General features: G+C 40.3%; 4 protein-coding genes across 7 annotated transcripts; 3 read left to right on the top strand and 1 right to left on the bottom strand.

Moving 5' to 3' along the window:
- The first annotated feature begins 7917 nt into the window (after positions 1-7917).
- Positions 7918-12287, top strand: LOC133635639 (IgGFc-binding protein). Of its 3 annotated transcripts, XM_062028869.1 has the most exons (6): positions 7918-7950; positions 8586-8663; positions 9701-9745; positions 10484-10536; positions 10625-11755; positions 11819-12287. In XM_062028869.1, the coding sequence occupies exons 4-6, from the start codon at positions 10485-10487 to the stop codon at positions 12232-12234; spliced, it is 1599 nt and encodes a 532-aa protein (XP_061884853.1). In that variant the 5' UTR covers positions 7918-7950; positions 8586-8663; positions 9701-9745; position 10484; the 3' UTR covers positions 12235-12287. The 3 variants fall into 3 exon arrangements, with proteins under 3 accessions (XP_061884853.1, XP_061884854.1, XP_061884852.1); XM_062028870.1 differs by lacking the exons at positions 7918-7950; positions 8586-8663 and adding an exon at positions 9279-9439 and having other exon boundaries at positions 11822-12287; XM_062028868.1 differs by lacking the exons at positions 7918-7950; positions 8586-8663 and adding an exon at positions 9279-9439.
- A 171-nt stretch (positions 12288-12458) lies between these two features.
- Positions 12459-13545, bottom strand: si:dkey-11p23.7 (V-set and Ig domain-containing protein). Its single transcript, XM_062028866.1, has 3 exons — positions 13467-13545; positions 12975-13349; positions 12459-12904 (listed from the first exon to the last, which is right to left on the bottom strand). Exons 1-3 carry the CDS (start codon positions 13510-13512, stop codon positions 12501-12503), a joined length of 825 nt encoding a protein of 274 aa, XP_061884850.1. The 5' UTR covers positions 13513-13545; the 3' UTR covers positions 12459-12500.
- Positions 13546-17024: 3479 nt separating this feature from the next.
- siglec15l (sialic acid binding Ig-like lectin 15, like) lies at positions 17025-26337 on the top strand. 2 transcript variants are annotated; one of them, XM_062028864.1, is made up of 8 exons: positions 17025-17083; positions 20132-20506; positions 20590-20931; positions 21481-21570; positions 22094-22183; positions 25989-26012; positions 26080-26113; positions 26216-26337. In XM_062028864.1, exons 1-7 carry the CDS (start codon positions 17041-17043, stop codon positions 26094-26096), a joined length of 981 nt encoding a protein of 326 aa, XP_061884848.1. In that variant the 5' UTR covers positions 17025-17040; the 3' UTR covers positions 26097-26113; positions 26216-26337. The 2 variants fall into 2 exon arrangements, with proteins under 2 accessions (XP_061884848.1, XP_061884849.1); XM_062028865.1 differs by lacking the exon at positions 25989-26012.
- Positions 26338-29365: 3028 nt separating this feature from the next.
- cmtm7 (CKLF-like MARVEL transmembrane domain containing 7) lies at positions 29366-38735 on the top strand. The gene is made up of 5 exons (XM_062029754.1): positions 29366-29618; positions 29846-30022; positions 30097-30195; positions 33895-33976; positions 38579-38735. Exons 1-5 carry the CDS (start codon positions 29520-29522, stop codon positions 38590-38592), a joined length of 471 nt encoding a protein of 156 aa, XP_061885738.1. The 5' UTR covers positions 29366-29519; the 3' UTR covers positions 38593-38735.
- The last annotated feature ends 25826 nt before the right edge of the window (positions 38736-64561 follow it).

Below are 64561 nucleotides of genomic sequence, written 5' to 3'. Positions count from 1 at the left end.
ACAGGTTATGTTTAAAAGCTCATACCAGCATTCTTCCCTGCTTGGCACTCAGCATCAAGGGTTGGAATTGGGAGTTAAATCACCAAAAAATATTCCCGGGCGCGGCGCCGCTGCTGCCCACTGCTCCCCACTGCTCCCCTCACCTCCCAGGGGGTGAACAAGGGGATGGGACAAATGCAGAGGACAAATTTCATTACACCTAGTGTGTGTGTGACAATCATTGGTACTTTAACTTAACTTTAACTTTACACATACAAACTGTAGCACACAAAAAAGCACATTTAATTAAAAAAAAACGTTATTATGGTCTTACCTTTACTTATAAATGAAGTCCATGCGCCGCTGTTGTGGAGGAGTTGTGAATGACTGAAATATGAAATCCGTGCTGCAGTCTGCAGGTGTACCTAATGTTGTGGCCCAGCTGTCATTCACAACTCCTCCAACAGGAACATTATTGTTTTTGCACTTTTTGGCTTCTTATTAAATAACTTTTTAAAATACATTCAATCTAGCATGTGGAAAGTTTAAGTGTGGGCTTTAGTTGATATAACACTCCCGTCAGGGGGTGCATTCTACGGCGGGGGTGCATTCTCTACCACCAGGAGGCGGGATTACTGCGAGCCTCAGCCAGTGCGTCTTTTGCAGCCGTTTTATGATTGCTCAGCACAAGAAATACTTACACACATACAGTTGTTGACAAAATACACAGTACATTATATACCTCATCTAACTAAACTATGGAAATGTATAATATAGTTCATATAGCAATACGGTCTCACTGCACAGCAGGCCAGCAGTTAGCCGAGTCCGCAATCCATGTTGAGGCACAACGCGGTGACGTACCTCAACTGGTTGCTGATCACCGCACCGTCTCTTCTCAGTATTTGAACGGCAAATGTGAAAATTCAGCAATTTTGAATAAAAATAATCTAAAACTGGTGAAGTTAAATGGAAAATAACTTTATAGTATAATCACTGGATACATATAACAATTTAATAATTTTTTTTTCTTTTTCCATTTTTTTTTTTCCATGATGGCACGTGAGGCCCCGCCTCACCTGCTTCCACTGACTGCACGTCACTGGGTTGTACTGTATACCGGTATTAGTATAATACCGCGATACTCAATCAATCAAAGTGTCATGATCCATTACCCGGATCATGGCATGATGCATGTTTTTGGTAATGTTTCTGTGTTAGTCTGTTTCCTGGGTGCACCCTCTTTCCCTGTTTACTGTTGGTTTACATGGGCACTGATTCTCCTCACCTGTCTTAGTTTAGCAATTAGTGTTCCCACCAGGTGTTTTGGTTAATCACTCCCCTTTATAGTGTGCGGTCACCAAGCAGTAGTTGCTGGGTCAATGTTTGCTGTAGGCAACATTTACGTCTTATGTTTTTCCTCCTCGCTGTAGCTAATTTTACACAGTCTAGCTTTTCTCGTTTTTTCACCTTTGGTGACATTTGGTTTTGTTCTGCTCCACGCTTGCTAGCGTCCTCAGTTTTGTATTTTTGTCTTGCCTTTAATTTATTAAAAATACTTTATTCTTACCTGCACACTCCGCCTGCTTGTCTTCTGCCTTGGAAGAAACACGTCAACTGCAACCATGCGTCGAAGACGTAACACAAAGTTTATTTATATAGCCCTAATTCACGAGTGTCTCAAAGGGCTGCACAAGCAAGGGGCAAGGAAAAACTCAACCCAATGGGCTACAATTGTCAAGACGACGTGGACTACGGGATGTTAGTTTTCCCGAGATGCAAGAATCATTGGAGTGGACCAGGCGTGAAGGTAAATACATAATTTATTTTTACACTAACAAAAGAAACAAAAGGCGCACAAAAGGCGGAAGTACAAAAACTTGGCTAAGAAAACAAATCTAGCACAAAGGCAGAAACTATGAACATGAAACTAAAGTCACTAACTGTGGCATTAATAACAAAAACTTACTTGGCAGAGCAGGAATCGATGGCATGGAACACATGATCAATGGAGTAACAGGGGTAGTAAGGATAATGTCGCCAGGTTGACTGCCTGGCAACTACAAGCTTAAATACTGGTGACATGATTAGTGAAAACAGGTGCGTGACTCAAAACGTGAAACAGGTGAAACTAATGGTTGCTATGGTGACAAAATAAGAGAGTGAAAAAGCAGGAACTAAGTGTCCAAAAACCAAACAGCACATAGCCAAACTAAACATGATCACCAAGACATGACAACAATGAGAAACCTTGGAGGGGACCGTAGATGTGGGACACCCCCCCCCCCCCACCCCCTGCAGAGAGGTCCCCAACTGATGCACAGATGAGTGGTCCACCCCAGGTCCCGACTTTGAACAGCTAGAACATCATCTGTGGTCACCTAATCTGTGCCACCCCTCTCCATGAAGGAGAGAGAGACGGCAGATCAGCTGGTCTAAAAAGGGGGTCCATTTAAAGGCTAGACTATACAAATGAGTTTTAAGATGGGACTTACATGCTTCTACTGAGGTAGCATCTCTAACTGAGTACTAGAGCCTGAATAAAAAACGCTCTACAGCCCGCAGATTTTTTGGGGGGCTCTGGGAATCACTAATAAGCCGGAGTTCTTTGAACGCAGATTTCTTGCCGGGACATATGGTACAATACAATCAGCAAGATAGGATGGAGCTAGACCATGTAGTATTTTATACGTAAGTAGTAAAACCTTAAAGTCGCATCTTACTAATGAATCATATTCGGGACTATACCGCCTCTGAAAAGTACCGGTCCAAACACCATTGGTGGATCCACACCTAACATCCACTGTAATGATACCAAGTACAGGAATGTATCTAGTCGATACTACTATGATTACGTCGATATGTTTTGGCATCACATCTTCTTTGGGTTTTTTTAAATTTAGATTATGTTTATAAACTCTTTTTTTTTATTTATTTTTTTTTTTTTTTATGTTTATAAACTCAGGAAATATGTCCCTGGACACATGAGGATCCTGTAACGACTTGGTATCGGATTGATACCCAAATTTGTGGTATCCAAACAACAGTCGAATAAGCGATTATTACACTTTACCAGAACTGTAGCTAGAACATGTTAAAAGAGAACATAAGCAGATATTAACAGTAAATGAACAAGTAGATTAATAATACATTTTCTACCACTTGTCCTTAATGATGCTGACAAAATAATAGAATAGAAAATGACACAATATGTTACTGCATATGTCAGCAGACTAAATTAGGAGCCTTTGTTTGCTTACTTACTAATGAAAGACAAGTTGTCTTGTATGTTCATTATTTTATTTAAGTACAAACTTGCAATAAGGAACGTATGTTTAATTTACCGTAAGATTTTTTGTTAAAATAAAGCCAATAATGCAATTTTTTGTGGTCCCCTTTATTTAGAAAAGTACTGAAAAGTATCAAAATAATTTTGGTACCAGTACCAAAATATTGGTATCGGTACCTAAATATTGGTATTGGGACAACACTAATTTCTATCATAATGTTTTTTTTAGAGAGATTATATTTGTTGTCTCAAGTAAAATATTTTAAATTAAATGTTATAGCAAGCAGGCATGGCCGAGAGATAAGTCAACCCATAGATGCTTTACTACAAGTGGAATAAAGCAGTGCAGGCCATGAATGCAGCCTAATAATAATAGTAATTGTTTCATATGGTAACTAATAATGTTTGGCTGTTGGAACAACTTATCTGTGATTAGCACCGTCATGTTTGTGTTTCCCTCCTGCTGACTGATTATTGCACCACAATGACCTCATTGTTGTGTGCACAAAGCTCGCATGATGTCACAGTTCATTAATTAGAGCTTAAATCTGAACCTTCAATCTAGCCCTCACCGGGGCACCATGTGACCTTTGACCTCTAGCGTGACCTGTGTGTGGACTACCAACTAGTGCATCGATGTATTCTATTTCTAAGCATGTGCACTGAAGATAGTACTGGTCAATGTATACAAGTACAATACAAGTGCTTATACATTTTTTTGTTAAAGGGGAACTGCCATTTTTTGGAAGTTTGCCTATCATTTACAACAGTGATCCCCAACCACCGGTCCGTGGCCCGGTACCGGTCCGTGGACCGATTGGTACCGGGCCCGGTACCGGTCCGTGGACCGATTGGTACCGGGCCGCGGCCGCACAAGAAGTTAAAAAAAAAATTTTTTTTTAAATATATTTTTTTTACTAGTTTTTTTTATTATTAATTCATTCATTTTTTGTCCTGTCCAGCTAGTCAGGCAAATCATATTGTTGATGTAGATGCCCATATTGGCTGTGCAGATTTACTTTACAAAAGAGAAGTGTGAGATACTTCTCTTGTTGCCTTATTCGTATTAGACTTTATTAAATGGATTTATATTAATATTTGGCGCAGCCGGACCGGAGAAGGAGGGGATAGAAGGGGAAAAAAAGGAAGACGAAGGGGGAAATTGTGGGGACATGACGGGGATAAGACAGAGAGACAACAACAACAAACACAACAATAGCAGTACCAACCACAACAACAACAACAAAACAGCATCAGCAAATATAATATGTACAAATATAATACGAAAAGTGATAGCAAAGAAGCAGTTAGTGAAGTAAATATTAATAACACAGAAATGACAAAGAACATTATTACACTACAAATGGAGCAATACAAATACCAATAGAAATAGCACCATTGATAATAAATAATAATAATTACTTCTATTATCAACAATAGAATTGTTTCCAATGTAACAATACACATATGTAATGATAACTTGAAATACAAAAGAAAGCAGATAAGGGGAGGGGAAGAAAGAAAAGTGAACTGTATTAACCTTTTAGATTCAATCAATCAATCAATCAATGTTTATTTATATAGCCCTAAATCACAAGTGTCTCAAAGGGCTGTACAAGCCACAACGACATCCTCGGTACAGAGCCCACATACGGGCAAGGAAAACTCACCCCAGTGGGACGTCAATGTGAATGACTATGAGAAACCTTGGAGAGGACCGCATATGTGGGTAACCCCCCCCCCCCCCCCCCCCCCTCTAGGGGAGACCGAAAGCAATGGATGTCGAGTGGGTCTGACATAATATTGTGAAAGTCCAACACATCAGCGAGAGTCCAGTCCATAGTGGGGCCAGCAGGAACCATCCCGAGTGGAGACGGGTCAGCAGCGATGAGATGTCCCCATCTGATGAACAGGCTAGCGGTCCACCCCGGGTTTGGAGCAGAGTAGAAAAGAAAAGAAAAGAAACGGCAGATCAACTGGTCTAAAAAGGGAGTCTATTTAAAGGCTAGAGTATACAAATGAGTTTTAAGATGAGACTTAAATGCTTCTACTGAGGTAGCATCTCTAACTTTTACCGGGAGGGCATTCCATAGTATTGGAGCCCGAATAGAAAACGCTCTATAGCCCGCAGACTTTTTTTGGGCTCTGGGAATCACTAATAAGCCGGAGTTCTTTGAACGCAGATTTCTTGCCGGGACAGGGTTAGACAGTAATCGAGACGAGATGTAACGAACGCATGGATAATGATCTCAGCATCGCTTGTGGACAAAATGGGACGAATTTTAGCGATATTACGGAGATGAAAGAAGGCCGTTTTAGTAACACTTTTAATGTGCGACTCAAACGAGAGAGTTGGGTCGAAGATAATACCCAGATTTTTTACAGAGTCACCTTGTTTAATTGTTTGGTTGTCAAATGTTAAGGTGGTATTTTTAAATAGATGTCGGTGTTGAGCAGGACCGATAATCAGCATTTCCGTTTTCTTAGCGTTGAGTTGCAAAAAGTTAGCGGACATCCATTGTTTAATTTCATTAAGACACGCCTCCAGCTGACTACAATCCGGCGTGTTGGTCAGCTTTAGGGGCATGTAGAGTTGGGTGTCATCAGCATAACAGTGAAAGCTAACACCGTATTTGCGTATGATGTCACCTAGCGGCAGCATGTAAATACTAAAGAGTGCAGGGCCAAGAACCGAACCCTGGGGAACTCCGCACGTTACCTTAACATAGTCCGAGGTCACATTGTTATGGGAGACACACTGCATCCTGTCAGTGAGATAAGAGTTAAACCAAGACAAGGCTAAGTCTGTCATCCCAATACGCGTTTTGATATCCTCTAATAAAATATTATGATCAACAGTATCGAAAGCGGCGCTAAGATCAAGAAGCAGCAACATAGATGAAGCATCAGAATCCATTGTTAGCAATAGATCATTAGTCATTTTTGCGAGGGCTGTCTCCGTAGAGTGATTTGCCCTGAAACCGGATTGAAAAGGTTCACAGAGATTGTTAGACGCTAAGTGTTCATTTAGCTGCTGTGCTACAATTTTTTCGAGGATTTTCGAGATAAACGGAAGGTGGGACACCGGCCGGTAGTTTATCAGGAGATCAGGATCGAGGTTAGGTCTTTTGAGTAGAGGATGAATAACCGCTTTTTTGAATGCTAGGGGAACAGTGCCAGAGGAAAGTGATAAGTTTATAATATTTAATACTGATGGACCTAATAATACAAAAAGCTCCTTGATAAGTTTCCCAGGAATTGGGTCAAGTAAACATGTTGTTTGTTTTGTCCCATTTACACATTTTGACAATTCCTCCAATGTTATTTCATCAAAGAGAGAGAAACTATTTTGGAGGGCAGTGTCCGTCGTATATACAGTCGTATTTGTGTTAATAGAACCCAGTTGTAGCTGAGATGCATTGTCTTTAATCTCTTTTCTAATGACTTCAATTTTTTTATTAAAGAAATTCATAAAGTCATCTGCTGAGTGGGTGGAGCTACTGGGAGAAGTCCCTTGTTGGGTTAGCGATGCTACTGTACTAAACAGAAATTTAGGATCATTTTTGTTGAGGTGGATGAGATTTGAGTAATATTTAGCTTTAGCTGAGGTAAGCATGCGTTTATAAGTTATTAAACTATCACACCATGCTTGATGGAAGACCTCAAGTTTAGTCGCACGCCATTTGCGTTCCAGCTTTCTACATGATAATTTCTGGGCTTTAGTTTCTTCTGTAAACCATGGGGTACGCCTTTTAGGGGCCCTTTTTAGCTTTAGCGGTGCTACAATATCAATGGTGTCGCGCAGGGTGTCATTAAAGTTGTTAGTGAGGTTATCAATAGAGCCCACATAATTTGGGAATGGTGCCATTACCGAAGGCAGTAGGTCAGTAAGAGTCGTCGTTGTGGCAGCATTAATGTTGCGGCTGCTATAGTAGTTATTATTATTATTATTAGTTTGTTGACAATGAGTCAGAACTTCGAATTTTATAAGGTAATGGTCGGACATTACTTTAGTGTACGGGAGTATCGTAACTTTAGAGGTGGTGACACCCCTGACAAGCACTAGATCTATCGTATTACCGTTGCGTAACAATAGGTTAAGCTTTGTCAGTGTGCTGTGTTATCCAGTTTCCCCTAGGGGAACAACGTTAATATATGTTTGATGAAACGTGATTATATGCATGACTGTAGGTATGTACTGTAATTGTGTATATATATGAGAGCATGGGTACCTATGTGTGCGCGCATGTGTGTATGTATATATGTATGAATAATTGTGTGTATGTGAGTATATACTGTAAGTGTATTTGTATGGACAATATATTTGCCTCCCAGTATGTGCAGGAGCCAAAGTACGGCCACGGCCACCCAGAGAGCCCAAGTCAAAACAGCAGGTGCGGCACCCAGGGAACAAGGAACCACCGGCCCCACGCAGCCAGGCCGGCAAGCGACAGAAACCCCAGCAGGGCCAGCAGCAGGCCATAGACAGCGCGCCCGGCAGAGGAAAAGGCATGGAAGAAGCAGGAGACAGCCAGCCCCCAAGCCAGCGAGAGACCACACCCCACAAGGGCAGAAAGGGGGGACGCCCCGCCCAAGGGGCCCAGAGACTCCCCGCAACCAGACGGGAAGACCGCCCCCGACACTCCAGACCGCAGTCCCGCAGTCCCGCAGTCCAATGAGAGGTGCGCCGTACCCCGAACCCCAACACACCCATGCATGTGAAAAAAAATATACGTTTCTGGATCATCATTTGTCCCTAAGTAGTCGTTGCTGTCTCTCATCAAGTCTGCCATGATTTCTAGAATTGTTGTTGTTGTTGGAAGAAAAAGTGAACGTCGTGATGCGTCTGTGAAATTAACACGCCGCCGTATGCTTAAAATGAGCATCATACGTAGATATTACATGTTATTATGAATGTTACTACATTACATATACGCTTACAGCGTGTATATAAAACCTTGATGGAGGTATTTGGATGTTTTATTACAGCACTTTATAGGCGGAATAGTGCGTCTCCCATTGGCTCCATTGTTTGCTGACTTTTGCTAGCCTTTATGTAGGATTTAGAATGCATCAAACAAAGGAAAACAAATGTGTTGTTGTCTTACAAAATGATTGTGATGATAGACAAAAAAAAAAAAAAAAGTGCAGTTCCCCTTTAACTACATACGTAATGCTTGATGCACTGAATTTTTGCGTCTTTTATGGCTCTTGGAAATGACAATGAATCACAGTAAATGTTTGAATGGTGTTGTTAGTTAAATTAACATCCATCCATCCATCCATTTTCTACCGCTTATTCCCTTCGGGGTAGCAGGGGGCACTGGAGCCTATCTCAGCTACAATCGGGCGGAAGGCGGGGTACACCCTGGACAAGTCGCCACCTCATCGCAGGGTAAATTAACATGTGTATGATAAAAAAAAAATTCAATGACTTGTGTGTTTTAAATTTTGCCAACATATATAGTATCATATGACATGGCAGATTGTATAAAGTTTTTATATCAACTTTGGAGAATGGCTTGTGGGCTTAAAGAGGAAGATGACTATTTATTGTAACAATAATTTGCAGACACAGGGGAGATTCCGCTCATTTTTATTAGATTTTTTTGACACAACCTCTCCATCAGCTATTGATTACAGCAGGTTTAAAATAAAAGAAATATGTGTTACTTTATTAAACTTAAAGTTTGCAGTATAAGCACATCGAGAATTGATCCCATGTCTGTGGCATAAAATAAATAGGTATACTGTCATGACCTGTGGCTCAAGGTCATATCTTTTTTTGGGGTGTATTTCCCGTGTTCTAGGTTTATTTCCTGTTTATTTTGGTTTCACTTCTTGTGTGTGTCTTCTTGCAGTGACTTCATCACTGCTCCTGAACGCTTTTACCCTCACCTGCCTCGGATTTGTGATCAGGAGACTCATCTGCTTCTGATCACCAATCAGAGTGTTGTCCAAGCCAGCCTAATATGGTTTTATGGGCAGTTTATGTGTTGTCGAATCTCCCGGCAAAACCTGAACAGTCACGTCAGTGGTCAGACGAGGCTTCATCATTTACGGCTCATCCCCTACATTAGGCAAATCTCCATAAGCCCGTCGCGGAAATGCCCCCTCTGTTACTTGACACTTGCCTTGGCGAATCTCGTCCCATCACTAGTCGACACGCAAGTAGGACGGATGATTCTCTCTCCACCGCCTGGCTGTGTAGATGTATAAAGTGTAAATGTATAAAGTGTAGTTGTATAAAGTGTAGATGTGTGAAGTGTAGATGTGTGAAGTGTAGATGTATAAAGTGTAGATGTATAAAGTGTAGATGTATAGTGTAGATGTGCATGTGGATAATTTGACAGTCAAAGTGTTTATCAGTGGGATAATGATGCGATGCAAACGTCGTGTTTGACTGACAAATGTTTGCCTCCATGTTCGTAGCATGAACAGTCAAGGACGCTGAAGGCGAAGACGACTGGTTAGAAGGTAAGACGCCGCTTTAAGTTGATAAAATTACTCTTTAGGCATAAACAAGAAGTTTGAAAGGAAACAAGATGGTTTCAAAGTGATGGCTGCTGGAGTCAGGCTAGAAGAAGTAGAGGGACAGTTTTATTCTCTTCTTGTAGATGTCACAATGTCTACGTGGGAATTGTTATACTTCTCGTTCTTCCACACCAAACTCCTCTAAGCAGGGCTTCATGGAGCTTGCTGGAACTGAAAAGTTGGCAGCATGCTATTGTTACAATTGTCTTTTTAATTAAGATACAAATGTAATATTGAGACACAACTAAGGACTCTAATTCCACCTCTCATTTAGTCTTCAACTCTGTATTTTTATATTACATTCCAGTGGTCCTCAAACTTTTTCCAACAAAGTACCACCTCTGAAAAAACTCCATGTACCACCACAATGACCAGCATTCAAAATACAGCAGCTTGATAGGCCTAAGTATTCATTAAAAACAAGGCAGAGATTTTTTTTAACAAGTATATTTAATATTTTTGGCCACTGTAACATTTCCCTCAGTTTGAACAGTAACACTGTGTTTGGATATTTAATTAACATTGATTAATTGTTGTCAAAAAGCATGTTTCAACGTTATGTTTGAGTTGCTCAACGTCAGGACCTAATTCAACAAGTTCTCAACATTGTTTTAATGTCTTGTGCATGCTGGGGTGCTGCTTTGACAATAAAGTTCCTTGAATCTTTGTTTCCTCCCATAGGATGTTGGAGCCTGCAGTACTGCTGCTTCTCCTGCTGGGGGCGATACAGCCACGTGAGTCTTGCTCCACGGTGCCAAAGTCAATCTTAAAGGATCACGTGTTCATACCCGCACAGTGACATGTTGAACTATTGCTTTGCAGAATCATCTGAGGCAGAAATCAGTAGGGGTTTGAATTTCCTGGTGGTTTTTCCAGAGAATGTGGCCTACTTTTACCCCGAAGGCCCTCAGAACCAGGTGCAGGTGACTGCTCTGTACCGCGACACCCACGTCACTGTTAACATATCCAGCCAAGTCCAGAGTCGGACTCTGAGCGCCGCTGAGACTCAGCGCTTCTTCTTCTACCGCCAAGACGAGCTGCGCCGGAAGCATGTGTCCAACAGGGTGGTCCAGGTGAGCAGCACCAAGGTCATCGTGGTCCAAGCCCTCAGCCTCAAGGCCGACAGCGTCCAGAGCGCTCTGGTTCTGCCCACAGAGAGACTAGGCACTGATTACCTCATCCCGCCGATACCCAGAATCCAAGGCACCACTGATCCGGCCGACGCAGTCAGCGTCAACGTGACGGAGCGAGGCCCCTTCAGGCTTGTCGTCGTCAACGCGGACAAACAAAACAAAGTCATGCTGGAAGGTGATGTCATCGCAGAGTCAGAGCTGGAGCCGTATCACGCCGCTCAGTTTTGGCTGACGGTCGACGACGCCTGGACGGTCCTGAGGGTCCAACATCCGGCGGCGGTGCTGTTCAGTCACACTTGTGCCATGATTCACAATTGTAGCTGCTCTTTGCTGTACGCCACGCTGCCGCCTGCCACACAGCAGAGGAAGACTTTCTTCATCCCCATGGCGCTCTCCCGGAACCAAACCTCTCTGTTTCTGTCCCAAGAAGAACTGTCCACAATAGAGGACTTAGACCCAGACACCCCTCTGGTGGAGATCACTGGAAACGCCCTCCTCCACCGGCCTGGCATGCTCCTCCCACTCATCCCGGAGGCTGACTTTGCTTCCTGTTACGTCGTCACCGCCATTCCAAGCATTCAGAACTCTGCAGTGATCGTGGTCCACAAGGACCTCACTGACGGAGTCCATGTTGGCAGAGATGCTGCAGAGAACGCCGCGTGGGAGCAGCTAAAGGGGACGGATCACGTCTCCACAGTTGTTGAGTTGACGTCGGATACCGCCATCTGGCACAGTTCCCATAAAATTGCCGTCTACTACATGGGAGAGAGGGGCGGTGCTCTGTTTGGAAATCCGGCGCCTGCCGTCAGTCAGACCTCAGGTGAGTCCAAAAGGTAAGACAGGAAGACCACTTGTGTCTTTATTTGGACATCTGTGTCCTCAGCAGATCCCAGAGGCTGCGTCCTGTCACCTGACATTCTAGAAGTCGGCCAAGAGGCGGTAAGCTGGCAGGAGTCCGTCAAGTACTGCCGAGGCAAAAACCTGCAGCTGGTCAGCTTGTCCACGCTACCGCTGCAGAACTACGTCCACGCTAAAGTCCAGCAGTTACAAGACGTTGACCTTAGGCGGGCGTGGATCGGCTTGCGTCGTAGCTGGCTGACTGGAGAGTGGTACTGGCTCAACATGGCGCCAGTCACCGTCACCAGCTGGAAGGGAGCGCAGCCCAGCGGCGCACAGGGCAGCCAGTGTGGGACCGTGAGTCTAGAACCGGGTCAGGACTTTAGCTGGAACGATGAAGACTGTTGCCAACCAGTCCGTCCCATTTGCTACCGTGGACCGGTTCTCTTCCCCGTGGAGTAGATCTCATGCTAGTGTGTATGTGTATGTGTATGCGTGTGTGTGTGTGTGATACCTGATACATTAAGACCTTGTCCTGGACATTTAGTTGACAGCTACTGTAGGGCTTTTAGCTCGATGCCTAGCACTCTCATTCTGAGGACCCATGCTTTGAGCCTTGGCAGGACCAGGCAGATTTTTACGTGTGCGTGTACAGAGAGAGATGAAATGAGGATTAAAAATCTTTATTGGACTTTGTCAAAATGTGTGGGTACCAAGTTCGGGGCGGGTCACTTGTACCACAGTGCTCTGGCCTGAATGAGCCACACCCCCAGCCCCACCAGCAGGATGGCCTTCGACCCTAGAGACAAGGACAGAAGCAGCAATAGAAGGGGTGGTACCCCGGTATCAGTTGGCAGGGTCCGTGGGGACAGCAGATACATCATGGCCTTGTCTTTGCCAAGCGGGTTGGAGGCGCTGCATGTGATCTGCTGTCCGAGTTTCACGCCTGGCAGTTGGCTGACGGTGAGGTAGCTGGTAGCGTCGCTCTGAGTTGTGGCTGTAGAACCTTCCAGAAGGCGGTCCGGCCCTAGCCACTGGATGTCGGGCAGCGGCGAGCCCTGGACCTGGCACAGAGCCGTGTAGCCAACGTGCTCCCCGCCCTCCACCCACAGAGACACGATGCTGGGAACAGCTGTAGCAAACATAGACAAAAGTGAAGGACGGTGCCGTCTTCAATGGGACCTCGGGTCTTCACCGCTCACCCTCCACTCTCAGAAGGGTCCCCATCTTGTCCTCAACGCTTATGTCCTCGTGACCCTCCACCTCTATGCCGCAGTAGTAGCGGCCGCTGTCCTGCAGGGCGGCGCCGTTGATGCGCAGCGACAGATCATGCTCGCGCGGGTCGCCCTCGAGTCGGTACCGCTGGTCCTGCTGCGGTCCGGGCTCGCAGGCGGGGGCTCCCGCCAGACTGGCACAGCGGTAGACGACTTCGCCGTGACCCTGCCGCCACAGCACCCGCACAGAGGAATGCTGGGAATGCGGCGGGTGGAGGAAGGTGCACGGCAGCACCGCAGGGTAACCCTCCATGGCCCGCACCTCCGCCTGCATGCGCACGGACCAGTCGCTACCCTTAGAGCCTGTGTACATCGACGCATTAATCTATCGGTCTATCATGAATAAATACACACACTTTAGAAACACACAATAACAAACACACCAGCACTGATACAGTGCAGGTGGGTAGTTCAACTCACCTTCACTAGCAGCAAACAACAACGCAACGCTCAAGACAACCTCCATGGCGGACCAGTGTGTGTGCGTGTGTGTGTGTGTCTTTCCATTGCGACTTTTGCGGAAGCTTTGTCTGCATGAAACATCGCCACAAGACACGTGAGTCAAAGGTCAAAGGAAGTGGTGTTGACGAACCAGGTTCTTGAGGTCCACTTTGAAACTACAACGGTCAGCACGGTGAATGACTATGCAGTACGGTAGTAGTTATATGTTGGGATTTTAATCCCCACCATATTTGTGTATGCTAACTGTCACACGGCACAGATAGGCAAAGGTGGCTACAGTAGTCAAAATTGTACTTAAGTAAAAGTACCGTCACTTTAGAACAGGAGTTCTTTACCTTTTTCCACTAATGGCCGCACACTGCAAAATGAAAGCATGCGAGGGCCAATTTTGATATATTTCATTTTAAAAACCAATATTTTTTTACATTTAGGGCTCCCCTCAAGTTAGGACACGGGGGCTGGGCAAGGTCTTGGTCATAATAATGTTAAAAATAAATGAAAATAAGTTTTAAAAAAATGTATTCACACTTAAATCTCGAGAGCAACTTCAGGTCTTATTTTTATTATTTTTTTATGTTTTATGCTCTTATTGTCAAAACACTGTTTTATATATGGCAAAAACACAACATATGCAATATTTTCCTCAAAAAAAAATTCTAAGTGGAATATTTAATTGCAGTCTTAAATAGGTCAATAATTCAGAACATTGATTTTAATTCATTAATATTTGTTGAGCAATGGGGATCCAAAAGGGCCCCAAATTTAAAGTGTCAAAAATGTGTTGTTTTTTTTAAAAACTTTTAACCCAACTTCATATCTACCCACCGATTGTAGGTTTTTATTTGTTCATGTTTTTTTGGTTTGTTTTATGTACCCCAAAAAATATTTCAAAGTGGAATATTTGATGTGAAGTAATTGGAGCCTTTAATAGGTCAATAATTCATAACAACATTGATTTTAATTGATTATTATTTTTTGAGCAATGACAGCTTTAAATTAAAAACAGCCTGCATGGCAGCTTTGTGTTATTAGAGTCAAAAATTGCAACTTTTTCTCCACTTGATAAGTAAATAAATATAAATAAATATATTTTTATGTTTAAATACTATTTTTAGCATGTGCCGCCCGCGGGCCGCAAATAGCCCCCGGGCCACACTTTGGACACCCCTGCTTTAGAGGAATATGACTCAAATAAAAAGTCAAAAGTTGTCATCCAAATATATATTTGTGTAAGAGTAAATAAGTATCCAGTGAAAAAAACTACTCGAGTACAGAGTAACTACAATTGTAAATAACTTTTGGTTTATTTAGTAGCTGGTACTTACAATACAACTGTAGTGTGTGTGTGTGTGTGTGTGTGTGTGTGTGTGTGTGTGTTTGTGCGCGCGCGTGTAAGAGAGAGATAGAGAGACACACTACTACAGTATGTACTACAAGAGATGCACATTTTACGGTCACTTATGACCAGGGACGTGCACATGATTATAGAGGGGCAGAGGCTCAAAGTCAGAAAAGGGCAGGACATTTTTTTTTGGTCCTTTACACAATATGGAAATTAATGTAAAATTTAATTTGCTAATAGGAAACTAACTACTTAGCTGTGTGTCCTTTGTAGGTAAAAGTGATTGCCATTTCTTTTGTGTCAACAAATTATTGTCATAGTGAGTTCATTCACATTATCATAGGCTTGGAAGACATGAAAAGCAACAAAACACTGGTTTATTATTAGGCTATTTATTGTTAAAGATAAGCACTTTAATATTGAACATTGCAACATGAACTTTGAAAAAAAATACAAAAATAAATACCCAAATGGAAAAAACTTCAATGTGAAAATCTGTCCTTCTTCCCTTAACTTGATGAAAACACCAGCAAGTTGTAACTTATGGTCTTTCTCACTTAATGCTCAGACTAAACAACTGAAACGCAATACAGGGCCAAAAATATGGACCAGGGGCCAGTAGAGGGCTGTAGGATGGAGGCCACCCATACCCAAATATGCTCCTCAATGTAAATTCAGGGCTTCCATGAAATGCTATGAAATCAGTGCACAATCAGTAGCCAAACCTTCTGGGGGCCTTAAAGCAGCAACCTTCTGGGGGCCATGTCCCTGTAGATGTTGATCACATCATTGTGATTTATGACCACGTCTTTTTCAATGGAGAGGAGAAGGAGATCAGACAGCCTCTCTTCTGTGCATAGGCCTCTGAGTGAGTTTTTGACCAGCTTCAGTTTAGAAAAAGACCTCTCTACTGTGGCAGAGAGAAATGTGAGAGAAATGTGATCCGCCGTAAACACAGTGCATTTTATTTTGAAAATTAACCCGGTGTTTTATTTTGTATTTTGTACACTACTTCCTGTCCCGCACGATCCGCTCTGCTCTGTGCGGAATTGATGTGCCGTGCTCAATCGATGCGCCGTGCTCCGACGTCAGGCAAAAACAGAAGCTGACACATTGAATAATAGAATAATACAGCGTTTTTCTGAAATATTACCCATATTAGATGCTGAATAAGTGGACGGCGACTAGACCATAACTCACAGGTTCAAGTTGCTCCACTGTCACGTCTCAGGGGCGCAGTTGCCTCTCTCTCCTCTCACTTACTCACTCACTCGCCCTCTCTCCATCTGTCTGGCGGAAGCGGCAGGCTCAAAAAACCCGGTATTACAAGAAAACGTGGAGTTTTTGTACCACAGTTTTTTTGTTTGTTTATTTTTTTACATCCCTGACAGGAATTTATTAATGTTGTTTAAAGAAAAAAAAAAAAAAACACACACACAGGCAGAGGGCATTTTTTAAGACGAGGCAAAAAAGGGCAGGGGCTCAAGCACCCATAAGGCCCTACGTGTGCACGTGCCAGCTTATGACATTATAACATGGCTATTGTTAGCATTAGCGCAGCTAAAACATAAAAAGAAAATCTAATTTAGATCTAATTTGATTAATTTAATTAATCCAATTTCTAACAAATTTTCTGTAGTTGAACGTGGAATTCTTGTAGGCTTAAAAGTGAAAATTTCTACTGACACAGATGACAGCACATGATATAAATGTTCTTTTCATAGTTTTTAAGTAAATATTGAAGAGGTGTGATGATGTCATGTCACTTTTTACCATGTGTACTTTGGCAGCGGTTTATGTGACTGCCAGGCTCCGTTTGATTGGCAAAATGGAGTAAAACATCACTAGTGCTTACTTTGTATTGGTAAAAGTGTCATGTGAACATCCCCGCTGAAAGAAGTCTCTCTGACAGACCAAAAGTCGTTTTTGCTCGCAGTAATCAATAGAATATAAATAAATACAAATACAAGTAGGGATCGGATTGAAAGTATTGCTATTATTATGTCCGTGAAAAGAAGAAGGTAAATGCTAAATAATGCTTGCAGCTGCTTTGGTAGGAGCATATAATGTTGCACTCCTGTTCATGTTTTATAGGAACTAGTGTGTGGGTGTGACTTCCATAAAACACTCATTTCCTTCCTGAATAACTCATGTCATGTTTTGCATTGATGCAGTGAGACTTGGATCAACATGATCGTGGGTTTCCTTGTGGTTCTGAGCACACTCATCCCAGGTGAGTTCCGCTTCTGGTCCACTGACCCCGAAGGTGGTCCTGATTGAAAGGGCGCACATGTATGCTGTATGCGTCCAACATATGTTTAACATTACATTACACATGCGGGACAAGCGGTAGAAAATGGATGGATGGATGGATGCTTCACTGATGAGAGAATTTGGCGATCACCGTTTTGTTCTACTACTTTCAGTGGTCCTTGAACTCACCGTAGTTTGTTTACATGTACGACTTTCTCTTTTGCGGCTCCAGATGGATGTTTTTTTTTGTATTATTGGTCCAATATGGCTCTTTCAAGATTTTGGGTTGCCGACCCCTAGGTCAGGCTATCCCCGTGCAACCAGAATGAGCTTTCCAACCTGTAACTTATTTCAACAAGAATTAATTAATGAACTAAATAATCTATTTATTAACAAGTTACATCCACAGGGGATCAGACTGTTACATCCACCGTGTATTAGACTGTTACATGCTCAGTGCAATATACTGTTACATCCATAGTGCAAAAAAATGTTACATCCACCGTCCATTGGATTGTTACATCCACAGTGCATTAGACTCTTACATCTACAGTGCATTAGACTGTTACATCCACAGTGCATTAGACTGTTACATCCACAGTGTAATAGACTGTTACATTCACAGTGCATTAGACTGTTACATCCATGGTGCATTAGATTGTTACACCTGCAGGGCATTAGACTGTTACACCTGCAGTGCATTAGACTGTTACATCCACGGTGCATTAGACTGTTACATTCAAGGTGCATTAGACTGTTACATCCAAGGTGCATTAGACTGGTACACGCACACTGCATTAGACTAGTATATCCAAGGTGCATTAGACTGTTACATCCATGGTGCATTAGACTGTTACATCCATGGTGCATTAGAATGTTACATTCACAGTGCATTAGACTGTTACATCCAAGGTGCATTAGAATGTTACATCCAAGGTGCATTAGACTGTTACATCCACTGTGCATTAGACTGTTACACCCGCAGCCCATTAGATGGTTACATCTATGGTGCATTAGACTGTGACATCTTAAGTGCATTAGAATGTTACATCCAAGGTGCATTAGACTGTGACATCCTAAGTGCATTAGAATGTTACATCCAAGGTGCATTAGACTGTTACATCCACATTGCATTAGACTGTTACATCCATGGTGCATGAGACTGTTACATCCAAGGTGCATTAGAATGTTACATCCAAGGTGCATTAGACAGTTACATCCACTGTGCATTAGACTGTTACACCCGCAGCCCATTAGACGGTTACATCTATGGTGCATTATACTGTTACATCCTAAGTGCATTAGACTGTTACATCCAAGGTGCATTAGACTGTAACATCCACAGTGCATTAGACTGTTACATCCATGGTGCATTAGACTGTTACATCCAAAGTGCATTAGAATGTTACATCCAAGGTGCATTAGACTGCTACATCCACTGTGGATTAGACTGTTACACCCACACCCCATTAGATGGTTACATCTATGGTGCATTAGACTGTGACATCCTAAGTGCATTAGAATGTTACATCCAAAGTGCATTAGACTGTGACATCCTAAGTGCATTAGAATGTTACATCCAAGGTGCATTAGACGGTTACATCCACAGTGCATTAGACTGTTACATCCATGGTGCATGAGACTGTTACATCCAAGGTGCATTAGAATGTCACATCCAAGGTGCATTAGACAGTTACATCCACTGTGCATTAGACTGTTACACCCGCAGCCCATTAGACGGTTACATCTATGGTGCATTATACTGTTACATCCTAAGTGCATTAGACTGTTACATCCTATGTGCATTAGAATGTTACATCCAAGGTGCATTAGACTGTTACATCCACAGTGCATTAGACTGTTACATCCACTGTGCATTAGACTGTTACATCCACAATGCACTAAACTGTTACAGCCACAGTGTGATATGCTGTTACATCCACAATACATTAAACTGTGGGGGGGTATTTAATTTTTTTTTTTTCCATAAAAAAATACAATCATGTGTGCTTACGGACTGTATCCCTGCAGACTTTATTGATCTATATTGATATATAATGTAGGAACCAGAAATATTAATATCAGAAAGAAAGAACCCTTTTGGGCAAATGAGTGTGAATGAGGGTAAATGGGGGAGGGAGGTTTTTTGGGTTGGTGCACTAATTGTGAGTGTATCTTGTGTTTTTTATGTTCATTTAATTTAAAAAAATATATACACTACCGTTCAAAAGTTTGGGGTCACCCAAACAATTTCGTGGAATAGCCTTCATTTCTAAGAACAAGAATAGACTGTCGAGTTTCAGATGAAAGTTCTCTTTTTCTGGCCATTTTGAGCGTTTAATTGACCCCACAAATGTGATGCTCCAGAAATTCAATCTGCTCAAAGGAAGGTCAGTTTTGTAGCTTCTGTAATGAGCTAAACTGTTTTCAGATGTGTGAACATGATTGCACAAGGGTTTTCTAATCATCAATTAGCCTTCTGAGCCAATGAGCAAACACATTGTACCATTAGAACACTGGAGGGATAGTTGCTGGAAATGGGCCTCTATACACCTATGTAGATATTGCACCAAAAACCAGACATTTGCAGCTAGAATAGTCATTTACCACATTAGCAATGTATAGAGTGTATTTCTTTAAAGTTAAGACTAGTTTAAAGTTATCTTCATTGAAAAGTACAGTGCTTTTCCTTCAAAAATAAGGACATTTCAATGTGACCCCCAACTTTTGAACGGTAGTGTATATTATTTTTCTATTTCTTGTGCGGCCCGGGACCACTGGTCTATGCTACCCTAACCCTGATTGTTGATTGGCAACACTAAATTGGCCCTATTGTGTGAATGTGAGTGTGAATGTTGTCTGTCTATCTGTGTTGGCCCTGTGATGAGATGGCAACTTGTCCAGGGTGTACCCCGCCTTCCGCCCGAATGCAGCTGAGATAGGCTCCAGCACCCCCGCGACCCTAAACGGGACAAGCGGTAGAAAATGGATGGATGGATGGATACCCTGACCCTTTTGACTTGTGCAGGCGGTGTCTCAGTGTCCACGTGGAGCATGAACGCTTCCAAGGAGACTGAGGCGATAAGAGGACAAGACGTCGTCCTCACATGCTCCTTCACTCATCCCAAGCAGGATCACTATGCCGGCAACATCATGGTCGAGTGGTCCAAAGACTCCAAACAATCCGGAAAGCCTTTCTTTGCGTGCTCCATCCAAAACATCTCCTCAGTGAACCTCAGGGCCTGCTCATGGTCAAGGTACTCACTGCATGGCGACCCGCGACAAGGGGTGCTGTTGCTTCTTATCGAAAGGGTCCAGCCGAACGACGAAGGCGAGTACTCGTGCCGTATAAAACTGGACAACAAGAACGAGATGGAGAAGACGATGGTGCTAAAGGTCGTAGGTAAAGATTGAAATGAACATGATGGAGAAGTTTCAGAGAGTCAGCACATGTGCATCTTCCTTCTTTCCTTGCTCTCCCGGCAGAGAAGCCGGAAATCCTCAGCTTGTCATTGGTCAATGACAGCGCCCCCCAGAGGCTGCAGTGTGTCACAGCGGGCAACCCCCTGCCCAACATCACCTGGCTGTCCACCTCCAGGGGTCCCATATTAGCTGAGAAGGAGAAAAAGGAAGGGTACCGGCTGACCAGCTGGGTCCCTTACGAGGTGGGGGACCGGGTCACGTGCACGGCGACGAGTCGATTGGGTCGGGCTGAGCGGACCCTGCAGCCCCCCTCAAACGCTCTGACCGTCGCACTGATAGCGGGCGGCGGCGCTGTGCTTCTGCTGCTGGCCACAGGGGGCGTCGTGCACCTGCTGAGGCGCAGAGGTGAGCGGCTCCCTAAGTATGACATTATCAGGGGGCGTGACCGGGCTGTGACTTGACCACTCAACTCGCTTGTTTCCTTCATCGAAACACGCCCCTTCTGTTCTCATTTGCATATTACTCTCACATGAATGGGCGTGGCCATTCTCTCTCTCTCTCTCTCTCTCTCTCTCTCTCTCTCTCTCTCTCTCTCTCTCTCTCTCTCTCTATCCTGGCACACTCCCAGTGCACCCGATGGTGGTCCACGGGGGTTCTAGAAGCTTCCATGTCTTCGCACACTCATCCACTTACTTTCATAATTGAATATGAATACTCATATTTTATTGAATATGAATAATAATATGAAAACTTGTTGCGTAGACTCCGGCAACACTCACTTACCACCATGAATTGATTTATGTGGACCCCGACTTAAACAAGTTGAAAAACTTATTCGGGTGTTACCATTTAGTGGTCAATTGAACGGAATATGTACTGTACTGTACAATCTACTAATAAAAGTTTCAATCAATCAATCAAAAACTCACGTGGGTGTGTTTGTGTGTCAAATAGAGGAGCGTTCACTGCACTGCACACATAGTCCAGCTGAGGGCGCTGTTGACTTTCAGGCAGTTTACTCCACTGTTGTGCTTCCTGTTTCCGGTAAGTGGCCTTTTTCTCTCTACCTTTTTTTTCATTTTTTTTTATTTTTTATTGAACAACAAACATACATTTAAAATTCACTCAACAGTCAAGGCACTTTCACCAAGGAAAGAAAACAAAAGCAAATACAGATATAGTATTAAATATAAAATAATAAAAAAAGACAAAAAGGGCTACCTAAATCACTTTAAATGTTTTAAACAAAAATATCAATTTAAGCGCTTTTGTACTCTTAATTATTTTCCAAGATTTGATTGATAATTGTAAACCATTAAGTCAATTAGAAAATCTAGGCCTTACTTTCATAAATCGACATTTATGAAGAAAACATTTTGCCTGGAGCATAATTACCATGAATTGATTTACGTGGACCCCGACTTAAACAAGTTGAAAAACTTATTCGGGTGTTACCATTTAGTGGTCAATTGAACGGAATATGTACTGTACTGTGCAATCTACTAATAAAAGTTTCAATCAATCAATCAATCAAAAACTCACGTGGGTGTGTTTGTGTGTCAAATAGAGGAGAGTCCACTGCACTGCACACATACTCCAGCTGAGGGCGCTGTTGACATTCAGGCAGTTTACTCCACTGTTGTGCTTCCTGTTTCCGGTAAGTGGCCTTATCTCTCTACCTTTTTTTTATTTGTATATTTTACTTTTTTTTTTTATTGAACAACAAACGTACATTTAAAATTCACTCAACAGTCAAGGCACTTTCAACAAGGAAAGAAAACAAAAGCAAATACAGATACATTATTAAATATAAAATAATTTAAAAAAAGACAAAAAGGGCTACCTAAATCACTTTAAATGTTTTAAACAAAAATATCAATTTAAGCGCTTTCGTACTCTTAATTATTTTCCAAGATTTGATTGATAATTGTAAACCATTAAGTCAATTAGAAAATGTAAGCCTTACTTTCATAAATTGACATTTATGAAGAAAACATTTTGCCTGGAGCATAATTACCATGAATTGATTTACGTGGACCCCGACTTAAACGAGTTGAAAAACTTATTCGGGTGTTACCATTTAGTGGTCAATTGAACGGAATATGTACTGTACTGTGCAATCTACTAATAAAAGTTTCAATTAATTATTATTATTAATTATATTGACAAATATTTCTATGTTACAGTTGTATATAAAAATACAAATTCTGATCTCTTCTATAGAGAATGGGGACATCTCCACACCCTTGTTTCCTTATCTCTCTACCTATCTATCGAGCTGTCCAGCGCATGGTGCTTTGCTCAGGCCGGATGGGGACCATTTCAAGCTCACTGTGTAGAAACCCGTGAGAAGCCGGTAATGTGTGGGGATGTGGAAAGGCCCGGTACCGATCCGTGGATCGATTGGTACCAGGCCGCACAAGAAATTAAAAAAAAAAACAATAATATTTTTTATTTTTATTAGATCAACATAAAAAACACACACTTACAATTAGTGCACCAACCCAAAAAACCTCCCTCCCCCATTTACACTCATTCACACAAAAGGGTTGTTTAAAGTTAAAGTTAAAGTACCAATGATTGTTTCTTTTTGTTATTAATATTTCTGGTTCCTATATTATATATCAGTATAGATCAATACAGTCTGCAGGAATACAGTCCGTAAGCACACATAATGGTATTTTTTTATGACAAAAAATAAATAAAATAAATGCCATTTCAAATGGAATCCCACAAGGTAGCTCAATTAGTCCAATACTGTCTAATATAATGATATGATAGAGATATTGGATTATCACTATATGCAGATGATGAAACGAGGGAGAAATGTCAGACAAATTGTCAGATCTATATAGGATTCAATTGATAAAGTGAAAGACTGGTCATATAAGTGGGGTTTTAAAATGTCTGTATGCTAGACATGCTTCATGATTATTACAAAGAAACGCAAGGTCTGTGACGTCAACCGGATAATATATGGACAAAACAATAAGAGAGTTAAAGAATTTAAATATCTTGGACTGTGGTTTGATGAAAGATGTCTCTGGAAGACACATGTCAATAAAATTGAGACAAAGTGCAAGAAGGTACTGAATCTCATGAGGTCAGTCTCAAGCTACAACTGGGGAGCAGATAAACAGTCTTTGTTGGGCCTTTATAGGGCACTGATCAGGGCATGTTTGGTCAAAAATTCAAGCAGAAGCTTGTGGATGGCTACCAAAAGCGCCTTATTGCAGTGAAACTCGCCAAGGGACATGTAACCAAATATTAACATTGCTGTATGTATACTTTTGACCCAGCAGATTTGGTCACATTTTCAGTAGACCCATAATAAATTCATAAAAGAACCAAACTTCATGAATGTTTTTTGTGACCAACAAGTATGTGCTCCAATCACTCTATCACAAAAAAATAAGAGTTGGAGAATTTATTGGAAACTCAAGACAGCCATGACATCATGTTCTTAACAAGTGTATGTAAACTTTTGACCACGACTGTATATTCCAGAAGTTGAGGTGTCAATCTGTAAAAGAATCGCTAATAAGCTGTCAGTTTTCACAGCGGAAATGATGGCTATCATACTAGCACTACAACGGGTAGAGGAAATAAAACCGCTGAGAGCAGTCATTTGCTCAGACTCTGCTGCAGCTATGGAAAGTCTAACTGCAAAACAGACTTGTAGAGACGATTTGTTGTTAGATGTGCATGTATTACTTTTTAGAATTCAAAGGACTGGTCTTGTGGTAGAACTATGTTGGATCCCGGCGCACATGGAATATGGGGCAACGAAAGAGCAGATGACATAGACAAGAGAGTACTCAAAATGGCGGACAATAAATCAATTAATTAAAATCCCAGTTGGAAGAGGGGAGGCAAAATCACTAATTAATACAGCAATTACGGAATCCCGGCAAAAACTGTGGGATTCTGGGAGGAAAGGCAGACACTTATACAACATCCAACAATCTATTAAAGGGGAAGAATATAGAGGAAAGTATAGGAGAGAGGAGGTGGTATATACTCGACTTAGGTTAGGACACACTGGACTCAGGGCAACATTATACTTTTTAGGCAAAGTGGCAACAGATAAATGTGAGGTATGTGGGGTGGTGGAAAATGTGCAGCATGTGCTGATAGAGTGTAGGAAGTACAGGTTGCAGAGGAAGGCACTAAGGGACACATTGTACAGTCTATAGGTAGGGGATGCAGTTTAAAGGCAATTCTAGGGAAAGAATGTAGCAAGGCTCTGATGGGATATCTTAAGATCACAGGTTTAAAAATTAAAGTGTAGTTTATATATATATATATATATATATATATATATATATATATATATATATATATATATATATATATATATATATATATATATATATATATATATTAGGGCTGCGAATCTTTGGGTGTCCCACGAGTCGATTCAATATCGATTCTTGGGGTCACGATTCGATTATAAATCGATTTTTTTGATTCAACGCGATTCTCGATTCAAAAACGATAGTTTCCCGATTCAAAAGGATTCTCTATTCATTCAATACATAGGATTTCAGCAGGATCTACCCCAGTCTGCTGACATGCAAGCAGAGTAGTAGATTTTTGTAAAAAGCTTTTATAATTGTAAAGGACAATGTTTTATCAACTGATTGCAATAATGTAAATTTGTTTTAACTATTAAATGAACCAAAAATTTGACTTATTTTATTTTTGTGAAAATATTGGACACAGTGTGTTGTCAAGCTTATGAGATGTGATGCAAGTGTAAGCCACTGTGACACTATTGTTGTTTTTTTTTCTTTTTTATAAATGTTTAATGATAATGTGAATGAGGGATTTTTAATCACTGCTATGTTGAAATTGTAACTAATATTGATACTGTTGTTGATAATATTCATTTTTGTTTCACTACTTTTGGTTTGTTCTGTGTTGTGTTTGTGTCTCCTCTCAATTGCTCTGTTTATTGCAGTTCTGAGTGTTGCTGGGTCGGGTTTGGTTTTGGAATTGGATTGCATTGTTATGGTATTGCTGTGTATTGTTTTTTGGATTGATTAATTTAAAAAAAATAAAAAAATAAAAATAAATAAAATAAAAATAAAAAAATAAAAAATAAAATAAAAAAATAAAAATCTATTTTTGAAAAATGAGAATCGATACTGAATCGCACAACGTGAGAATCGCGATTTGAATTCGAATCGATTTTTTCCCACACCCCTAATATATATGGTTTTTTTTTTTTCTCTCCTCTTTTTTTATGTGTGGTGTTGTGTAAATACATATTTGATGTGTATATACGAACATAGTCTGTAACCTAAGTACTCATCCTGAGGATACACACTCCAGTACAGTAGGTAGCGGTATGCACCTCTAACGTTGGTTGAGACCCACCATAAAATGAAGAAGAAGAAGAAGAAGAGCTATCCAGCGTGATATAAAACAAAGGTGTCTGTATGTGTTTATTGTTGCAGTTGAGCGTGTCACGCGCCCACAAGGTGAGTCCACAAGTAGTCCACAAGCCTAGTCGCAGAATGATTAAAAGCATAACTTTTGTATTTTCAGAGACATTGCCGCCATGACAGGAAACGCCGCAGAGGTGGGTCGTTCTAATCTACAAGCTTCCGGTTATCAAATAAAGCTGACTAATGATTCGTGGACGATCCTTTTTTTATCTTTTTCTACTGCTTTTCCTGTCAAGGTCACAGATGAGCTGGAGCCTACCCCAGGTGTTCACCTGTCAATCAGACTGAAAGCGAGACAAAAGCAGGACAATCTTTCATAGATTAAAAACTGTTGCTTTTCCCCAAAAAAATAAATGTGTATTAATAGCACATATATATGTTGTCAATAAAGTAAAATGGATTGACAAATAACAAAGTTATGATTTATTTTCAATATGCAATGCATTGCCTTCTATTACCCTGAATGGCAAAGTGGCATTTCACCCATTGGTCAATTGTTTGAGGTTATCAGTAGACACTTTCCCAAGAAAATAGTAAAATGCCTATATTTTGGAAAACCTGCCGTTCAGAATATTAAAAAAAAAAATCTTATTTTTTTTAAATGATTAAATGAACAAACAAAATAAGGAATTTCCCTTATAATTCCTTAATTAAGAACAGGTTAAGCAACTGACATATCATATCAATACAAAACAAAATACATAGAGAGGGACAAGCGGTACAAAATGGATGGATGTACATTCCACATACAAAATGTTAAAAAAATTTAAAAGGTAAAAAGTATTTTTTTTTAAAGCATAAAAATAATGAAATTACAACAAACACATTAAATGACACAATAACATTACAACAAACTGATCTGAAATAAATCAAATTTAGACAAAAAATTCAGAGTGGAAAAGATATAAGAATTCAGTATGTACAAATGAATTGTAAATAAAAAACAGTGTATAAAAATTCAGTGTATAAAAATTTATTATGTAAAAATCCAGTGTAACTAAAAGTCAGTGTGTAAAAAGTGACTTTTTGCCATCCATCCATCCATTTTCTACCGCTTGTCCCTTTTGGGGTTGCGGGGGGTGCTGGAGCCTATCTCAGCTGCATTCGGGCGGTAGGCGGGGTACACCCTGGACAAGTCGCCACCTCATCACAGGGCCAACACAGATAGACAGACAACATTCACACTCACATTCACACTCTAGGGCCAATTTTTGTGTTGCCAATCAACCTATCCCCAGGTGCATGTCTTTGGAGGATCGATTGCTTCAGTCTTAATTTAGTGGGCCTTGACATTTGAAGCAACGAATATTTCTGCACTGAATTTATACACACTGAATTTTTAAAACACACGTATTTTGCTCACAAGTTTTTATTCAATGAAATTGTCAGCATAATTTTGGGTAAAACCAATCTGTCAAATGCAAAAATATTCAGTTACATGAATTCAATGTCCCAAAAAAAGTTTTCGGAATAATAGTTGTCAAATATTTGGAGGCCATCAGTAGATATTCTGGCGAAACAATGTTTTAAAAAAATAAATAGTTAAATGCTTCTATATTCTATAAAATATAATCTTAGGGGTACACTAAAACAATTTGACTTGACCTGGGAATGCATTATTATTATTATTTTTTTTTTATTCAGTGACACTTCTCTGTATGTGTGGGATTTTTATTTTTGTTGTTACCTTTTTTTCCCTTTTAGTTAGTTATTGTGATTCTCTATTTGCTTGTGGTGAAGAGGAAGTCAGTAGGTGGCTACCCACTGTGACGTAAATGTAGGACGGGGGGTGCGAGGGAGTGTTATTATTTTACTTTTATTATTTTTCTGTAATTTTTTTTATTTTAATGTCATTTTAATGTCATTTTATTTTTATTTTATTTTTTGTTGTTGTTTTTTTGTATTTTTTGTGTGTCTGTTTTCTCAGTACCTCTATTATGATTTCCCTATTAAATGAATAAATAAATCTAATACTAATAGAATGATAAATGACACAGTATGTTACTGCATACGCCAGCAGACTAATTAGGAGCCTTTGTTTGTTTACTTACTTCTAAAAGACAAGTTGTCTATTATGTTCATTATTTTATTTAAGGACAAACTTGCAATAAGAAACGTATGTTTAATGTACCTAAGATGTTTTGTTAAAATAAAGCCAATAATAAAAATAAAAAAATCTATTAAAAAAAAGCTACCTACCGTCAAGCACAGCACGAGAGTAACTGGCTTCTGCACATGCGCAAACGGAGTAAATTGAGCCGTTTTTTATTTTTTTTAAAAAAATTTTTTTAATTGCCATCCAGCATCAGACATTCCTATCCATTACATCATATTCACATAAATCATATATCTATTGTCTGCCCTAAATGTCAAAATATTTTTGTTTATATCCCATCCATACCACCCCCCCCAAAAAGAAAGAAACAAAAAAACAACAACAAAGTAATATCTACAAATACATCGATTAAATAAACAAAAAATCAAAAACAAAAAAAGGAAATAATAATACATTAATAATAATGATAAATAAAATAAAATATAAACATATATATATATATATATATATATATATATATATATATATATATATATATATATATATATATATATATATATATATATATATATATATATATATATATATATACATACACACACACACACATATATATATATATATATATATATATATATATATATATATATATATATATATATATATATATATATATATATATATATATATATATATATATATATATATATATATACACATACATACATAGCCGTTTTTTAAATGTTTTTTTGTAAAAAAAATTTGGAGAAGTAACACAAACATAGAAATAAAATTAAAAAAATACCAAGAAAGAACATATGCGAGGAATAATACTGAAATAAAATAAAAGTATCAGACTATATCATTATATTGTCTTTGATGGGGATCGTTTTAATAATTTTGTTTTATATATTAAAAAACCTAATGTTTTAATTCAGAATAAAACAAAAACATATTTGGTATGCTAACACTCTTGATTTATGAATTTGAAATGTACCCCAGAAACAGTTTTGTTGCATTTGTAAAATAATTTTAACTCAAAGATCGTACGGTGAGTAGTAAACATGAACGTTCAGTCCAAAACCATGAATTGATTAACGTGGACCCCGAATTAAACAAGTTGAAAAACGTATTCGGGTGTTACCATATAGTGGTCAATTGTACGGAATATGTACTGTACTGTACAATCTACTAATAAAACTCTTAATCAATCAATCAATCAAAACAACTGGGAGAAGGGAGTAAATCGAGCCGTAAAAGTGCTTCCTGCTGCAGCAGGCATTTCTTGTGAAATACTTCTCCGGAAGTGGGCGTGTCGTCCGTGCTTTTGTTGTGAAACGCGTCCCCGGAAACGTGCGCATGAACTACTTGGGCTTACATTTGGGCGCGTGCACTTGCAGGCTCTTCCCTCGACCGACGAGACTTTCTTCCCACCAGCGTTCTCCTCCTTTCCGCCTTAAACTTCCCGAGTCCGAAAAGCCGCCATGTCGCACACCGTCATCACGACCACTTCCGCCTCCGACGGCTTCTTTCACGCGGGATACTGCAGGACCATCCCGGGTCTGCTCAAAGTGTCCCAGATGGTGAGACCCTGAAGTCACGTGAGCGCCTGAAACAAAATGATTATGACGAGGATTATAACGGCTCTGGCGTTAGCATTAGCATTAGCATCATCCTCATGACAACAAGAGGGTGCATCCTGTGGGTGTGGCTCTCTCACACACACACACTCTCTCACACACACACATGCACACATTTCACGTGCTAGTTAGCTAGCAGCATCAGATGGCGTAACCGCTGTGGTCCCTAGGTGGCGCTGTTCATCGCCTTCCTGTGCGTGCACTGCGCCCACGGGTGGCCCAGCTGGGCGGCCTCCCAGTTCTTCGAGGTGGTCTCTGTGTGGTTCCTGGTGGCCCTGCTGCTCTTCTTCCTCATGCACCTGTTCCGGCTGCAGGCCAAGATGCCGTGCATCAACTGGCCCCTCACGGTAGGCGCCTGTGGCGTGTGAACCCCCCCCCCCCCTCCTCCCGCACACCACGCCTCACGTGGTCTCTCCCACAGGAGTTCTTCCACTACTCCGTGGGGACCGTCCTCGTCCTCATCGCCTCCATCGTGGCGGTGGTGAAAAGTGGAGGAGTGTCAGCGTTGGTGGCGGCGTCGGTATGCCCGCTTGTGGGAACGCCGGTGTTGTGCCGGATAATGCACCCCCGCCGTAGAATGCACCCCCTGACGCGGGAGCGCGCTTACGTCACCCGTCTCGAAAAGTCTCTTTCGGCATAAAAAAGTACATTGTGGATGGATTCAAAATTGTGAGCCTTTATTGATATCGCCGTCATTCAGGCTATTCAGATAAGGCGAAAACAATAACCATTTAAAGGTCTACTGAAATGAGATTTTCTTATTTAAACGGGGATAGCAGATCCATTCTATGTGTCATACTTGATCATTTCGCGATATTGCCATATTTTTGCTGAAAGGATTTAGTAGAGAACATCGACGATAAAGTTCGCAACTTTTGGTCGCTGATAAAAAAGCCTTGCCTGTACCGGAAGTAGCGTGACGTCACAGGTTGTGGAGCTCCTCACATCTGCACATTGTTTTCAATCACGGACGCCAGCAGCGTGAGCGATTCAGACCGAGAAAGCGACGATTACCCCATTAATTTGAGCGAGGATGAAAGATTTGTGGATGAGGAAAGTGAAAGTAAAGGATTAGAGGGCAGTGGAAGCGATTCAGATAGGGAAGATGCTGTGAGAGGCGGGTGGGACCTGATATTAAAGATTAAAGTACCAATGATTGTCACACACACACTAGATGTGGTGAAATTTGTCCTCTGCATTTGACCCATCCCCTTGCAGCTGGGAATGACTAAAACAGTAAGTAAACACAAGACATATATATACTCTATTAGCCACAGCACAACCAGGCTTATATTTAATATGCCACAAATTAATCGCGCATAACAAACACCTCCCCCCTCCCGTCCATATAACCCGCCAATACAACTCAAACACCCGCACAACACACTCAATCCCACAGCCCAAAGTACCGTTCGCTTCCGCAAAGTTCATACAGCACATATATTTCCCCAAAGTTACGTACGTGACATGCACATAGCGGCACGCGCGGACGGGCAAGCGATCAAATGTTTGGAAGAAAACTGAGTACTCACGGTAGCGCGTCTGCTAGGAATGATGTTTGATAAGAAATTATCGAGTTCGAGCCTATTATCGAATCCTTTTATCGAACCGATTCCTTGTCGATTCTCTTATCGAGTCCAGATAGGTTGTTGTATATGGAAAAAAACACACAATATTTGGTTTAACAAAAGCTCACTTTTATTATATAAGAAAACAATTTAATCTAATAAATAAATATTGACTGTTAAACCCCTAAAAAAATCATATAAAATAAATAAATATTGACTGTTGTTACCCAAAGTATATTAAGTGGGATTTTTCAGAAAAACAAATATATACAGTAACACAAAAACAACCTGTCTCTGTGATCACTATAGGTGTATACATAATAATATAGTCTTAAATAAAATCAGTCCCTTGTGCACAAAACTGAAAATAATACAGCTCTCCAAAAAGTGCAATTCTGCTGCTATTTGACATAACTGTTTGTTATGATGCTTTGACATTTTTGCACTTTATTTCTTTATTGAAAGAAAATTCTATGAAGAGAAAAGTTGTTTGCAAACGTGGTTACAATGCTAAAAAATGAAAAGTTAAAGCTAAAAAAAGATATACACTTTATTGAGTTAACATTCTTTATAGGGGGAAAGATGTTATGAGCTGCTAGGGAATATAACAACTACACTACCCAGCATGCAACGGGAGTGACGAGCATGCGCGGTGGCCCCGAAAAGTGTTGTTGCATGTCGTCACCCGGTTAGGTTATGAGCACGCTGTGAAAGTAAACGTCAAGAACTCAGCCAACACGCCTCGTCTGCATTATTTATAATTAGACAGACAACACATATACGGTGTGATTTTGTTTTGTTTACAATGAAAGAAAAACAAAAGTTAAAAAAGGGAGATGTGTTGTATATATATGTATGTGCTGCGGTTGCTTTTAGAATGTTGCGACAGCTGCCGTAAAGGAGGTGCGTTGCTAGCCTGGTTGCTATGTTTCCAGGTGGTCGTAAAAGTGTTCGTCATGTGTTTGTACCCTGCTAAAATCTCTCAGTTAAGTTATTCATTGGATTATACCTTTTTGTTTTGAACTTTATTACACCTTGGAGCACTTTTTCCCGTCCATTTTTTTCCTGCTTTCGCTATCTGCGCCTAATGACTGAGCTACGTGACGTCATTTCTTGTGATGTCCCACGGAGCATTTCTGGTCGGGACGGGATTCGTTCCCAGGGATTCGAATAAAGAACCAACTCTTTTTCTTTACTATAGTGGTCTCGATAACGGGTACCGGTTCTCAAAAAGGGATTCGAGTCCGAGGACTCGGTTCTTTTCTTATCGAACAACCGGGAAAACCGGTTTCGAGTATCATCCCTAGCGTCTGCTATCCAACTCAAAGTCCTCCTGGTTGTGTTGCTGGAGCCAGCCGCTAATACACCGATCCCACCTACAGCTTTCTTCTTTGCTGTCTTCATTGTCCATTAAACAAATTGCAATAGATTCACCAACACAGATGTCCAGAATACTGTGGAATTTTGCGATGAAAACAGCTGTTTGTATTGGGACACAATGGTGTCCCAATACTTCCGTTCAATCCGTGACGTCACGCGCAAACGTCATCATACCGAGACGTTTTCAGCCGGATATTTCCCGGGAAATTTAAAATTGCACTTTATAAGTTAACCCGGCCGTATTGGCATGTGTTGCAATGTTAAGATTTCATCATTGATATATAAACTATCAGACTGCGTTGTCGGTAGTAGTGGGTTTCAGTAGGCCTTTAATATTGGAATATTTGCTGTCCTGAAAATGTAGTATTGTCTACCTTGACAGCTTACTGTAAAGAATATATACACCAAAGTAAACCTCTATATGTACTTTTTTAGAGACATCAAGGAGAACGAATGTTTGCTGATTCATTCTACGTGTTGTCGTGATCCAATACTCGTATTTTAAAAATATGACATTTTCTTTAACTTAAAGAAGCTCATGGGTGGATGGATGAATAAATAAATGAATGCACCTGATATCTACCATTGATTTGGTTTTAAGAAGTTTCAAATTGAACATTCACAAATAACGTTACCAAAAGTACCCGAAGTACCAGAGGTGGAGTTATGGTGGGGGTGCATTTTCAGGCAAGACGTTGATTCCACCTGCCTGAGAATGCACCCCCCATCTATCTCTGGCTAGGAACCTCATAGAGACATGACACTCACCCTGGTTACTCATCCTTACCCCCCCTGTATACAGTGAAAACCATGTGATGATCGGACCACCAGAAGTGGCGTTATGGGGGGGTGCATTTTCAGGCAAGACATTGATTCCACCTGCCTGAGAATGCACCCCCCGTCTATCTCTGGCTAGGAAGGTCATAGAGACATGACACTCACCCTGGTGACTCATCCTTATGGTTATTGTTTTCGCCTTATCTGAATAGCCTGAATGACAGCGAAATCATTAAAGGCTCACAATTTTGAATCCATCCACAAGTAAGGAAAACTTGGATTATTTCACCTTTTTATGTACTTTTTTATGCCGAAAGAGGCGATTTCAGCCACTTCGGTCATTACAGCCGAGTTTAGATATACTTTTCGAGACGAGTGACGTAAGCGCGCTCCCGCGTCAGGGGGTGCATTCTACGCCGGGGGTGCATTATCCGGCACAACACCGGCGCTGTTGCTAACTGGTTTAGCATGCTAACGGAAGTTTGCTCTGCCAGGTGTTTGGCTTCATCGCCGCCTTTCTGATGGCCGTCAGCTTGTGGACGTCTTACAGCGTGTCTTGTGGCCCCCAACAGACCGGTAGGTCCAACACCGAGGCGTTGCTCGCTTAACCCTTGTGTAATGTTCACATTGTTGTTACTCAGCCAGCGTTTGTGGGTCTGATGGACCCGTTGCATTTTGTGGCTTTTAATGCCTCACAATCAAACACTTTTATGTTAAAATACTGAACAGATGTTTACCTTATCCCAATAAGCATCTGTTCAGTATTTTATAGGGGTGTAACGGTACACAAAAATTTCGGTTCGGTACGTACCTCGGTTTAGAGGTCACGGTTCGGTTCATTTTCGGTACAGTAAGAAAACAACAAAATATACATTTTTGGGTTATTTATTTACCAAATTTGCAAAATCTTCCACCAAAAATATTTTTCTTAGTGGAATATTTGATGTGAAGTAATGGGAACCTTGGATAGGTCAATAATTCATAATAACATTGATTTTGATTCAATATTATGTTTTGAGGAATGACAGTTTGAAAGAAAAAAAAAACAGCTTTGTTTTATTAGTCAACATTGCAACTTTTTCTAAATAACATTTAACCTTTAAGCTTTTTTATTTCACTTTTGTTATGTTTTTGTTTATTTTAATAGTATTTTTAGAATGTGCCGTGGGCTTTAAAACATTAGCTGTGGGCGGCAAATGGCCTCCGGGGCAAAACTTTTGACACCCCTGCTATAGATAATAAAACATTAAATCTGATAAATCCATGGATAAAAAGCAGAGCCTAGCGACGCATGCGCGTTTATCATAACTCTCTCGCTCTCTCTGTCTCTGCCCCTCCCTCACCAATGCTGCTGCGCGCACACCTCCACAATTTGTTTTGTTTTTAACCCCTTCTTAACCCTGAACGTACATTGAACATACACGCAACCCTAACTCAAAATGCCGGACATTTGAGGCATTTAAGAAACTCCGCCCGGACAGCCCCGCAAAAGACGACATGTCCGGTGAAAAGAGGACGTATGGTCAGTCTATCGTAGCCCGTTAGCTGCTAGCATGCCGTGTGTTGTGCCTCGGTGTGCATTGTTTACATAACGTGCAGTACGCTACTTAATATGTCCATGTGGAAACTCGTTCGGTAAACCTCCAAACCGAACCGAAACCCCCGTACCGAAACGGTTCAATACAAATACACGTACCGTTACACCCCTATAAAATACTGAACAGATGTTTACCATACCCCAACAAGCATCTGTTCAGTATTTTAACATACAAGTGTTTGATTGTGAGGCATTAAAAGCCACAAAATGCAACGGGTCCATCAGACCCACAAACGCTGGCTGAGTAACAACAATATGAACGTTGCACGGAAAATTTCTCTGCCAGTTTCTGCATCCCTCAGGGATTCTTCTTTTGTGTTTCTGCACCTGCGGTTCCCACACAAGGTTGCAACATTGTTTGTCAACACTGTCTGCTCTCATTTTCTCGCACTTTTGACCCTCTGATGTTCTGTGTACCTACACTCTGTCCTCCTCCTGTCTAGGCCTGGTGTGTGTGTGTGTGTGTGTGTGTGTGTGTGTGTGTGTGTGTGTGTGTGTGTGTGTGTGTGTGTGTGTGTGTGTGTGTGTGTGTGTGTGTGTGTGTGTGTGTGTGTGTGTGTGTGTGTGTGTTACACAGAACATCAATTGCCACACTTCTATTAGCCCCTGGTCCAGTGGACCTGGACATCTTATATGTAATAGAAATGTGTAGGGGGGTGTATGATGTGTGTTCATTAAATATGTATTCTGATATATAAGGGTGTAACGGTACCCAAAATTTCGGTTCGGTACGTACCTCGGTTTAGAGGTCACGGTTCGGTTCATTTTCGGTACAGTAAGAAAACAACAAAATATAAATTTTCTAGTTATTTATTTACCAAAATTTGTAAACAATGGCTTTATCCTTTTAACATTGCTTTAAAATAGCTCTGTGTGTGATGGATGTGAGCCACCACTAGGCTGATCAGTGCAACCGCAGGCAGTCATGAATGCTAAGCATAACAATAACATACATATACACACAGGGTCGATTGCCAGGGTTAATGCAGTCAACATATATAAAATAAAAACTAAATAAGATAAGGCTCAGAATTGGTTTCTTAACAAAACCATTCTACATATAAAGTGCAACATTTCCACATATAAAGTGCAACATTAAACTGCTTCAAGTTGTTGCTCAGGGGCCGTATTTATCAAGCTTCTTAGAATTACTCCTAAGAAGTCTGCTAAGAGTTGACTTATGAGTAAAGAAATTCTTCGCTGAAAGCTGCACTTAAAAGTTAGTTATCAAGCGTGTTACTCACACTTTCAGCGAAATGTAGGACTGAATCTTAAGTGTCACACTCAGAGCTGAATTACGACATTACTATGTGCCGTAAACGAAATTTTAGGTGACGTCATTTCTGTGTCCATAGAAATGACCAATCACGGAAGGGAATCCCTTGTCTAAGAATAAAGAAATATCTTAGAAATATTTAAGTGGACAATGGGAGTGTATATTTTGACAATAAACTACAAAATAATACAAAACAAACGAACAATATTGGCAATGAATTAAAAATAAATGTTTCCTTTTCTTTCCAATTCATTAATTAGGCAACTAATTTGAAACTGGTGTGGGTGGCTCGTGATGTTGCTGATGAGATGACGCCCCTTATTACAATCTGTGACAAAAATAATACCCGCTCTGTCTAAACGATACCGTTTGATCAGCTGCTCGTCATCAAACAAAGCCAGGACATCCTTCCGCTCCCTGAACGTTCGCGCACGTCTCTCTCGCCTCAGTGCCATCCCCGCTGGCAACTCCTAACCACTTAGGACACCTCTGAAGGTCTCTTAAATATTGTGGAGAGTAGGAGTGATTCTTAGACTTAAGAAAGTTGATAAATAGCTTTTATTCTTAAGTTTGAGAGTAGGACTAAATTTCGCAAATTCTCAGGACTTAAGTGTAAAATGGCACTCTAAGACGCTTGATAAATACGGCCCCAGATTAAATAAAATGACAAAACTTTTCTTCTACATACAAAAAGTGCAACATTAAACAGTTTCAAGTCAACTCAGCCTCAGATTAACTTTTCTTTTTCCCCCCTCAGCCTTTAACCCTGGGGCCGTACTTATCAAGCTTCTTAGAATTACTCCTAAGTCTGCTAAGAGTTGACTTAAGAGTAAATAAATTATTCGCTGAAAGCTGCACTTAAAAGTTAGTTATCAAGCGTCTTACTCACACTTTCAGCGAAGTGTAGGACTGAATCTTAAGTGTCACACTCAGAGCTGAATTACGACATTACTATGTGCCGTAAACGGAATTTTAGGTGACGTCATTTCTGTGTCCATAGAAATGACCAATCACGGAAGGGAATCCCTTGTCTAAGAATAAAGAAATATCTTAGAAATATTTAAGTGGACATACCGTTTGATCAGCTGCTCGTCATCAAACAAAGATGAACGTTCGCGCACGTCTCTCGCCTCAGTGCCATCCCCTGCTGGCAACTCCTAACCACTTAAGACACCTCTGAAGGTCTCTTAAATATCGTGGAGAGTAGGAGTGATTCTTAGACTTAAGAACGTTGATAAAAAGCTTTTATTCTTAAGTTTGAGAGTAGTACTAAATTTCGCAAATTTTCAGGACTTGTGCCATCCCCTGCTGGCAACTCCTAACCACTTAAGACACCTCTGAAGGTCTCTTAAATATCGTGGAGAGTAGAAGTGATTCTTAGACTTAAGAACGTTGATAAAAAGCTTTTATTCTTAAGTTTGAGAGTAGTACTAAATTTCGCAAATTTTCAGGACTTAAGTGTAAAATGGCACTCTAAGAAGCTTGATAAGTACGGCCCCTGGTGACTTTCACTCAATTTTCATGTTTTTTGCCAGAGAAATCAGTTTATCCACATTGTCTGCAGAAAGAGCACACCTGCTTGCAGTTACAATGTCTCCCTTTCACTGGGCACAGAGCTAGCAGGTATGACGAGGTAGTGCCTGGCTAACTTGGCTATATATGGATATATGGGCTCATTGTTCTTCCACCATAGAAGTGGGTCCAAATCTAGTTTTTAATGCAATATGGTCTTAAATCTGCTGCTGTAAAAACACCAACTGCATTTGTTATTGCTTTAGCCCTGCCTGACTCGCTGAGGAGAGGCTGCTTGAATGCGGCGTTTGCACGACGCTCGTCTTTCTCTTCGTTGAAGCGATGTTATCCATTGTTGTATCGCACCGCGAAGCCGAAGTGTTCCCAAACGGGAGATCTTAATGAGGCAGGAGGGTCTTCCAGCTCTGGCTTTTGCATGTTGTAGTTGCCCGGTCGTTGCCAGCATGCCGTGTGTTGTGCCTCGGTGTGCATTGTTTACACAACGTGCGGTGCGCTACTTAATATGTCCGTGTGGAAACTTGTTCGGTGCACCTCCGTTCCGAACCGAACCCCCCGTACCGAAACGGTTCAATACAAATACACGTACCGTTACACCCTTACTGATATATGTTCTTCACAGAAAATGGGCCAAAGTCAGTGAGTCTCAGTTTGAAAAATTAATTATTTGTATCATTTTTCTTTGAGTAAAAAATGAAAATGGGTCCCACAGACCCGAACACCACACAAGGGTTAAACCACGGGGTGTCGCAGTCACATGTTTTTATGCTTACAGGTGTGACCGAGTAATTGGATGCAGGTCATGTGGGAACAAGATGGCTGCCTCTGCCCCCGGCTCGCTCTTCTGCCTAGCAACAAACATCAGAATGCGGTCGGTTGACAATTGGGGGCGCAGGTATGAGGAGCTGATCCAGGAGCAGCGTCTTGTTAAAAAAAACAAAAACAAAAAAAAATGGCAGAATGTCGGCGGTGCTCCAAAGAATCTTCTTCACGTCTTTGCGGACAACAACGCTTATTCTGCCTCCATCTTTGCTTGCAAGCATTCTATTAGACGTGCTAGCGTTCACTTCCTGCTTTTAGCGTTCACTTCCTCGTCCGACTCGGACGCACTTTGACTACTCCAGCGCTGTTAGCCTCCGCACGTCCGCTAGCATGCTAACTTAGCGAACGTGCGCTGCACTTGCTAGCATCCCGACCGCTTCTTTTAGTGATGTTTTATCAAATGTTCCGTTTTTAGGTTTGTTGCAAACCAACATTATTGACTGTTTAGGACAAGCACCAAGATCAATAATCTGTGCCAATCTTTGCACACGCAGCCTGCTGAGGTAGCGACGCGGGTCAGCGTGCACGGTGCTAGTACGGCCGCCATTTCTACTCCGCCGCCGAGACGTTTACAAGGGAGCCTGAAAGCACACGATCAATCAATCATGAAGACTGTTAGCAAATTGTCCCGATTTACCAACTGTATGTAATGCAGCTGAGATAGGCTCCAGCATCCCACACGACCCCGAAAGGGACAAGCGGTAGGAAATGAATGGATGTACACAACATGCTAATTCTAACCTGCTGTGCTACACTCGCACACTTACTTGGTACACTTATTCTTTTGAGTGCACAAGTGCGTTCACACTGTACGGTAAAATGCTGTCCAAATACTACCATAATGACCAACATTGAAATACAGTAGCTTAGTAGGCCTAAGTATTCATTAAAAACAAGACAGAGGTTTTATTCAACTTGTATATATTTAATATTTTTGGCCACCATGGTGACCAACAGTAAAGTACAGTAGCATAGTAGGCCTAAGTATTCATTATAAACAAGACAGAGGTTTTAGTGGTTAGAGTGTCCGCCCTGAGATCGGTAGGTCGTGAGTTCAAACCCCGGCCGAGTCATACCAAAGACTATAAATATGGGACCCATTACCTCCCTGCTTGGCACTCAGCATCAAGGGTTGGAATTGGGGGTTAAATCACCAAAAATGATTCCCGGGCGCGGCACCGCTGCTGCCCACTGCTCCCCTCACCTCCCAGGGGGTGAACAAGGGGATGGGTCAAATGCAGAGGACACATTTCACCACACTTAGTGTGTGTGTGACAATCATTGGTACTTTAACTTTAACTTTAACTTATTTAACAAGTACATTTAATATTTTTGGGCACCATGATGACCGTTAAAGTACAGTAGCATAGTAGGCCTAAGTATTTATTAAAAACTAGACAGGGGTTTTATTTAACAAGTATTTTTTATATTTATGTCACCATAATGACCAACATTGGAATACAGTAGCTTAGTAGGCCTAAGTATTCATTAAAAACAAGACGGAGGTTTTATTCAACAAGTATATATTTAATATTTTTGGCCACCATGGTGACCAACGATAAAGTACAGTAGCGTGGTAGGCCTAAGTATTCATTAAAAACAAGACAGAGGTTTTATTTAACAAGTATATTTAATATTTTTGGGCACCATGGTGACCAACGATAAAGTACAGTAGCGTGGTAGGCCTAAGTATTCATTAAAAGCCAGACAGAGGTTTTATATAACAGGTATATTTAATATTTTTGGCCACCATGGTGACCAACGTTGAAATACAGTAGCATAGTAGGCCTAAACATTCATGTAAAACAAGACAGAGGTTTTATTTAACAAGTATATTTCATATTTTTGCCACCATAATGGTTAAAATACAGTAGCGTAGTAGGCCTAAGTATTCATTAAAACAAGATAGAGGGTTTCATGTAACAATTTTTATTGATATTTTTGGCCACAATAATGACCAATATTAAAATACAGTAGCGTATTAGGCGTAAGTATTCATTGAAAACAAGGCAGAGATTTTATTTAAACAATTTTTATTAATATTTTTGTCCAACATAATGACCAACGCTATAGTACAGTAGCATAGTAGACCTAAGTATTCATTAAAAACAAGACAGAGGTTTTAACAAGTATATTTAAGATTTTTGGCCACCATGTTGATCAACGTTAAAGTATAGTAGATTAGTAGGCCTAAGTAGTCATTAAAAACCAGACAGAGGTTTTATTTAACAAGTATATTTAATATTATTGGCCACCATAATGACCAGTGTTGAAATATTGTAGCGTACTAGGCCTAAGTATTAATGGAAAAACAAAACTGGTTTTATTTAACAGGTATATTTAGTCTTTTGATCACCATAATGACCAATAATAAAATACAGTAGCGTAGTAGGCGTAAGTATTCATTGAAAACAAGGCAGAGGTTTTATTTAACAATTTTTATTTACATTTTGTCCAACATAATGGCCAATGTTAAAGTACAGTAGCATAGTAGGCCTAAGTAATTATTAAAAACAAGACAGAGGTTTTATTTAACAAGTGTATTTAATATTTTTGCCACCATAATGGTTAAAATACAGTAGCGTAGTAGGCCTAAGTATTCATTAAAACAAGACAGAAGTTTTATTTAACAATTTTTATTGATATTTTTGGCCACAATAATGACCAATGTTGAAGTACAGTAGTGTAGTAGGCCTCTGTATTCATTAAAAACAAGACAGAGGTTTTATTTAATATTTGTGCGAACTCACTCATGCACTCGGAAAGACGTAAGTGCAAGTACACGTGTACTAATTTGAACTGAAGGCTAATGCTAAAGGCTAACATTAGCCCGATGTTGCTACATGTGGACATGCTAAATGTGTTAGCGTGACAGTGGACTGCACATGTTTGTGTTGTGAAACACGACGATTGTAAAATGACAAATACGACTTTATTGTATGAAGGATCAAAGGTCGACTATGTATGAATTATGTTATCACACTGTAAGCACCCTGCAAGAAGTCACCTGACCGACTTGACTAAGCCCCTCCCACATGTTTACCTGTGAGTGTTTGATCATTGCTCCTCTGGTTTGGATGTGTCCTCCAAAGTGCCTTAATGCGCCACTAGAGGCAGCCTGCTCGCAGCTAGCCACATGCTAACGTGTTGTTTTCTACTTCCTGTTTGGGCTGTGTCACGTGTTGCATGTTGCCCATTAAAGCAGCTCACTCACTCCCAACATGTCCAAATAAAGACATTTGATTGTCACGTGACCCGCTTTGCGCTGCCTTTACAGAGAGAGAGTTCAACAACAGGTCGCCCGAGGTCGGCATGCTAACAGGAAGTGCTCAAATCTGCAATAACACAAAGCTCAGGGATTTAAATGACCCTTAAGTGCCGTTACAGTTTTTACGGTGTTAACGTTTCAAGGGTTTTATGTTATTAAAGTGTTATTAATCATAATTAGACCTCCAACTATGTCAGTATCTTCCCAAATGTGTTCCCAATCGTTTGTGCTGCAAAATTGTTACATGTAACTCTTAGAGTTTTTAAGTTATTAACGAATTATGATTAATAACCGGTTTCAAAAAATGTTAACTATAATAGACCAAAAATGTTTGTCGCACAAACAAATGGGACAAGTTTGGGAGCAGTTTGACAAAATTGGGTGTCTAGTTATGACTAATAACATGTTAATTACATGTTCATAACAAAACTATTAAACGTAAATAACTAAACTGGGTGTCTAGTTATAACATTAACTTAACTAATAGTTTGATCAAAATGTTTTGCAGCACAAACGAATGGGACAAGTTTGGGGAGATTTTGCCAAAATTTGGTTTCTAGTTATGACTAATACATAAATTACATGTTAATAACAAAACTTTAAAACGTTAATAACCTAAACTAATAGAGAAACAAATGTTTGCAGCACAAATGTAGCACAAGCAAATGGGACCAGTTTGGGGAGATTTTGGCATAATTGGGTGTCTAGTTAGGATTAATAACATGTTAATTACACGTTATTAAAAGCTATACAATGTTAATAACAAACTATAATATCTCAAAAATGTTTGCAGCGCAAATCGGAGACTTTGGTAGAGATTTTTACATATTTTTGTGTCTAGTTATGAGTAGTAACACGTGAATTACACGTTAACATAAAACTATAAACCTCTAATAACTTAAAAACTATAATAGTTCGACCAGAGATGTTTGCAACACAAATGTAGCACAAGCGAAAGGGACAAGTTTGGGGAGATTTTGACATCATTGAGTGTCTAGTTATGATTAATAACACGTTAATTACATAAAACTACAAAATGTTAACTTAAAAACTATAATAGATCAAAAAAATTTGCAGCACAAACGAATGGGACACGTTTGGGGGGATTTTGGCAAAACTGGAAGTCTAGTTAAGATTAATTACACGTTAATAACATAAAACCATACAACGTTAACTTAAAAACTAATAGTTAGATCAAAAATGTTTGCTACATAAAGGAATGGGACAAGTTTGGGACGATTTTGACAAAATTTGGTTTCTAGTTATGACTAATATGTTAATTATATGATAATAACAAAACTATTAAACGTTAACTTAAACTAATAGAGAAACAAATGTTTGTAGCACAAGCAAATGGGATTGGTTTGGGGAGATTTTGAAATAATTGGGTATCTAGTTATGATTAATTACATGTTAATAAACTAAAATAGATCAAAAATGTTTGCAGCACAAATGAAGTACAAGCAAATGGGAGACGTTGGTGGAGATTTTTACATATTTTTGTGTCTAGTTATGATTAATAACACTTTAATAACAAACTATAAAACAATAACTTAAAAACTGTAATAGTTTGGCCAAAGATGTTTGCAACACAAATGTAGCACAAGCGAATGGAACAAGTTTGGGGAGATTTTGACATAATTGGGTGTCTAGCTATGGTTAATAACACGGTAATTACACGTTAATAACTTAAAAACTATAATAGTTCGACCAAAGATGTTTGCAACACAAATGTAGCACAAGCGAATGGGACAAGTTTGGGGAGATTTTGACATCATCGGGTGTCTAGTTATGATTAATAACAGGTTAATTAAAAGTTATTAACAAACTATACAACATTAATAACAAAATATAATAGATCAAAAATGTTTGCAGCACAAATGAAAAACAAGCGAATGGGAGATTTCGACATAAGTAGGTGTCTCGTTATGATTAATAATTATATGTTAATGACAAACTACAAAACGTTAGTAACTTAAACTAATAGATATTAATAAATGTTTGCAGCACAAGCGAATGGGACAAGGTTGAGGAGATTTTGACATAATTGGGCGTCTAGTTGTGTTAATAAAATGTTACTTACACGTTAATAACAAAAATTAATTCAATAAAACTATAAAACATTTAACTTAAAAACTATATTAGTTTGACCAAAGATGTTTGTAGCACAAGCACATGGGTTACGTTTGGGTAGATTTAGACAAAATTGGGTGTCTAGTTATGAATAATAACACATTAAATACACGTTATTAGCAAACTGTACAACTTTAATAACAAACTGTAATAGATCAAAAATGTTTGCAGCACAAATGAAATACAAGCGAATGGAACAAGTTTGGGGAGATTTTGACATAAGCAGGTGTCTCGTTATGATTAATAACTATACGTTAATGGCAGTAACTTAAACTAATAGATATTAATAAATATTTGCAGCACAAGCGAATGGGACAAGGTTGAGGAGATTTTGACATAATTGGGTGTCTAGTGGTGTTAATAACACGTTAATTACATGTTAATAACAAAAAAAACTATACGTTAATAACACACATTATTTGGACCAAAATGTTTGCAGCACAAATGAAGTACAAGCGAATGGGGAGACGTTGTGGGAGATTTTTACATATTTTTTGTGTCTAGCTATGATTATTAACACGTTAATAACGTAAAACGACACAACGTTAATAACAAACTATAATAAATCAAAAATGTTTGCAGCACAAATGTAGTACAAGCGAATGGGACAAGTTTGGAGAGATTTTGACATAATTGGGTGTCTAGCTATGATTAATAACAGTAATTACACGTTAACATAAAACGTTAATAACTTCAAAACTATAATAGTTACACCAAAGATGTTTGCAGCGCAAATGCAGCACAGGCAAATAGGACAAGTTTGGGTAGATTTTGACATAATTGGGTGTTTAGTTATGAATAATAACACGATAATAACACAAAAAAATGACACGTTAATAACTTAACAATTATAATAGTCCGACCAAAAATGTGTGCAACACAAACCAGCACAAGCGAATGGAACTATCTGTGGAGATTTTGGCAAGATGGGAGGGGGAAGGGGATCTAGTTAGGATTACTAACATGTCAACATAAAAAACATAAAACGTTAACTTAAAATCGACAATAGTTTGGTTATGAATGATAACACATTAATTACATAAAAACTATAATAGACCAAAAATTGTGGCACAAACGAACAGGACAAGTTTGAGGAGATTTGGACAAGGTGTGGGGGGCGGGGCAACGTCACAGGTAATTCAATGAGTCATATTATGTTGAAACTACATTTAAAAAACACATGTGATACTCTTGTACGCCACAAGAGGGAAGTATTGCTCAGTGACATCTCTTTCAACACACATATACACACACACACTGATCGTCTGAGCTTTGCAATTACTTTAAAAAAAAAAAAAGTTAGCTCAAGTTGCTAATGAAGCAGTTTTGTTGGAACCGTCAGGCTGAGCCACAAATGTAGAAAAGGTTCAGCACAAAGTTTCTTTGAGAATCACATGCGGAAAAAACTAACGGTACCGTTTTTATATTTTTCATTGATATATATTTTTTTTTACAGGAAAAAACTGAGGCATGTCATTTTTTGTGGGATTAGCGACAACTTTTTCACGTTACATTAATAATAATAATAATAATAATAGATTTTATTTGTAAAAAGCACTTTATGTTGAGCAAACAACCTCAAAGTGCCACAGTGTTTAAAAAAGAATAAGAAAATATAATAATAATAAAAGATAATAAAAATAAATAAAATATAAAACTAGAAACAGCCCAACAGCTAGAACCAGCATGTATTTTTTAAAAAGATGGGTTTTTAAGCCTTTTTTAAAAGCATCCACAGTCTGAGGTGCCCTCAGGTGGTCAGGGCGAGCGTTCCACAGACTGGGAGCAGAAAGCCCGATCTCCCATAGTTCGTAGCTTTGTCCTTGGAGGTTGGAGGAGGTTAGCCTGTTTGGAGCGGAGGTGTCGTGTGGAGGATTTGGAGGTGAGCAGTTCTTTAAGGTAGACGGGGGCATTTCCATTGAGGCACTGGTAAGTTAGTAAGGAGATTTTGAATTCAATCCTGAGTGGAACAGGAAGCCAGTGAAGGGATTCGAGAGTTTGTGTGATGTGGTCATATTTCCGTGCACTCATCAGGATCCTAGCAGCACGATTTTGTATGTACTGCAGCTTCTGAATTACTCTACACCTGTTTGCTCTTTTATTCCACTTTTTCCTGTTTTTTTTTTCTGTTTTAGTAATGGAATTTTGAGAAGGTAACCCGGGTTGTTAAAAAAAAATTAGATGCCCGCCGAACATGGCCCCCAGCTAAGACCACACTTTGGACACAGCTGTGGCTTCATGTATTAAGAGTTGCCTCCTAAAAATGGGCGCATGTTCAAATACAGAAAACACTGAACGCAAGACAAAATGTATAAAAGTCTGAACGCATTTCTTTGTCACATCATGAGCAACCTGGAAATGATCGCACATGTCTTGCCATGCCCCCTTATGAATATGCAAATCACATCGAAATTTGCCACGTGCCTGAGATCTGCCAAGTCACAAATCGGTAGGAGGTGCTTGTTTCTGGTGTTTCCAGCGAACCTCAAGAGCAGTGAGATCCGAAAACTGAACGCAGGCTAGAATTAAAGATAGGGGAAGAAGGTGAAGAAGAAACAGATGGAGGAGGACCTGAACTAAATTAGTGCCGCACGTCGTTTGAAAAGATGATCGCTGCAATGATACGTAAAACTTGAAGAGGTGGATCACTCTGATTACCGCCAATATAAATATCATTACAACAAAATGTGTTCATGCAGCAGCCTTCTCACTGCCAGATTGGAGTTTCACGTAAAAAAAATCATGCAATATTTGGTTTGCGATCTTTAACATTTTAACATAGGAGAGACTTGACTACTCAATTTATTATTACAACACAGGAGAGCTGCTTGCCGTAGTCGGAATATTCCTCCGCTGTAGTGTTGGCAACAACTTTCTTTAGTAACGATTCATCTAAGTCAGTGGTTCTTAACCTTGTTGGAGGTACCGAACCCCACCAGTTTCATATGCGTCTTCACCGAACCCTTCTTTAGTGAACTTTTTCTTTTTTTTTTTTTTTAATTCAAGACAAAGTTATGTTTTTTTAATGGTGCACTAAATGAACCGTGCATGAACATCACCTTGTTCAAAGAACAACACAAACACAGTGCATGAACTCACAACAAATTACACACCTGCAAATCAGATGGAAAATTAGAGGGAAAATTGTTTGGGGGTATCCATAATACGCCGATAGGGAGAAGTTTTTATTTACACGATGAGTTGGGTGTGTCTTGACCTCAGCGGCGCAGGCTCCGCCGAACCCCTGAGGCCGACTCACCGAACCCCTAGGGTTCGATCGAACCCAGGTTAAGAACCACTGATCTAAGTAATTACTGTTCCCAGCGTTGCATCGCCATTACCAAGAATGCGAAGTGGCTCGGGTTTTGGTGACGACGCCGGGGTAAACGTTGTAAAACCTGCTCAGTGGTTAGAGTGTCCTCCCTGAGATCCGTAGGTCGTGAGTTCAAACCCCGACCCAGTCATACCAAAAAGACTATAAAAATGGGACCCATCACCTCCTTGCTTGGCACTCACCATCAAGGGTTGGAATTGGGGGTTAAATCACCAAAATGATTCCCGAGCGCGGCTACCGCTGCTGCTCACTGCTCCCCTCATCTCTCAGGAGGTGGAACAAGGGGATGGGTCAAATGCAGAGGGTAATTTCACCACACCTAGTGTGTGTGTGACTATCAGTGGTACTTTAACTTTAAATGCGCCAATGACGATTGGCTGGTTGGGCGGGTCATCGCCTGCTCAAGGTGTTTCACTGCAAGGCCCCCCCCAGCCCCACACCCCGACTGACGCGCGATAATTGCGGCGAATTTCAAAGGTAGGGTTCTCATACTGCAAGTACCGGCGCTACTTTTCGCTGACTGAAATGAAAGGCAAGATAACATCCACGCCATGTCCGGGGGAAAAAGGTGTTTTTTTTGGTACCGTATCGGGTTTTGTACTTTCAATATTTAATGTTACTTTACAGAATATTTATTTGTTGTACATTTTTCTTTCCATGCAAATCATACGGCACAAAAAAATAGCTTTGCTGAGTAAAACTTGTTACTCGTGCAATGAGGTAGCTTGAGTTACTAACTCAATTACTTTTTGGGAGAAGTCATTTGTAACTATGAAGCATTGGATGCATTGGCGAAAAAGTGCATTTTGTGTCCTCGTCTTGAAATTGTCCAAATTGGATGAACCACTTGTGTGTGTGTTGCCCAAGTATCCACAGCCTGGTACGTACCTCGGTTTAGAAGTCACGGTTCGGTTCATTTTCGGTACAGTAAGAAAACAACAAAATATAAAATGTTTTGGTTATTTATTTACCAAATTTGTAAACAATGTCTTTATCCTTTTAACGTTGGGAACACTATAAGAATTCTGCCCAAATATAGAAATAGCTCTGTGTGTGTTCCAATTCAATTATTTAGTGTCTCTGGATCTTGTTTAAATCTCAGCTCAGATAATACAGTTCTTGGAGAAAGGTTTTGGAGAGTAAAGCAGTACAGTCCATGTGCTGCGGTTAAGGGTGAAAATGTGTAGAGGGTTGGCTCGAGAGCCTCCTACCAGCCCAGATAGAACAGGTGGTGGGGTTCCTGGCTGGAATCTCCCAAGAACGATCCTTGGACTAGATGCTTTTTTTCCTAAGCTGGCCATCATAAAGAGAAGCCTGGCCTTTGTAAGAACCAGGACCATCCTTATAAATCAATGTGTACACAAATCAAATATCTTCATTAAATAACACTAATTGCATTATAAAGTATTCAGAACAGGTTCTAGTTTTTTCCTCGATATTGTACAATGTCAGAATCACAATATGCAATAAAGTGCTAAAATAACCATTAGCAGCATAAATATGACCTATACAATTCGGTCAGTGCACTAAACGTGCTTATTATCAAACACATTCAATACCCAATAGTTATCATTGGTTCAAGTCACAGACCTTTTATATGGACCATTGAGAAATATGCCACAAAGACTGTTGTAATGAAACAATGGAAGAAAGACTTATATATTTTCATAAACATGGACTCACCAACTCCGCTTCTACAGTCACACACAGCTTAATGACAAAAAATCCGGCACTGGTAGACGGCTCTATAAAGTTAACAAATAGGCATTTAGTTTAGAATCCCGTCAGCACAATATTTCGGGTGAAAACGAGAATAAAAACCTACTTCGAGCAGAAATACAATCTGCCTCCCATCACATCCTGTCTACTGGCCACTTCCTGCTACCGGCTTATTGGACCGCGGCGGTCATGTGACTAGGGAGAGCTGCGTGCTCTCCCTAGTCACGTGACAAAGAGTAATAGATAGCAAGAGCCTAATAGTCTCCGCAAAAGTATGTATTTCACACCTGCGTTACACCAGCATGCCGTGTGTTGTGCCTCGGTGTGCATTGTTTACACAACGTGCGGTACGCTACTTATATCCGTCCGTGCAGTGCGCTACTTAATATGTTCGAGTGGAAACTCGTTTGGTACACCTCCGAACCGAACCGAACCCCCGTACCGAAACGGTTCAATACAAATACACGTACCGTTACACCCTTAATATATATATATTTAAAAAATATCTCCTTCTCACCCCGGTGGGGTGGTATCTGTGTTATCCTCAAGCTCGGGTCCTTTACCAGAGGCCTGGGAGTTTGAGGGTTCTGCGCAGTAACTTGGCTGTTCCTAGGACTGCGCTCTTCTGAACTGAGGCTTCAGATGTTGTTCCTGGGATCTGTTGGAGCCACTCCCAGTTTGGGGGTTACTGTTCTGAGCGCCCCCACTACCACGGGGACCACGCGAGCCTTGACCTTCCACATCCGTTCCAGCTGCTCTTTCAACCCTTGGTACTTCTCAAATTTCTCGTGTTCCTTCTTCCTGATGTTGGCGTCAGCTGGGATTGCCACATCTATCACTACCACCCTTTTTTGCTCTTTGTCCACCGCCACTATGTCTGGTTGGTTAGCCAGAAGCTGAAGTCCCACAGAACCTTGGCCCGGTTGTTCTCAGCTACCTTCTGTGGTATGGCCTATTGGGATTTGGGTACTTCTATTCCATACTGGTTGCAGATGTTCCTGTATGGCAAGATGGCGGCGCATGGCTATGCTGCGGCTATGCTAACGCTCTTGGGAGTGTAGAGCGATTTGGCAAAAAACACCCGTCATTTCTGTCAATTTCATGGCTGGCTCAAAGCGTGAACACTCTTTGATCACATACGACCGACAGACAATTCTGGATGTGGATGGATCGGGTCGTTATAGACTGAAAGATGCATGTACGGTGGACCTCCTCGCTAGCATGGGAATACTTCGCGGGCTACATCGAGCGGCCTTTGTAGCAGCGGAGTCAAGTGCTAGCGGTGACCGCCAATGGAGACGACGTAAGCGGTGCGAGCGGAAGCAGAAGCGGGGATGTCGAGCGAGGCTAACAACAAAGAGAAAAGCTAACCAAAGAAGCGTGGAGTCTCCGGGTAAGAAGCCATTTAAACTAGAACTAGCCACCGTCAGGCTGGATCATCCCTGCACACATAGCAATTCTCTTAGAATAAAACACAACTCACATAATGTTTTTTCTTTTGTGACCGTGTCAGAGGCAGACATACATTGTACTGAGGTAGCTAACTATGATGCGGTCAGTTTATCGCAACATCAAGCAAACAATCTGAATATCCCCGTCGTATCAATTCCTAGATATGGTCGAAACTATTTAAAGTGCACTACGCATAATAAATGCAACATTATTAATATTGCTACTTCGGATAATTTCAACAAACAATCCTCAAAACAGCCCACTACATATAATATGGGCTTTTTAAACATAAGATCATTATCTTCCAAAACTTTATTAGTTAATGAAGTCATTAGAGACAACAAACTTGACGTCGTTGGTCTCGCCGAGACCTGGCTCAAACCAGACGATTTTTTTGCGCTAAATGAGGCATCTCCTCCTAACTATACCAATACACATGTTGCCCGACCTCTTAAAAGGGGAGGGGGTGTCGCACTAATATACAATGAAAACTATAATCTTACACCTAACCTAAATAATAAATATAACTCGTTTGAGGTGCTCACTTTGAGGTTTGTCACACCGCTGCCTCTCCACCTGGCTGTTATCTAACGCCCCCCTGGGCCCTATTCGGACTTAATCAGTGAATTCTCAGAGTTTGTTGCTGATCTAGTGACGCACGCCGACAATATAATCATAATGGGGGACTTTAATATCCATATGAATACCCCATCGGACCCTCCATGCGTGGCGCTCCAGACTATAATTGATAGCTGTGGTCTTACACAAATAATAAATGAACCCACGCATCGCAACGGTAATACGATAGATCTAGTGCTTGTCAGGGGTGTCACCACCTCTAAAGTTACGATACTCCCGTACACTAAAGTAATGTCCGATCATTACCTTATAAAATTCGAAGTTCTGACTCATTGTCAACAAACTAATAATAATAATAATAACTACTATAGCAGCCGCAACATTAATGCTGCCACAACGACGACTCTTACTGACCTACTGCCTTCGGTAATGGCACCATTCCCAAATTATGTGGGCTCTATTGATAACCTCACTAACAACTTTAATGACGCCCTGCGCGACACCATTGATAGTGTAGCACCGCTAAAGCTAAAAATGGCCCCTAAAAGGCGTACCCCATGGTTTACAGAAGAAACTAAAGCCCAGAAATTATCATGTAGAAAGCTGGAACGCAAATGGCGTGCGACTAAACTTGAGGTTTTCCATCAAGCATGGTGTGATAGTTTAATAACTTATAAACGCATGCTTACCTCAGCTAAAGCTAAATATTACTCAAATCTCATCCACCTCAACAAAAATGATCCTAAATTTCTGTTTAGTACAGTAGCATCGCTAACCCAACAAGGGACTCCTCCCAGTAGCTCCACCCACTCAGCAGATGACTTTATGAATTTCTTTAATAAGAAAATTGAAGTCATTAGAAAAGAGATTAAAGACAATGCATCTCAGCTACAACTGGGTTCTATTAACACAAATACGACTGTATATACGACGGACACTGCCCTCCAATATAGTTTCTCTCTCTTTGATGAAATAACATTGGAGGAATTGTCAAAATGTGTAAATGGGACAAAACAAACAACATGTTTACTTGACCCAATTCCTGGGAAACTTATCAAGGAGCTTTTTGTATTATTAGGTCCATCAGTGTTAAATATTATAAACTTATCACTTTCCTCTGGCACTGTTCCCCTAGCATTCAAAAAAGCGGTTATTCATCCTCTACTCAAAAGACCTAACCTCGATCCTGATCTCCTGGTAAACTACCGGCCGGTGTCCCACCTTCCTTTTATCTCGAAAATCCTCGAAAAAATTGTAGCACAGCAGCTAAATGAACACTTAGCGTCTAACAATCTCTGTGAACCTTTTCAATCCGGTTTCAGGGCAAATCACTCTACGGAGACAGCCCTCGCAAAAATGACTAATGATCTATTGCTAACGATGGATTCTGATGCTTCATCTATGTTGCTGCTTCTTGATCTTAGCGCCGCTTTCGATACTGTTGATCATAATATTTTATTAGAGCGTATCAAAACGTGTATTGGGATGACAGACTTAGCCTTGTCTTGGTTTAACTCTTATCTTACTGACAGGATGCAGTGTGTCTCCCATAACAATGTGACCTCGGACTATGTTAAGGTAACGTGCGGAGTTCCCCAGGGTTCGGTTCTTGGCCCTGCACTCTTTAGTATTTACATGCTGCCGCTAGGTGACATCATACGCAAATACGGTGTTAGCTTTCACTGTTATGCTGATGACACCCAACTCTACATGCCCCTAAAGCTGACCAACACGCCGGATTGTAGTCAGCTGGAGGCGTGTCTTAATGAAATTAAACAATGGATGTCCGCTAACTTTTTGCAACTCAATGCTAAGAAAACGGAAATGCTGATTATCGGTCCTGCTCAACACCGGCATCTATTTAATAATACCACCTTAACATTTGACAACCAAACAATTAAACAAGGCGACTCGGTAAAGAATCTGGGTATTATCTTCGACCCAACTCTCTCGTTTGAGTCACACATTAAGAGTTTTACTAAAACGGCCTTCTTTCATCTCCGTAATATCGCTAAAATTCGTTCCATTTTGTCCACAAGCGATGCTGAGATCATTATCCATGCGTTCGTTACATCTCGTCTCGATTACTGTAACGTTTTGTTTTCGGGCCTCCCTATGTCTAGCATTAAAAGATTACAGTTGGTACAAAATGCGGCTGCTAGACTTTTGACAAAAACAAGAAAGTTTGATCATATTACGCCTATACTGGCTCACCTGCACTGGCTTCCTGTGCACCTAAGATGCGACTTTAAGGTTTTACTACTTACGTATAAAATACTACACGGTCAAGCTCCTGCCTATCTTGCCGATTGTATTGTACCATATGTCCCGGCAAGAAATCTGCGTTCAAAGAACTCCGGCTTATTAGTGATTCCCAGAGCCCAAAAAAAGTCTGCGGGCTATAGAGCGTTTTCTATTCGGGCTCCAATACTATGGAATGCCCTCCCGGTAAAAGTTACAGATGCTACCTCAGTAGAAGCATTTAAGTCTCATCTTAAAACTCATTTGTATACTCTAGCCTTTAAATAGACTCCCTATACCAACCGAGCGGTATAGCTCGGTTGGTAGAGTGGCCGTGCCATCAACCTGAGGGTTGCAGGTTCGATCCCCGCTTCCGCCATCCTAGTCACTGCCGTTGTGTCCTTGGGCAAGACACTTTACCCACCTGCTCCCAGTGCCACCCACACTGGTTTAAATGTAACTTAGATATTGGGTTTTCACTATGTAAAGCGCTTTGAGTCACTAGAGAAAAGCGCTATATAAATATAATTCACTTCACTTCACTTCACTTTTTAGACCAGTTGATCTGCCGTTTCTTTTCTTTTCTTTTCTACTCTGCTCCCAACCCGGGGTGGACCGCTAGCCTGTCCATCAGATGGGGACATCTCTACGCTGCTGACCCGTCTCCACTCGGGATGGTTCCTGCTGGCCCCACTATGGACTGGACTTTCGCTGATGTGTTGGACTTTCACAATATTATGTCAGACCCACTCGACATCCATTGCTTTCGGTCTCCCCTAGAGGGGGTGGGGGGGGTTACCCACATATGCGGTCCTCTCCAAGGTTTCTCATAGTCATTCACATTGACGTCCCACTGGGGTGAGTTTTCCTTGCCTGTATGTGGGCTCTGTACCGAGGATGTCGTTGTGGCTTGTACAGCCCTTTGAGACACTTGTGATTTAGGGCTATATAAATAAACATTGATTGATTGATTGATTGATATTCTATCCCAGCCACTTTTAAGCTTAATGCATGAGGCCGTAGGACTAGCAGGGAGGGGAGCTAACATGCTAAGGCGCTGTTTGAGGATCAATCAGATAATTTTGTACGGGAGACCAGCTTGACCCATTTGAAGGTTGCTAAAGTAGAAACGCTAAAGTAGCATTACAATACCATCAAAGATTTTTAATACGACATTATAAAGTAGCAGTACAAAAACATTTAAATAGCATTAAAGTAACATAACAATAATGTTAAACGGTTTTAATATAACAAAGTAGCATTACAATAGCATTAAAGTAACATTAATTGTTTTTAATGTGACATTACAATAACATTAAATATTTTTAATATAACAAAGTAGCATTATAATAACATTTAAATAGCATTACAAAAACATTAAAGTAGCATTAAACATTTTTAATATGACATTAAAGTAGCAGTACAATAACATTTAAATAGCATAAAGTAGCATTAGATAACATTAAACATTTTAATATAACATTAAAGTAGCATTACAATAACATCAAACATTTTTAATATGACATTAAAGTAGCATTACAATAACATTTTTAATATAACAAAGTAGTAAACAGTAACATTTGAATAGCATAAACTAGCATTACAATAACATTAAAACATTTTTAATATCACAAAGTAGGAGTACAATAACATTTAAATAGCATTAAAGTAGCATTACAATAACTAAATAGCATTAAAGTAGCATTACAATAACATTTAAATAGCATTAAAGTATTGATTGATTGAGACTTTTATTAGTAGGTTGCACAGTGAAGTACATATTCCGTACAATTGACCACTAAATGGTAACACCCGAATAAGTTTTTCAACTTGTTTAAGTCGGGGTCCACTTAAATTGATTCATGATACAGATATATACTATCATATATACTATCATCATAATACAGTCATCACACAAGATAATCACATTGAATTATTTACATTATTTACAATCAGGGGTGTGTGGGGGGGTAGGATATGGACATCAAGTAGTGGACATAGAGAGAGAGAGAGAGAGAGAGAGAGAGAGAGAGAGAGAGAGAGAGAGAGAGAGAGAGAGAGAGAGAGAGAGAGAGAGATCAGAAGGCATAAAAAAAAGTATCTGCATTTGATTGTTTACATTTGATTATTAGCAATCCGGGGAGGTTGTTAGTTTAGGGTTGTAGCTGCCTGGAGGTGAACTTTTATTGCGGTTTTGAAGGAAGATAGAGATGCCCTTTCTTTTATACCTGTTGGGAGCGCATAGAAAGAGAATGAGTTAAGACCTTTGTTAGTTCGGAATCAGGGTTTAACATGGTTAGTGGAGCTCCCTCTGGTGTTGTGGTTATGGCGGTCATTTACGTTAAGGAAGTAGTTTGACATGTACTTCGGTATCAGGGAGGTGTAGCGGATTTTATAGACTAGGCTCAGTGCAAGTTGTTTAACTCTGTCCTCCACCTTGAGCCAGCCCACTTTAGAGAAGTGGGTAGGAGTGAGGTAGGATCTGGGGTGGAGGTCTACTTCTTCTTCTTCTTTCGTGTATCGTCTTCATATGTCCATCTTCGTGTCGTGTAGCCACTCCCTCGTCTCAGGTCCCACTTGGAAGAGGCCCTCCTCTGAAGGTGGTCTATGCCGGGGACAGGTGGTGATGATGTGGTCGGCAGTCTGCTCAGGCTCCCCGCACTCAGACGCTGCACTGTCTGTTAGGCCCCACTTCTTCATGGACGCTTTGAAGCAACCAACCCCTGTGCGAAGGCGGTTCAGGAGGGTCCATTGCCGGCGAGGTAGATCTTCTCCCTCTACGCCACCTCCAGGATCCTGGATGTAATGGTGTAGGCGTGTCTGTCCTGCTGACTCCCACTCCTGCTTCCATTCCGCTGCCAGCCAGGCTTTGGTTGTCAGATCCTCCGGGATGGAAATAAGCATCTCTTGTGCGGCCTGATTGTATGGGTGGCGGGACTTGAGTCTGCTTGGAGGTGTTGCCATGCTGGTGGTTTCATGGAGGAGGTGCCAGCTGTGTTCCTGGGCTTTCCTTGCGTGGAGGTCTAGAAGTAACCTGACTAGCTTGTTCTGAGATGTTTAGATTTGAGGGTTTTGGAGGTGCTAGGGTACCAGGAGGTGCATGCGTAATCGAAAAAGGGTTGAACGAGAGTTCTCGCCAGAATCCTCAAGGTGCTTTTGTTGACCAGAGAGGAAATTCTGTAGAGAAATCTCATTCGTTGGTTAACCTTTTTGATTACCTTGGTTGCCATTTTATCACAGGAAAGGTTAGCCTCTAGAATGGAACCTAGGTAGGTGACCTCATCTTTCCTGGTGATAACAATGTCACCTACTTTTATGGTGAAGTCATTGACTTTCTTAAGGTTGATGTGGGACCCAAACAGGATGGATTCTGTTTTACCCAAGTGTATGGATAGCTTGTTGTCAGCGAGCCAGGTGCAAGTTCTACAGAGCTCAGCACTGAGGATTTTCTCCACCTGTGACTTGTCCTTGCCGGATACCAGCAAGGCAGAGTCATCCGCAAACAAAAACAATTCACAGTCGCATGCCGATGACATGTCGTTTATGTATATTAGGAACAGTAAAGGTCCCAATATACTGCCTTGGGGGACTCCACAGCTCACCGAGAGGGGGGGGGACACGGTGCCGTTCACCTCTACCACCTGCTCCCTCCCCTCCAAGTAAGATTGCATCCAGCTCCATGAGGTTTTGTTAAATCCGATTGCTCTGAGCTTATCCAACAGTATAGCGTGGTTAACGGTGTCAAAGGCCTTCTGAAGGTCCAGCATGACAATAACATTTAAATAGCATTAGAATGACATTACAATAACATTAAACATTTTAATATAATAAAGTAGGAGTACAATAACATTTAAATAGCATTAAACTAGCATTACAATAACAATAAACATTTTTAATATAACATTAAAGGAGCATAACAATAACATTTAAATAGCATTACAATAACATTTAGATAGCAGTAAAGTAGCATTACAAAAACAAAAATTTTTAACATTACATTACAAAGTAGCATTACAATAACATTTAAATAGCATTATAATAACATTTAATTAGCAGTTAAGTAGCATTACAATAACAGTCATATAGTATCATTTAAGTAGCATCATCTAAGTAGCTTTAAAGTAACATTTAAGTAGCATTGAAATAGCTTTAACGTTACATTTAAAAATAATAGTAAAATAACAATAAAAAATAGCTGCTAAAGCAAATCTTATGGTGTCAACCACACACACACACACACACACATACTGTATAAACTGTATACGTCTTGTGTGTGTGTGCGTGCGCGCATGTTTGTGATAAATGACTGCGGGATGCTCAAGCACCAAATGGGAAAAATATCACATTATAGTTTTCATTGAGTCGGTTGCCATGGATACAGCTGAATTATCATTATGCTGATGGTACATGAATGACATCTCAGAGAGGCGGAGCTACAGACCTTTAACGTGTGTGTGTGTGTGTGTGTGTGTGTCACTCACACTGTTACTGTTGATGTTTCTTTTGTTTTACTGACGTGATTAGCTCGCAGGGAAGAATATCAATAGTTTATTTTAAACGTGTATGTTAGCATTAGCATGTGTTAGCATGAAGCAGGAAGTAGCTTCGAGGGTGTGTGTTCATGCAACCAACTCACTTTGTGCTAATGATGTGTTCCTGCTAATTGGAACGCGCACACACACACACGCACGCACACACACCCAGGCCGGTATGCAAATTAGCAGCAAGTGTATTCTGTTTTGTCTTTGAAATGTTTGTTTTTAATAGGAAGCAGTCATCTTCATCGTCATCGTCATCATCAAGGTCCAGTCAGGTAGTCACATGACCACGTATGACTTCATCATATTTAGTTGTCTGGTTAGCAGAATTACAGCAAGCTTATTCCCGTGGGGAATTTGTTTGGTGCAGATCCAGGTAAAGGTGCAGAGTGTGTCAAATGTCAAATGATGTCATAGACGACAAGAAAAGGAGTGTGAGCTTGTTCAGGTTGGTCACACTGCAAATACAGTCGAGGAGACCTGTTGCCATGACAACCGCATCACACACACACACACAGTGATTAAAGTGTGTGTGTGTGAGTAGCAGATATTAAGGAGGAAAAACTTCAAAGTGCTGCGGAGTCTTGAAAAAAACGTTTCTCATATACAGCCTGAACAATGCAACATTTCTCTTCCTCATGGACCTCATTGATTATCTTCATATATTATCCTCATTGTCCTTATAGATTATCATCATGGTCCTCATTAATTATCATCATATATTATCCTCATCCTCATAAATTATCATCATGGTCCTCATTAATTATCATCATATATTATCCTCATCCTCATAAATTATCATCATGGTCCTCATTAATTATCATTAGACAAACTTTATTTTTTTATCCACAATGGAAATTGTTCCATTGTTAACATTGTATATTATCCTCATTGTCCTCATAGATTATCATCATATATTATCCTCATTGTTCTCATAGATTATCATCATATATTATCCCCATTGTCCTCATAAATTATCATCATGGTCCTTATTATCATATATTATCCTCATTGTCCTCATATATTATCATATATTATACTCATTGTCCTCATAGATTATCATCATATATTATCCTCATTGTCTTCATAGATTACCATCATGGTCTTCATTGATTATCATTATATATTATCCTCATATGTTATCATCATAAATTATCCTCATTGTCCTCCTAAATTCTCATCATGGTTCTCATTAACTTTCATATTATATTATCCTCATTGTCCTCATAGATTATCATAATAGGTATTAATTATCATAAATTATCCTCATTGTTCTCATAGTTTATTATGGTTCTCATTATCATCAAATTATCCTCATTGTTCTCATAGATTATTATCATGGTTCTCATTCATTCTCATAAATTGTCATCATTGTACTCATAGATGATTATCATGGTCCTCATTGATTATCATCATATATTATCCTCATTGATTTTTTTCCCCATAGTCCTAATTTATTAGCCTCATGGTCCTAATTTATTATCATTATACATTATCCTCATGGTCCTCATTGATGATTATTCTCATGGTCATACATTATCCATATGGACCTCATTGATTATCATCATATGTTATCCTCATTGTCCTCATATAATCATCATAGCCCTCATTGATTATCATCATATATTATCCTCATTGTCCTCATATAATCATCATAGCCCTCATTGATTGTCATCATATATTATCCTCTTTGTACTCATAGATTATCATCATGGTCCTCATGAACTTTCATCTTATATTATCCTCATTGTCCTCATAGATTATCATAATAGGTATTAATTATCATCATAAATTATTCTCATTGTTCATCACATAGTATCCTTATTTTCCTCATACACTATCCACATCGTCCTCATTGTTGATGAGTGTTGTCATGATTCTTATTTATTATCATCATGGTCCTCACAGTGGACCTCATTGACCACCCTCATTTCTCATGTTCCTGGTCCTCCTAGAAGGATCTTATTAATGGTCTTCATTGAAGATGTCCATTAAATATCATTGTGGTCCTCATTGACGGCCCTCATGGATTATCATCATGGTGCTCATGGATTATCCTCATGGACCTCATTGATGGTGCTCATTGATCATTCTAATGGTCCCCATTGATAGCCCTCATCGATTAATGTCATGGTCCTCATAGAGTAACCTCATGGTCCTCATTGATGGCCCTCATTAATTACCTTCATGGTCCTCATTGATAAAGATTATAGATTATCCTCAGGGTGTTCATAGACTATTTTTATGGTCCTCCTAGAGTATCCTCATGGTCCTCATTGATTGCCCTCATATATTATCTTCAGGGCGATCATGGATTCTTCTCATGGTGCTGATAGATTATCCTCAATGATTATTTTCGTGGTCCTCATTGATAGTGCTGATTGATTATTCTAATGTTCCTCATTGATGGCCCTCATTGATTATCTTCATGGTCCTCATAGAGTATCCTCATGGACCTCATTAAGTATCCTCATGGTCCTCATTGATGGCCTTCATTAATTATCTTCATGGTCCTCAGAGTATCCTCATGAACCTCATTGAGTACCCTTATGGTCCTCATTAATGGTGCTCATTGATCATCATGGTTCTCATAAAGCATCCTCATGGTTCTCATTTATAGGCCTCATTAATTATCTTCATGGTCCTCATAGAGTACCCTCATGGACCTCATTGAATATCCTCATGGTCCTCATTGATGGCCCTTATTGATCATCATGGTTCTCATTTATAGGCCTCATTGATAATCTTCGTGGTCCTCAAAGAGTACCCTCATGGACCTTACTGAGTATCCTCATGGTCTTCATTGATGGCCCGTCATTGATTATTTTCATGGTCCTTATAGAGCATCCTCGTGGATCTCATTGAGTATCCTCATTGATGGTGCTCATTGATCATCATGGTTCTCATAAAGTATCCTCATGGTTCTCAGTTATCGGCCTCATTGGTTATCTTTATGGTCCACATAGAATATCCTCATGGACCTCGTTACATTTCCTCATGGTCCTCATTGATGGCCCTCATTATTTTCTTGGTCCTCATAGAGTATCCTCATGTAACTTATTGAGCATCCTCATGGTCCTCATTGATGGTGCTCATTGACCATCATAGTTCTCATAAAGTATCCTTGTGGTTCTCATTTATCGGCCTCATTGGTTATCTTCATGGTCCTAATTGATTATCTTCATGGTCCTCAGAGTATCCTCATGGACCTTATTGAATATCCTCATGGTCCTCATTGATGGTGCTCATTGATCATCATGGTGCTCATAGAGTATCCTCATGGACCTTCTTGAATATATTCATGGTCCTCACTGATGGTGCTCATTGATCATCATGGTTTATCTGCCTCATTGGTTATCTTCATGGTCCTCATTGATTATTTTCATGGTCCTCATTGAGTATCCTCATTGATTATCTTCATGGCCCTCATAGAGTATCCTCATGGTCCTCATTAATGGCCCTCATTGTTTATCTTCATGGTCCTCCTAGAATTTCCTCATGGACCTTATTGAATATCTCATTGATGGTGCTCATTGATCATCATGGTTCTCATAAACTATCCTAATGGTTCTCTTTTACAGGCCTCATTGATTATCTTCATGGTCCTCATTGAGTATCCTCATGGTCCTCATTGATGGTGCTCATTGATCATCATGGTTCTCATTTATCGGCCTCATTGGTTATCTTCATGGTCCTCATTGATTATCTTCATGGTCCTCCAGAGTATCCTCATGGCCCTCATAGATTATCTTCATGGTCCTCATAGAGTATCCTCATGGACCTCACTGAGTATCTTCATGGTCCTCATTGATGGTGCTCATTGATCATCATGGTTGTCATAAAGTATCCTTATGGTTCTCATTTATAGGCCTCATTTGTTATCTTCAAGGTCCTCATTGATTATTTCCATGCTCCTCACTGAGTATCCTCATGGTCCTCATTGATGGCCCTCATTGATTATCTTCATAGTCCTCATAGAGTATCCTCATGGTCCTCATTGATTATTTTCCTGGTCCTTATTGATCATCCTCATGGTCCTCATTGATGGTGCTCATTGATCATCATGGTTCTCTTAAAGTATCCTCATTGTTCTCATTTAGAGGCCTCATTGGTTCTCTTCGTGGTCCTCGAAGAGTGATCTCATGGGCCTTATAGATAGGGCTCATAAATCATCTTCAAGGTCCTCGTCGATGAGGACATTTTCACTGTTGACCTCAGGAATGTTGGCCCTTTCAAAATAAAAGTCATCCGCTGAGAGGAATGCTTTATTTTGTTAACAATGCCTGTTAGGGAAGTTTATTAAAAAAAACCTGTCTAATGTAAGACCGGGACTTAAGTTACCATGGTTACTAAAGTGAGAGAAAGCAATCAGGAGGGGGGACGTTGCCATGGCAACAGGAAGCGCGTGAGACGATGTCCCAGGAGGTCACATGACAATCATCTTGAGAGGTGATTAATCTCCTCCCTCGTCTTCTCGCCGCTTACCGGCTCTTGCGTCAGCGTGGTCAATCATGGCGAGATTGGACCGGGATGACTTTCCTTCCGGAACATTCTTCAAAGGTTCTTCCTCAGCCGTGACGAAACACGCGTCGTCTATGAGCCCCCGAGGCTGCCAGACTTCAGTCTCAGGACGCAGCTTTCCTGACACCAGGGGGCGCCGCCGTCTCCACTTTCTCTTCTGATTGGACGCCAGACATTTCCTTTCAGCCACTTCATTAGGTACACAGGTCTTCAATGCCCTCCTGTTCTTAATGTTTTGACCACCGCGTCATGTACCTCAACTGTCCCGATCGGCATGACGGGGGTCGAGTTTGATTACTACACGTTAATAACAAAAAACATAAAACGTTAACTTAAAATCTACAACAGTTTGATCAAATATTTTTGCGGGACAACTTTGGGGAGATTTTGACAAAGTTAAATAATAACACGTTAATTACATGGTAATTACATTAAAACAAAAACTAAAACGTTGATAACATGAAAATTATAATAGACCAAAGATTTTGCAGCACAAAGTAATGGGACAAATTTGGGGGATTTTGACACAGTTGAAGGGCTGGATATGAATAATAACACGTTAATTACATGGTAATAACATAAAAAACGTAAAACGTTAATATAAAAACTATAGTAGTCAAACCCAAATAAAATTGCAGCATAAACAAATTGGGACAAGTTTGTGGAGGTTTTGACATAATTGGGGATAGGTTATGAACAATAACACGTAATTACGTGTTGATAGCATGAAGAACATAAAACGTTAATAACATAAAAACTATAATGTTAGACCAAAAATGTTGCCGCACAACCCAGCATTAATGTAGCACGTGTTTGGCGAGATTTTGACATAGTTGGGGACTGGTTATGAGTAATAACACGTTAATTACATGGTAATAACATAAACACCATACAACTTTAACAACCTAAAAACAATAATCGTCAAACCAAAACATTTTTGCCGCAAAGACGATTGGGACAAGTTTGTGGAAATTCGGACGTGTTTGGACGATGTCATCGAGACAACCTATTTTACTTTGAAACTTCTGCTCCGAACAGGAAGTGAACCGTTTCAAGCACTTTGACTTCATGAAACTTTTATTGTCATACACCAGCACCTGTCCACCATATTGCAGTCAACAGTCACATGTCATCAACCAGGAAGTACGAGGATTCAAAATTGTCTCAATTGGCGCACTTGCATACTTACACATATGCTGTGTTCCAAGTCGCACACTTGCATACTCACACTTGGTACACTTAGGGCCTGATCTACTAAGATCTAAACTGTGGAATAGCGCATACTACTAATGGGCTGTGTTGCGTGTGATCTACTAATACTGTACAATTGATAACTGGTGCAGACCGCCTTATTTAAATGCTGTTTTTGTGTGTACCATGGAAACACTCATTTACTGCACATTCATGTCATCACGCTCCTACTTGTGGCGTTTAGTTTTCAGACATGTACCTGCAGTGCGTCTACGGCAGAAACCACCGGTATGTTCCAGACGCAAGAAAATGCATATGGCAATAAGTATTTTTCATGTAAAAAAAAAAAAAAAGTCATCAAAAAAACGCCAGCAGACACCAAAACGCTTGAATTCAAATAGTTTTTTAAACATCCTTTTAAGTCGAAGTTGTCAAATTCGGGGGCCCGCTATACACCGTTTAATGTGGCCCACGAAAGCCTTGAAATAATATGCACCTATATAAAACACGTATTGCATGCTTTTGCATATATTTTAAACAGTTGGGTGGATCTCCCGTAAGAGGAAGAGGGGCAGGGTTGCCATTGTGCAATGCGGTCTGCTAAAAATGCAACTGAAGCCGTGGTCGAAGTTGGAACTGCCACAAAAGACACTCTACTGCCATCTGGCGGCCAAAGTGGATAGTGCACGCTCGCGATTCGTCACGTTTCATGTGTCGGGTAAGCCGCGACGAATGCATTTAATACATTTAAAAGATTGTTGTTAGTCAAAATACAAACCTGCTTGAGTTATGATTTCAAAGCACGTTATCCATCAAATTGTACACCGTAAAAATAGTCATAAAACTGGCATCTCAGTTGCCAGAATTTTACCGTAGAATAACCATAGTACCTATAACCCATTTACAGTAATATTCTGTAAAAACTACTGTAAATTGTACTGTAAAATTGCTGTGTTTTTT

This window comes from Entelurus aequoreus, linkage group LG20 (genome assembly GCF_033978785.1).
Source record: "Entelurus aequoreus isolate RoL-2023_Sb linkage group LG20, RoL_Eaeq_v1.1, whole genome shotgun sequence".
Taxonomy (NCBI): Eukaryota; Metazoa; Chordata; class Actinopteri; order Syngnathiformes; family Syngnathidae; genus Entelurus; species Entelurus aequoreus.
The sequence above is the reverse complement of the archived record's forward strand: the minus strand, read 5'-3'. Positions and strand labels throughout refer to the sequence as shown.

Coding starts and splice junctions, on each gene's coding strand:
- si:dkey-11p23.7 (XM_062028866.1), bottom strand. CDS start 13,512: ATGGAGGTTGTCTTGAGCGTTGCGTTGTTGTTTGCTGCTAGTGAAG. Junction 13,350..13,466: donor GTTGTTTGCTGCTAGTGAAG/GTGAGTTGAACT, acceptor CGATGTACACAG/GCTCTAAGGGTAGCGACTGG. Junction 12,905..12,974: donor GACCCTTCTGAGAGTGGAGG/GTGAGCGGTGAA, acceptor TGTTTGCTACAG/CTGTTCCCAGCATCGTGTCT.
- siglec15l (XM_062028864.1), top strand. CDS start 17,041: ATGATCGTGGGTTTCCTTGTGGTTCTGAGCACACTCATCCCAG. Junction 20,932..21,480: donor GCACCTGCTGAGGCGCAGAG/GTGAGCGGCTCC, acceptor TGTGTCAAATAG/AGGAGCGTTCACTGCACTGC. Junction 21,571..22,093: donor TGTTGTGCTTCCTGTTTCCG/GTAAGTGGCCTT, acceptor TGTGTCAAATAG/AGGAGAGTCCACTGCACTGC.
- cmtm7 (XM_062029754.1), top strand. CDS start 29,520: ATGTCGCACACCGTCATCACGACCACTTCCGCCTCCGACGGCTTCTTT. Junction 29,619..29,845: donor TGCTCAAAGTGTCCCAGATG/GTGAGACCCTGA, acceptor TGTGGTCCCTAG/GTGGCGCTGTTCATCGCCTT. Junction 30,023..30,096: donor GCATCAACTGGCCCCTCACG/GTAGGCGCCTGT, acceptor TCTCTCCCACAG/GAGTTCTTCCACTACTCCGT.
- LOC133635639 (XM_062028869.1), top strand. CDS start 10,485: ATGTTGGAGCCTGCAGTACTGCTGCTTCTCCTGCTGGGGGCGATACAG. Junction 10,537..10,624: donor GCTGGGGGCGATACAGCCAC/GTGAGTCTTGCT, acceptor ATTGCTTTGCAG/AATCATCTGAGGCAGAAATC. Junction 11,756..11,818: donor TGCCGTCAGTCAGACCTCAG/GTGAGTCCAAAA, acceptor CTGTGTCCTCAG/CAGATCCCAGAGGCTGCGTC.